Source organism: Lepisma saccharinum, chromosome 8, assembly GCF_977018435.1.
Source record: "Lepisma saccharinum chromosome 8, izLepSacc3.1, whole genome shotgun sequence".
Classification (NCBI taxonomy): Eukaryota; Metazoa; Arthropoda; class Insecta; order Zygentoma; family Lepismatidae; genus Lepisma; species Lepisma saccharinum.
The window spans coordinates 41926190-41998278 of NC_139236.1; the positions used below are offsets into that span (position 1 = coordinate 41926190).

Genomic DNA, 72089 nt, shown 5'->3' on the forward strand with positions numbered 1-72089 from the left:
GGTAATGGCAAATATGTAGAACCTTGTAATGGGCTGAATTCAGAAATATTAATATATAACTTGTGTGGAGATCCGCATAGGCTCCATCCAGACTCTTTTGCTGCAAATTCAGAGTGTTTAATATTCAATTGATCTATCAAACTATTAATTATTTTGTCTAAATTTGCATTTGAATATACCGGTACAGTTTCTGTTATGTGGGGCTGTGTAAATTTTGTGCCATTTGGCTTCTTATATTGTGCAAACAATTTGAGGGACAGCTTATAAGAGCCATTTCGTGCATTTAGAATTGCCTGCACATCAGGATTTACACTGTTCAAAAAATTCTTAATGCCACATCTTGGCTCTGATACAAACCGGTAATCCCTTAATTGGCCATTAAAACTGCTATGGATGGGTTCATAGCGTGGCTGCTTTGCCGGTCCAGCATTAAGAGGTGCTTCATGCCTCCTTTTCAGACCAGATGTAGATGGTTGTGGGGGCAATGTTGATGACTGTACATAAGAATTACACTTATGCCATTTGTAATATGCCTTGCTTAATATTTTATGACATCTTGGACACATTTTTGTGGTTTTTCTGCATTTCTTACGGTCACAAATATGGCAATGCCTAGCCCAATTAGAACTAGATATATATTTTTTTGCATTGATTGCAATATTTTTGATTTGGCATTTTTGTTGTTTATTTATATAAAATTTCCTGGTCCAAAAAAAACAGAACTATGGACAATATGCCAAAACAAGTATAACAGCAGTTAATGGCTGAGCTGATACTTTTATACCCAGACAACAGCTATTAACTAGGCTTGGGTGATCCCCAATATAAAATAATTTTGCTTTTTTATGCTGTTGTACAACACTTTTTACCAGGATTCAGATCTGGGAGCTATCAGTTGTATATCAACTAGCAATAATTATTCTCAAAATCTCATGTGTGGAGATATTATTTTGCCACATGTATTTCAATCTTACACATTTTATCAGGACTCAAACCCGAGCCTCTTGTTTACAAGGCAACAATATTAACATTTTGCCATCAGGGGAGGCCTCACATTTTATCAGAACTCAAACCCAGAGGCCTCCTGATTACAAGACAATAAAAACCATGGGACTATGCACCATACTCCACTGGGTCTCAGAACCCAGGAACTATGAGTTTTATATTAATATATACATGGCAGAATCAATCTGAGGGGGGCTACACTTGAATTCAAGATTCCTGGGATTTTGACAGAAAAACATACTATAAACAATAAGATGATATGGGAACTTGGCATAGTTTTAAGTATAGGCAAATCAGATTATTAAGGCTCATCTTTTCTACACTAGAATTCAAAATTCTTAAAAATTCAGAGCATATCACACTAGAAGAATTGGGGTATAAGCCCCTCTTGGCTTTGTTTTAAGTATAGGCAAATCGGGCTGTTCAATCAAATAGCCTCTTCTTTTCTACACTTGTAAGTGGTCCTGGTTCTATCACCAATACTACTACTACACTGAAAAAGGACGTTTAGCATGTCCACCTTTTTTTCTGGTTACATTTGACATTAATTCATTCTCAAACTATTTTCATCTTCTCTCTTAGGGCCGGTTTTTCAATGTTCAGTTAAGGTTCATGTTAGCACGTAACTGGAAGTTAGTGAATAATTCGGTTTTTCAATGTACAGTTAGCTCGTAACTGGAAATCTGGTGGCGATTATCTTTACTGGTACTTCTTCTTGCAGTTACCAGCTTAACTGGAAGTTGCGAAGCAACATGTATGCCTCGTGCAGCTATCGAAGTTCCACACTCGCAACTTCACTGTCAGATTAAACAAGATATAATTCATAAAACTTTTAAATTGGTACAGAAAAATACTTGTTTTGTTTGGCAGAGCTTTCCAACGTCCATGTAAATATGGAAATTAAGCAGCGTAGTTGCTAGAATTCGCTTGGCAAGGAAGTGTTAGAGAATTTGTGGCTAGGATATCCGGTTTACCAAGCGGTACAATCTCCAAACAGTAATTTGCTGCAGTGGTTAGCGGCACCACCTTACGGAGCGTCTTGTGTTTTGTAATACGAGTTCGAGTCCTGGTCACGGATATTTTTTTCTTGTCAATTATTTATTACGTATGTTGCCTTCAATTCACGCTTTATTGTTGAATGATCTTCTCGGAGAAATATTACAGTAAATTTTAAAATTATTTTTACTCGTACCTTCATATTTTTAGAAGTTTAGAGAGCATGCTTACTATTAACATGTTGTTTTTTCGCTCAACAACATGCATAGAGAGGTACAAAGCATGCAGTCAAATGTACAATATTTACATATTAATAATAATAATAGTGTTTATATCAACAAACAGGTATTATTAATGTCTCGACTTTCGAGTTCTTCACGCTTCTTCTACAAGAAAGTATCTGCGCTTGCGCCTCATAACATCATTTCTCCCACATGGAATTGACCTTTATTAGATGAAAACCAAATTTATAGTGCTGTCTTTCGTTAATTTATTTCGTAAGCATACAAGATGGATACGCAGCCATTGTTCCTATAGTTTCCCAATGCCAGAGGGGGCCACTCCGCGACTTGCACGTTATTGGCTAGAGCTTGTGACGTCACCAAGCGGACACGAGCAGAAGAAAGCTATGCGTAGAATGTAGCAGATGGCTCAGGAAACGATGTGTTTTCATGCATCTTTTGATATTATACACCAAAGCTGTTAATTTAATTTGACAACAAGAGATCAAATACGCGATAGAAGAATACACTTATTCCGAAACAATGCATAGTTTATTTTTCATACACTATATGTGTGATATCTTGTCCCTGTAGGCTATATTCCACTGCCAGCTTTTCTTTAAATGATAACCTATTGCATTTATTTTAAATGTCTAATTATAAGTAAAGTTCTTGATCGGGCATATTCTGATATGAATTTTTACTGAATGTCCTGGAATTTCCCTTTAATATTTTTACGCTACTTTTCAGATTCTCCAGTTGATCGCCACGGTGAGGATAAATTTGTTTTTGTTATTTAGCGTCTTCTTCCACTTTTGGCTAATCGCGACGAACAGAATGAGTGATGATTAGTTTAAATTGATGAAGGGACACTCGCAGCAGGCACGTATCCAAGGGGGAGCTTAGGCGGCTCGAGCCACCCCGAAAGTTTGCGGTTTACAATAGTTAAAATGAGGTTTTTGGTTTCTTGTGGTGTGAAATAAAATAATGTGACGATAATTTAAGGAGAGAAATAATTATCGAGTCAAGCACATATGCAAGGTGGGAATCAGGGGACTCCAGCACCCCATTCAGGAAATTACGCTACATAAAATTAGGTTCATGGCTTCTTAAATAATGTGATGATAATTTGAGATAAATAATTTTCTAGCCAAGACACAGAATGTTCTATAACCCTGTTATTGTTAATAGCGCGCACCCAAGGTGGGATCAGGGGGCTGGAGCCCCCCCTTAATTTTTTCAGTTTACACTACATAAAATTATTTTTTTTATTTGATTTATTTCATTTTACTTCGCGTTTTGTTCCTCTTAGCTAATTTACGAAGATGGGAATGAGTGATGAAATTATGAAAATGATAAATGGACATTCACACACAACCATGGCCGAGCGGGATTCGAACCCGGGACCCTTGGCGTCGCAGCGCGATGTACTAACCACTCAACCACAGGGTCCGGCAAAATTAGGTTTTTGTTTTCTTGAATAGTGTGCCGATAGTATATAAGGAGAGAAATACTTACCAAGGCAACACGGAGAATGTTCTATAACCCTGTTGATAATATTGCATTAAAACTTTTCTTGCGCTTTCGGTGTTGTCGCAACACTATGCAAAGACTTGTCAGCATTTGGAAGCTGCAAACGTAGCGCCACACGCAGGACGATTCATTGTAATTTTTTAATCTCTGGAAAGAGCGAGAGGGAACGTTCTTGAATAAGAGAAGGAGTCGAACTACTGGCAACATTAACGAATCGTTTTATCTGTGGGACGTTCTAGAATATAATGAGGTTAAAATACACGGCTTCAATTTCCAGGTTGATCTGTACAACAGAATCGCTTAATGAGAATTCAAAGATAAGTGTGATAGTTCATACAGTCGATTAGTGATCAAGTGTCTATTGGTGGCTTTATAAGATCTAGTGATTCGAAAATGAAAAGGACTAAATACCATAAAGTAACGAAGTCTACTACTAGTTCCAGTTCGGGTCCAAAGCAGAAGACATTAACGACAGCGGAATTTCCGGAGCCTCAGTGTAGTGCTAGTTCGGGTCGAGGGCCGTAGAGATCGAAGGTCTCTCTCTAAAGTGAATATTTAAGCAGTAACGGGTATTGAAGCGGTTAATTAAAAAAGAAATAAGCTGCACAGATCAACTGAAAATCAAAGTTTTGAGTGATGAGTTAGTTGTGCCCGGACCAAATTTTCCCAGAATTTTAGAAGAGGAGGGTTATGCATACTACTTTTGGTGGTCATTCCTCATTTTGCCATCTTTTCCTCTCTTTGACGTTCATTTTTTTAAGGAATACTTGGTCAAATTTGGTTATGATCTCACCAACCTTCCCTTGGGCACGTCACTGGAGATAAATGAGTAAGCATTTAATCATATTGGGAGAAGAAACACTAGATGTGTTGGGATCGGAAGGGTTTTCATTGTGAATTAATTGTTTCGAACTGTATTCGAGAAGACTTACTTTGTTTTGTGCCAATATATGAGAAGACTGCGGAAGTTGTGACAGACAATTGTGAACACTTGCGAGTGCTTAGGCCTCAATATGAATAATTTGGTGGGTTTCGGCTTTTATAAGAACTGTAAACATGGGAGGACAAGACACAGTAGTGGTGTTCAGGCTCGAATCAGAGAGAAATATTCGAGAAATTTCTGCGTCCAGTTCGCAGCCCACAGTTTGAGTCTCGCGTTGTCGAGTGGATTGTTCATCCCGTGCCTGTGTAACAGCTTCGTAAAAGCAATCGAAGACGCCATAGATGTTTTGATGTCTGATGATAAGAACTGGACCAACACACATACTGAGATGGTTCCGGCACACAATGTTAATGCATGGAAACAGAGGAGTTGAGTGGTAAAAAATATTCCGATTTCACGTTCTGAATAATTTGGCAGCCTTGAACAGTGGCGACGATTTTGGGGATAGTTGCTCCCCATTTTTTTGCCTTCACACTATGACCTCTTTATCCTAACCCTTGTATACCAAGGGAAGAGAAAGTAAACTTTTCTTGCACCCCCCACTCCCGTTTTGAACCTAATTACCACCAATGGCCTTAAACATACAATTGTGAGGTTCTATCTATACCCCTTAAAATATGGTGTTTAACCCCCCACGAAAGGAATTCCTGGATACGTGCCTGACTCGCAGAGAACACCTATGCCCATACTGGGACTTGAACCGGGCATTTCGGAGGTGAAATCGAAAGTCGACCACTTAACGCCCTCGGCTACCGAGCCGGAGAATGAATTAGATGATGGCTATTGTATAAAGGGTGTCTTTTCGGGAAACATTCAAATAGCAATATTTCTTCCAGGTAATATATCCTAGGAACTTCATTCTTGCGGGCTTATTAGGTTCTGGCATATGGGCCAACAATCTGTGTAGTACTCTGTACTGTTTGTGATCCACATGGATTTGTGATCATCCATTTCATCTACGCACCATTCATTTTCATCTTTGCGATTAGCCAAGGGGTAAATTATACTTGAAATAAAACAAAAGCAATACAAATACAAAACAAAAATAATGGAACGATTATGCTGTTACGTTTTCCTGTATTTTAGGCACGTCGCATTTATCAGCCAACAGTCGGAGATTGCTTTTCGGTCGAATGATACTTCTAATAATCGGAGGTAAATGCAAGCTGAGAATTATAATTTGATCTCTTATCCACCTGAGTTGAGGATCTAATTTTTTGGATTTTATTTGTAACAATATTTACTACTGCGAGGAATTAAAAAAAACTTACGGCTAATTTCGTCACTGGCTTCCTATTCTGTAATAGTTACATTTGTTGTAAGAACATAATACATTAATTTACTTTGTATAAATATTACATTATCCATCGCTTTTCCTAATTAAATCTCATACCATATCCAAAACACACATAAAATGTGTTTTACTAATAATACAGGTAGATTTGGTTTGAGTTGGTTTTTTAAGTCTACTTTATGCACAGTAAGGCTAATTGGGACTGGACCCACAGTTTAAAGTGGGATCCGAACCACTTTGTGCCTCCACCGGGTATCGAACCCGGGACCTCTAGATTTCAAGGCGATGACGCTACCACTGCGCCCTTCGATTTAAAATTTTATACAAATAAAAATACATTTCGTAAAATTATCTTGCTCCCTTCGCTCACAATTTCTCCTATTCTTATAGTCCAAGTTCAGAGCCATAGCTATATGGGGCGGCGGGAGTCGGCCCTGGGAGCCCCCGTAAAATTATTTGCGCCCTATTAAAACAATTTCTTTCTATGAAACTTACTATCAAATGTTAATGACACTGTAATCCAAGAAGTCATTGCTCACTCAAGGGATTCCTATTTTTTGTCAGGTGTCGAAACATGTATTTCAACTATAATATAATACAATTCACACAATATTTTGCAAAATGGTTAACGTAACCAGTAGGCAAACATTGTCTGTAGTGATACAAGAGTCTCCCCTTTGAAGGAAATAGAGTCCGTGGTGGACTAAGGGACCCATGCTTTAATGTTTTAGCAAGGTTAAAAAAAGTATTACAATTTTTTCCAGAATTCATCAAAGTGCAGATGCTAACCATTATTATGTAATTAATCCGATTTGGCTTGTACAACACAACACAATGGTGTTGTTGGATTCTCGATAGATTCCTTTGTTCATAAAAAATCTTGCGTACTGGAAACTAGAGGGAATCATTATGAAACATGATTTATAAAGGGCTCCCTTAATCAGTTCTGCAGAGAGGCCCAAAGCTGTTGTTAGTCATCAATTAACATTATCGACCTGTAAATATCAAGTAGGGTGAAGGCACATAATGGTTCGGATCCCACTTTAAACTGTAGGTCCAGTCCCAATTTATTTATTTTATTTATTTATTTATTTATTTATTTAGTGTGCATAAAGTGGACCTTAAACACCAAATCAATCAATTACAATATCAAGTAGGTACAGTCCCTATTAGCCTATTTATGTTAAACTTTATATTCTTTGGCAACCTGGAAAGGTCATTATCGAAATATTGCTATTTGATGTTGCTCGAAGTTTTTTTTTGTTCGTTGGAGTTTCAAGATACCATCCCTTTTCTGTTACTTATAGCTTTTGTGGGAGGGGGGCAAGTGCCTCTGTGTACTCTACCATAACATGTGCCAATGCGACACAATATATTAAAAATTTGCCCCCTCTAGGATTGACTTCGCCCCCCCCCCCCCACAAAAAAATCCTGGCTACGGGCCTGATTGAATAGCTTCTATGGTCATTATTTACATGACAGCTCTTCTCATTGATTGACGAGAAGATTGAAAGGATGTGCAGGGGAGAAACGCCTGTCCTGTAAGTCGTACATTATGTTTTCAGCACAATTTCTCAAGAAACGCACATAAAGTAAAGTAACAGTGACATTGTTTATTAGTGTTCGCTACCTACGAGATGTTCAAAGTATTATTGTCGCGGACGATGTTTCAACTTCAAAGCTAATAAATCTTATCTTGCACTCAATATTCAATGAAGCAATACTTAGAAACGGAGTTCCGATTGTGTAAAGGTTTTTGAAAGTTGCATACGTGATGATACGGAAGGCGAGTGTGGAAGATAAGGCCAGAGGCGCAACCACGAATTTTTATCTGGAGGGAGAAAATACCAGGATAAACGTACCAATAATAATAAAAAAAGGTAAAGTGCTCCCCTGTGCTTAGCACCACGCCATGAAGGCGTATAGGGGGTGTGGGGGTAACGCCCCACACTTTCTTGATCCGGTCGTAAGTGGGGGTGATGTGATCAGCATCACGCCCCTGACCGCCTTTACCCCCCAGGGTTTCCCCCAGGTACCCATGTTATTCGACGCTGGGTGGGCGCCGGGGCCGCTTCCATCGTTAGAAAAGTTCCCGGATTTGAACCGGCCGGGGATCGAACCCGGGACCTTTAGCATGGTAGTCAGACGCGTTACCGACTGAGCCACCGCGGCCAACCACCAATAATAATAATAATAGTAATAATAATAACATTAATAATGACATTATTATTACTAGTGGTAGTAGTGGTAGTATCAAAGACGTTATTATCCTCAGGAGCGGCCGCTCATAAGGACGATACGGACGCCGCACTGCCGTGTGTAATCACAAGTGAACAAACATTACTTTAACATTTATATATTAACTTTTACATTGTCTGAATTACAAATATTCCGTTGCTTATAGATCGTTGGTTAGTCGGTTCTGTATTAATTCTTCCGCGACAATTGCGAAGTTTGCAGGCCACCGTGCGGGGGAATACGGAACTTCGAGAGAAATCTGGCGGGGCGGCGTCCTCCCACCTTACGAGACGTAGAGCATTTTCAGGCGCTGCCGCGAGGGGTAAGAGGCGAGGGAACTGGCGGAATAACACGCGCGGGATCTGTGGCTGGGAATGGGCTGGGAGGACGGAGGGTTTGTCGTCCGAAACCAACCCCCTAGGCGAAACTGGCCCTCTCTCCGGAGAACGGTAAACAATGAAGAGTTGCCAGAAGCAATGAAGTTAACGTAAGAAAGAAAATTACCAACCGTCGAAAGAAATCATTCTGTATTCCATAGAGCAATAAATAATGCAATTTCCAATGAGGAAAGAAAATATCGGTAACTGAAAAAGTACAGACAGGTGCTTGATATTTGTTATTTACCGTCGCTTTCTGCTACTTTTCGGTAATCACGACGATGAGGATAAGTGATAATTAAATGATGGAAGGGCACTCACAAAGAACACCCATGTCCAGGCCGGGATTCGAACCCAGGATCCATGGCTTTTTATAGCCACGGAAGTCGGCTACAGCTGCGTGTTACTCACAAAATTAGATTTAATTACATGTTTTGTTTAGCACGTTTTGAAAAAACCCTGATAGTGTGACAAAGTTTCACAATTTCTTTTCAAGCCGGCTGTTAAATAAATTAGAAACTAGTCATCTAAACTCACCAAGAGCCGCTACAGGAACCTGTGTACTACGAATTTCTGAAAATTTGGCAAAATTGTCTGGCAACCCCGAGGCAATAAAATGACTGCATGGGAAGACGATAGCATTGACACTTGTTGCAAAGAGAATACTCGATTCTCTTTGCTTGTTGTTTCTTCGTTTTCCATGGAAAAGTGAAGCTTTTTCGGTAGTGTGCTGTAGTTGTGCGTTTGTTGCGATGAGCTATGTGGACAACTTGTTGGTGCGAAGTTTTTCTTCCAGAAGTCTAGATGAATAAAATAAACATAAAAAACCTAGGCCGGCCTAGACCGAATTTGAATCTAGAACAAGCATGTCTGAAGAAGATTTCTGGTGAACAAGCATGTCTGAAGAAGATTTCTGGTAAGTTTGAAGTTTTTACTGTAGAGCTTGAGCTTCTGGTAACGCAGATATCACCTTTCCAGTGAGATATTTACTTTGCTGCCCTATTTCATATATCAATTAGTCATGTTGGACAGGAAACGTTTTTTGTGGAACATTTTTACTAGAAATTTTCACGCTCAATGCACGTAAATATTCGTCATTGTGCTTATCAATTTTCCCCTCTGTTAAGTTAAAAAACAAACAACTAAATCTGTCAGAACTCTATTTCTTCTTCCATCTTTCGTAATCTTCGCATTACTGTTAAATAATTATTAATTTATCATAATATGTGCAAACGTGCAAAGTATGATATTCGGTAAAGACGAATATATCAATTTCTTATCATGTTGGCTGTTATATACGAAATTAATCAATTAAACTCACAGTACAAGTAGAGCAAGTTTATGAGCTGTCGCCCCTCCACTTTGGTTCACCACGAGCCGCCACTGATTATCCTCATAAATTACGCAAAAGGTAGGTAGATGTCTGTGCTAAAGCATTTATTTGGAACAAACGATTTGAAATATTTTTTCAACACCAGAAATTTTACATTAGCTAATAATTGAAAACAAGCACACAAACTGTATTTTTGAATGGCAGAAAATGAATGATAAATGCATGCCGAAGATATTTTTTTTGTACATGTAACATGTATAACTTTCATATGTTTTACACATATGCAACATGGAGCGACATAAAATAAGAAAATACATATGCAAGATGCTAACACTAAATTATGTACGTATTCAAAGTGTTTTTCATTACACATATACAAGACATATTATTTAAATACATCACATTACAAAAAAAAATAATTATATTCCGAGCGAAGCGAGAAAGTAAATTTTTTGATCCAATTTTTGCAATTTAAAACAATATTGATTTAATAAGGAACAATAATATCACATGGCGCCAAGGCATTCTCTCTTTCACATTTTTTTAAAAATTAGATTATTTGGCGCCCATGGTCGACTCCCGACGCCCCCTAGCTACGTCTCTGAACTTGACGAGACTGAGAAAAGGTGGCACTGCAAGCAAAGCGAGCAAGAAAATTTTACGAAATATATTTTTATTTGTATAAAATTTGAAATAGAAGGGGGCAATTTCTCCTCTGTGCCCCCTGCAGGTGCCTTTGGCCATCAATGTTTGCCCCCCCCCCCAGAATTGACTTCCGTCGAAGGTTGGGGGACAATGCCCCTGCCCTCTCCTGTGGTTGCACCACTGAGTAAGTCCGAAATTTGGAGGAACAAATTGAATCAATCCTGCTGCAGCAACTTTTTGGGAAGCGATGATCGCTTTATTCCAGGCGATTTTATTCTATTATTATTGCACGTGGCAAGAGCAGAAACAGGTTGATTTGTTCTCATTCTACCGGCATTCAAGAAAAAGTGTGTATAAGTAAATAATCGACCCATTTATCTCAAGCTTCCGTATACGATAACGAAGTAAGTTCCATTCTGTCCTCTTAATGACGTCATAGCGCGCACAGAATCATGGGAGAAAATCTCGGAACCTCGGGAATGGCATACCTTATAAAGGTACCTTGTCCCAATGCGATAACGTGCTATCGAGCGCGGCGCGCTTGTAGTTTTATATTTAAACGCCAGACTGTATGCCAGTCGACGCGGTTTGAAACTATACTAACAGATGGCGCGCAAATCGATTTCCTGTAATTTCCGTGCTTCAGAATTACCAACACACTCATTCGGAGAACGAACCATGGTTTAGTTAACTGGCAGTTACTTTCACATTGAAAAACCCGGTGCTGGTTAAGACTGGCTGTTATCTCCAACTGGCAGTTAGTTAACAGAAAGATTAACAGGACATTGAAAATCTGGCCCTTAATCGACTAGCACCTGTTCCAAATTTCACACATACGTAATACCGGTAATATATGGACGCATTGGGTAAGACGCTTCATGATTTTTCGAAAGAAAAAAAAGCTTCATTTATAAAGTACACTTTAAAACTTTACTTTCGTGGTAATATATATTTATCTCTCGAAAAATAAAGTAAGCAGACTCGTGCATTCTTCGTAATTTCCTTGCCGAATTACAGTGTTATATCTCCCACACCAATCTTCTGTCAATTACGTTTTCCCTGATTTATTAACAAATTTCATTTTGTTGATTCCACGGGGTGGAAACACATGAAAACTTTTAATTTGTTCTAACCCATAAAACGATTTAGAGCAAAAAAAACTGAACAGTAGACCTTACTCTCTCGCATATTCCCCATGCTTTAAACGACTTCAACACAACGTATCCTACTTAGAGTACTTCCTGGAAATCCCACCAGATGGCATATCGGTTAATTTTAATCGCGAATAGAATAAGGTTGGAACTTACATGTTTAAAGGGTAATTTCATTACAATCAGTGGCGCAACCACAGGCGCATTGACCCCAACCTTGCCGGAAAGGAGTTCTAGGGGGCAAGGGAGGTCAAACATTGACTGCCAAGTGTACCTGCAGGGGCAATTACTACCCACAACTTCTAATTTGATGCAAATACAAACACTATTCGTAAAATTTTCTTGTTCGCGTCTCTCGCAATGTCTTAATTTCTTCGTCTTATCAAGTTCAGAACCGTAGTTATGGGACGGCGAGAGTCTGCCCTGGGCGCCGGACGATCTAAATGAAAATAAATTCTAAAATTGATTGATTGATTTGTGGGCTTAAGTCCACTTTATGAACACAAAGGCTAATCGGGACTGGACCTACACTTTTAAGTGGGGTCCGAACCACTGTGCTATTTACCTCCTCCGTGTATCGAAGGCGACGATGATACCACTACACCATAGGAGAGGCACAAAAGTTGTAAAAGAGAGAATGCATTGGCGTCCCGTGAAATTATTTGCGCCCTATTAAATCAATATTAATTTCACCCTGAAAAAAATTGGATCCAAAAATTTTGTCATAATTGTTTTTTGTCTTAAATGCATGAACAATTGTTTTGAGGAAAGGGAGCGTGCACATTTGAGAGAGAATTTATGTCATTTTTGCTGTTGGTTTATTGTGAGATGGATGAATTGGTTGTGTAATGTATTTAAATAATATTAATATATGTTGTATATAATATGTATTAAAGAAACTTTAAAACACGCACACAATTTAGTGTCTACGTTAGGGATGACTAAACGGATCCAGATCCGAAAGTTACAGATCTGGATCCGGATCCGAAAATACCGGACCCGGGTCCGAAAGTTTCGGGTCTGGATCCGGATCCGGATCCGAGAGTTTCGTATCTCAATCCCATTATAATATTACCATTCCTTAAAAGGTATTATGATCTTCAATTACAAAGAAATTTTTCATTAGTTAGTCCTTCAATTTTTTTTCAAGTGTTGTTCCTAAAATAATTTGCTACGCATCGACTAACACACTCGTGCACAAAAATAATCTTACTTGTTTAACATAAAATGTCAGAGGTGATTTTGTAAATCCCATTGAAACGAATATGTATTCATTCGAATGTATTGGAAATGGAAACACACATAAATGTGAGACATTCCATTTCAGGATGGAACCTTTAACACATTTAACAAGATAGAATGCTATACAAAAACTATACAATTGTTCTACAGTTACAGTTTTACAAATTAGAATAAAACATTGTAATATATGCAGTGTTATATAATTACAAAGTGTAAGACTAACAAGGGAGGTTATCTAAGCGTCCCCGTCCGATTTCCATGAAAGTTCGCAGGTGTTTAGAGGAGCCCAAAGCAAGAAATACGTGTTTTTTGTTTCGGCAAAAAACTGTTCTAGGGGGCAAACCCCCCTCAAATGTCAAGATGAGGACAAATTTAAGTAAGCATTTGACCCCTGATTCCCCTTCCGATTTCCATGAAACTTGCCAGGTGTATAGAGGGCCCCAAAGGAAGAAATACATGTTTTTTGTTTCAGCTATAAAACTGTTTTAGGGGGCAAAACCCCCTCAAATGTCAAGATGAGGACAGATTTAAGATGGCATTTGACCCCTGTGTCCCCCTGCGATTTCCATTAAACTTGGCAGGTGTATAGAAGGGCCAAAGGAAGAAATATGTGTTTCATTGTTTCGGCTAAAAAATGTTCTAGGGGGCAACCCCCCCCCCCCAAATGACAAGATGAGGACAAATTTAAGCGGGCATTTGACCCCTGTGAGCATGGATGTTTGCGAGTATCCATTCATCATTTTCATCATATCACCCGGTGGAGGCACATAGTGGTTCGGATTCCACTTTAAACTGTAGGTCTAGACCCGATTAGCCTTACTGTGCATAAAGTGGACTTAAAACACTAAATCAACCAACCAATCGTCATATCATCACTTATCCCCATCTTCGCATATGAGCCAACACTGGCACAAAGCGAAGTAAAATAAAGCAAATTAATAATACTTTTATTATTATTATTAACATTATTATTATTATTATTATTATTGGTACGTTTATCCTGGTACTTGCCGTCCCAAACAAAAATTCGTGGTTGCGCCTCTGATTATAGTTTATTCCAACGCCATCATCTGGAAATGGTTGAACTACAGATTATTTACGTTCCATAGAATATTTTTTTAAATATATGTTTAAAGGGTAATTTTAATATAGTTGATTCCTGCGCCATCATTGGGAAATTGCTGAACTACAGATTACTTACGTCCCATAGAATGAGATTGGAAACCTACTCGTTTAAAGGTTAATGTTAGTATAGTTGATTCCAGCGCCATCATCGGGAAATGGCTAAACTACAGATTATTAACGTTCCATAGAATAAATTTGGAGACCTAAATTATAAAAGCTTAATTTTAATATAATAGTTGATTCCAGCGCCATCATCGGGAAATGGCTGAACTACAGATTATTTACGATCCATAGAATAATTTTGTTTTTATACATGTTTTAAGGGTAATTTTAATATATTTGATTCCTGCGCCATCATCGCGAAATTGTAGAACTACACATTTATTTCGCTTTGGGAAAGGATTCATACCTCCAAAGGGAGATAAGTGGTTTGTGTTCTACTTCCCGATGACGGCGCTGAAATCAATTATATTAAAATTACCCTTTGAACATGACGATTTAAATCTTATTCTATGGGACGTAAATAATCTAATCTGTAGTTCAGCTATTTCCCGATGATGGCACTGGAATAAACTATATTTAAATTACCCTTTAAACATATAAGTTTACAATTTTATTCTATGGAACGTAAATAATCTGTAGTTCAGCCATTTCCGCCCCTTTAAAGGTAACAACAATTTTAAAATTATAATTATTGTCAATCAGATAGCTCTAGAGGTTTCGAGACATGAAACAGAAAAAAAAAATATTTTCTAGGGTGGCCGTCGCTGCGTCGTCCCTCCCAACCTTTCCAGACTTTCATGCAATTAAATGGATACACGGTAAAACAAACACCCGTAAGATAATGGAAGAGAGGACGCTAAATCTTTGACTACGAAGAATAGCATTCGTATTTTTCAAGCTCTCTCCGCCTCCCCGCCCCACTTTTACTTTGAGAAAATGGAAGAGCACGGAAACGGAACGTTGTCGTAAGTTTGATATGATGATCTTATATCTATCAAGTTCCTTCTACAGTTCCTTGCTATGCGAGTTCCGAAAACATGCCACAAAAAGGATTAAAGGTGAATTACTTGCCCATCCCTCCCTCATTGTTGAGCTTCTGCAGCATTACTGTAAACAGAGTTGCACGCATAGCTACGCGGAAAACCGCCACTATCAACAATCAACAACAAAAGACGGGACCTCGCGCTCTCTCTCTCTCGATGGTTCGTAGGAGTGAGTCATCGACCGGTAGCGTTGGCAACATACAATCAAAGCTCACGACTTCCAAGGAACTACCACGGGTCATGGCAGTTCCTTTTCGGGAAGCACTTCACCGGAGCTCGCTTACTCAAGCAGCCATTCAAAGGAACGAACGACCAACTCCTCCCGATGATGGTTTCGTGCAGCTGAAGTGAAGGTGGTGGGGAATGACTTGCTGTAGATAGCTTGAGTGAAAAGGATTAGGGGAGAGGGAACTGCGCTTACTACTCGACTTCCCACAAGAAAACCAGAGAACATACACAGCAGTAACAATACACGCAAATCTCACGACTCCTGGAACGAGGAACTACCGAGGAACTGCTCGTTCACTCCGAAGGAGCGAGCACTTCACAGTTCCCAAGAGGGAGTAGTTCAAAAGGAACGGTTCGTTCACGAACGACCCATCACTAGAGTCGTTTTCACGTTCAGAAGACACAATGGGCTCTTATGGGCAATGCTTTTCTTATGGGAAATACGAGCGCGCTGTTGTCAAATTTCTGGATTTACAAATTTAGCTTAAGTAAAATCGGTACCTGTAGTTTTGCAGGAAATTTTGTAGAGAATACGATGGTGAACACAAAAAACTGGTAACTTGCTTACATAATTTTAGATAAATTAAAAACGCAAATTTTCCGTGAAAACACAATTTTTACATTGTTTTCATTCCTAACGTTGAAACATGCCGTAAAATTGAAGCATTCATTATGAAAAAAATTGACACTGTTTTTTAATTGTCATAGGTGATGGTGGTACTCAGAATTTATCAATACTTTAAAGCATATTCGCATTAAAAAATATTCAAATAAAGTATGTGGAGATTTTTTATATTCGTGCAGTAGAAAATGTCGTCGCTGGCCATTTTTTGTTCTGTAATTCCAAGTAAAAACTTCCAGCGACAAAGTTGTGTAGAAAATAATGAAATTATTTTTTATAACCACTCAAAGGTTCCCAGAAATATTACTTCCATGCACTTGGAGTTTCTTTTTAACCCGAACCGCGCGCGAAGTAAGGACACGTTGTCTGGCCATCTTGAGCCGACTCACCGCAGCATTCCGGCTATCACCACCAAGTTTTCGAGTTGTTATATTATTTCCATTCAGTAAAAATATGAACTTCATGCAGTTTGTTATAATAGAATTGAAATGACGTAAATTTAATAATTGACAATTATTTCCAATGCTGCTGTTGTGAGCAACATTAGTGCTGTCGCAAATACACGTTGTTTTTGTTTACATTACTGTCGACATTAATACTGAAATGAAGATCACCTTTCAGTTTCCAACGTACACATAAATTCATAGACACCATATTAACCTTTGAAAGGCTTTCCAACACGTGACAAAATGTGGGGCTTCAAGATAGAAATATGACATGCCTTGCTTGAGTCATTCACGTCTTATCAGTTCACGTGGGCCATAACTCATTTGTTTGTTTGGGTTGCAACTTGAATTTAACCCATGTGCCAGGTTCCCCTTACTTGAGTGAGAGATCTCCTTTGGTCTGTTTAGACTTTTTCCCTCTCCCGAAAAGGAGTTTTCAGTTGTGTGAGCTCTCAGTGATTTTTACTTTTTTAAGTGATTTCTGAAGTGTCATATTCGTGCATTACACTCGCGTGTGTAGTGATCGCAATGGATCATAGTAAAAAGGGTAACTGTAACGTTCACAGTATAATATTAATAATTACATATAATTATCATTATATATACAAAATATGTAACACCTTCATTGTGCAGGAAGGTCATCATTTCCCGGCGACATGAACTAGCGCTGTATTGGCAACACTGTGCGGTTTCTCCATAAGCGCCGCGCCTTTGTGTCTTCTTCTGAACGTGAAAACGACTCTAGTAAGAAATAATCTGTGGCTTCACTTACCTTCCACTTGCTCCTCTGTGTGACAAAATAATGTGAATTAAAGAGAAAGAAAAAATAAGGAGTAGGTGTTTTGTGATGATGTTTAGTGATTAAAGTTTTAAGTGGAATATACATGTTCATACATAATGACTTCGTGGCTAAAAGTAGGAGTTTTTGTTGTCTTTGCAATATGCTTGGAAATCGGGAATGTTGAGGTAGGTAGGCTGTCATTTTTTACTTTTGACATATTTACAGAGTAATTACCATTGTTGTAAGTTCAGTGATTTTGCTTTAATCATGTTTTCTTACTATGGAACATCCTTCTCTGTGCAATGTCCGGGAACAACACCCATGTTATGATTACAGTATGTAACATTCTTATTCGTACACACGGATTTCCAAAGAAAAAGCTTTGGTACCAGTTTCATATATCGGAGACAGTTTAAAATCGCATATTTTGTGTTTCGCATGGTTCGTACTTGCCAATTGTGTATTGCAGAACATAGTTCAAGGTGCCATTATAAGAAAAAAAGGGTAACATTATCGTATGGGTAAAACGGATTCCTTCAAATTTCCTTCAAATTTACAGGAGAAAGTACTTACGGAAATCATTTTCTTGAGCGTTTTGGAAGTTCCTGAATGTAGATTTGATCCATTTTAATGTGAATGCGTTTTGTTTTCTGCGAAAATCTCTGTCCGACACGCCGTTTCTGCTCCCGCCATTTGCTTTTTGCATGAGAGTGCAATGTTCCATGTGTTAAGACGATGCAACCCCGTAGCCAGTGTTTCAGCCTCGCCGTGTTTTCACTAGAACCACTTGTCGAGTTCGGAACAAGCCATTTTTCCCGAATGGGTGTCACTTATCGCACAACATTGTAGCAACATTGTGTTCGGACGTCACAGGAGAGAGCTGTTTTTACAATTTTTCTTTGTATTTATGCTAATGGAACCTAACCCAACAGGCCTAACCTAACCACATAGGCATTCCTCGTCTGACGTCAATATTCAAGGTTGCAAGATGGTTGTGCGTAAAGGAAGAGCATTAACAAATTTCGAAAGAAAGATGGTTCCGACCCGAATGGGTGTCACTTATCGCACAACACTCTAGCAACATTGTGTTCTGACGTCACAGGAGAGACCTTTTTCATGTTAGGCAATACAAAGGTAACGCGTCTCTTAGCGAAAATATTATTTTTTCTTTGTATTTATGCTAATGGAACCTAACCTAACAGGCCTAACCTAACCACGTAGGCATTCCTCGCCGGACGTCAATATTCAAGGTTGCAAGAGTGTTGTGCGTAAAGGAAGAGCATTAACGAATTGCGAAAGAAAGATGGTTCCGAATTGCTGTGTATGGACAATGAACGTGGTAAATTGCAAGGTTATTTTACAAGTTCTACACGTAAATGCGACGTATTAGCATAATTTCAAATAGGGGCACGAAAGTAGATATTTTCCGGTGAACGAGGTTGCACCACTGCATAAATCGACAAAACACTCTCAGAACGCCCCCTAAACCAGTATGCTATCACGGCCATAATGTGTTACAGATTCGAAACTACAAGTAACAGTAAGTACTCGTAAATAGAGAAAATAAACATTATCTTAGTTAGAAATGCATTATTTCGCCTTAAGAAATGTTCCGCAACACATTAGCAATGTAAAGAAGTCCGAAATATATGATTCGTAGGTGTTTCACCCATACGATAATAGTACCAAAAAAAGTATTTTTACACAAAAACAAACTCAATTTTTCACATTCTGAGTGCTTTTTTTAAAATTCCATTCTTCGCTTCCGGAACACACAATATGCCATATCTTGACTCACGTTGTGGGTATGCAGTGTTTCAATCTTCTTCACCCGAAAATACCTACTATCGTGTTCGTCACCGGTGGAAATTATACATTATGCATGGGTAGCTGATGGATAGCCCCACGAATCATACACGGATAGCCCCACAAACCATTCACGGATAGCCCTATGATCCATTATGCACCGTAGCTGACCGATAGCCCCACGAACCATTTCCGATAAGGTTAGGTGAGGTTTGGTTTGGTTACGTTAGGCAAGCATAGTAGAAGAAAAGGGGGGTTGAAACACTGACAGGAGCTTACATCATCAAACGTACGCAGCATCCGGTTGTCGTAGGGAAAGCAAATGAAAGCAATGGCAATTGTGCGTCGGTGAGATATTTCTCTTGAAAAATACATGATTTCCCGGTCAAATATTCCACGATGAAAGAAATTACCTCCATGAACGTTGGAAACCTTGGAGAAACTCATTTCCGTAAGTAGTTTCTTGTGTAAAATTGAAGAAATGTGTCTCCGATGTATGAAACTGTTACCAAAGGTTTAATATCTGGGTAACACTTTACTATACCAGAGACTGATTTATTCAAATTTACAGGAGAAAGTTCTTAGGCAAATCATTTTCTGTAGTGTTGATGTTCGGGAATGTAGTTTTGATCCATTTTAATGCGAATGGTTTTCTACGAAAATCTATTTCCGACACGCTATTGCTGCTGTCGCCATTTGCTTTCTGCACGAGAGCACAATACGCGCGATTGCTGCTGCCGCCATTTGCTTTCTGCACGAGAGCACAATGCGTAAACCATGTAGTCAGTATTTCAAACCATGCCGTGTTATCGCTACAAGATGACGTGTCGAGTATGCGTCGTGAAGTTGTTGCCGGGTGTGGAAGAAGCCGTGTATTTTCTTTCATCGAGAAAAAACGAGGTTGTCCGTATATGCTAAATTGAATGAAAGGAGTGCTAATGGAACCTAACCTAACCTAGTAGGCATACCTCGTCCCCGTGATGGGGCTAACGTCAATGGTTTTTGGGGCTACCCGTGGATGTAGGGTTACCAGACGTCCGGATTTTCCCGGACATGTCCTACATTTTAGCCTTATGTCCGGCGTCCGGGAGGAATTTGAAAAATATCATAAATGTCCTACATTTTGAGCGTCACATAATATTAATTAGGAAAATACATAACAGAAAAAAGTCATGCAAATTACAAGTTTATGGCCTGCGCTTCCAAACTCAATAGTGACATTTATTTTGATTCAGTCATTGCACAAAAATAATAACGTTTGTCCTGCTATTAAACAAATGGGAAAACGGAAGCAATTAATGAACAAAGTCTTGGGACCACTTTCTTATAACGTCACTGTTCAATGCCTGAGCAGAATTTCTTGCGTTAGGGTTTATACAGAAGAAACAACGTGTTGCCCATTCTTATTCAATATAATTTGATTGTAAAGCAGGGGTATAGAGAACAAAGTTATTCAGGATGTCTGCCAATCAAGAAAGTCATGGAAGTCAAGAAAATATAAAAAATAAACAAGTAGGTCAAGAAGTTGCTAAAAAGGCAATAAATTATTCTTGTGGTCAAGAATTTTTGTATTGATTGGTTGATTTGGTTTATTTTACTTCACTTTATTCTGTCCCATTGGTTAATTGTGAAGATGACGTTGAATGATGGTAAGATAAGATGGATGAATGGATAGTCATAAACATATGGGGACGGACAACCGACACAAACCCCACATAAGATTATACTGGCTGAGTCCAGATGCCAAAGCCTCGCTTGTCTGCCAAACACAGTTCAGGATGCATTAATACAAAATAACAGATCTCATTCTCTTCTTAAATTCAACTTAAGTTTTCGTCTTAACTTGCCCTTTGGTAGGGATGTTCATGAAATAAATATTTATTTTCTTAATTACTAATTTCCAACTGTACCTAAGTAGGATCTAGAAAAGTCCAGAAAAAGTCAAGATTTCTGGATGTATTATTTTATTAGACACCCTGTTATTGAACTAAAAACTACCCAAGATGAAACCATTTTAAATTACAGTAATTGCTGACTATTTGTTTGCCATTACAGGTCATAATTCAAATGTTGAGAGAGTACTTTCATTACCATCAGCACAACAGGCTCATGAGAGAATTATTTTTTCATAAAGTCTGTAAAATTTTTGGTATTGGTCCCTATAATTTCAACGAGTTTGACTGTCCACTCTAACATCAATATATAGTTTGACAAAACCTGAAATTTTGATAAAAATTGTCTCCTCTGAGAAATACCACTTAAATCAAGTAGTAAGAGGTGCATTGATTAGTATGATTGCAAGTTCTGAAATTTTGCATTTAAACATTCGTTGGGAAATATTTTTTTTAAAAAAGTGTCATTTTTCATCTACTTCCTAGTGTGTTCTATAGAAATATGTCTTATTTATTGAGAATGTGTTGCATCCTACATTTTGACTTAATGTCCTACATTTTGGGACAGCATGTCCTACATTTCCCTTACAGCGATCTGGTAACCCTACATGGATGGTTTGTGGGGCTAACGTCAATAGTTTTTGGCTCTAACGTCAATGGTTTAATAAGTACTCTTTATGTCAAAAATTCAACTTTTTTTGATGAAAAAATTTCGTGAAATGTTTTTATTTTTTTAAAAAATTAGGTATTTTTTTATGAACAAGGTTGCAACACTGCATGCACACTCCACATTGACAAAACACTGGCACAACTTGCGGTTAACGGGTAAGCTATCGCCATATTGTGTGTGGAAATAAGGAACAACAGTGAGTACTCGTTAATGTAAGAAATATACATTATTTTCGTTAGAAATTCATTATTTCACCTAAAGAAATGTTCCGCAATGCAGAATAGTACGTTAGCAATGTAAAAAAATTGTGAAATAAATCATTGGTAGGTGTCTCCGGTATAGTAAAGTAGTACCCAAAAGGCCTACAACTTTTCTATTTGTACACTTAATAATATAAAAGAAATAGAATATTCAGAGCAAATTGACTGACAGTTCTAATACTTTGATGCGTATCCTTTGGCTTTGATTACTGCTTGACACATGTTCTTAATAGAATTAACCAGTTTCCGACTGGTTTCAAGCTCATTATTTTATTCCACTCGGCATGCACAACAGTTTTCAACTCTTGTTTGGACTTGACGCCTGCTTTATGGACTTCGCTCTTCAAAATTGCCCATAAATGCTCAATGGGATTTAAGTCTGGACTTTGAGCTGGTGTTTGTAGTAGTTTGTGCACATTCCATATTAGCCAATTCATGTTAACTCACGGCTTATACTTACTGTCATTGTCTTGTTGGAATATGTAGATAGGCAGCATGTCCATTTTTTGGGCACTCTGCTTTACATTGTTCTTCAATGTGTCCAAATAGATATATGCATCAGTGATACCTTCAATAAACTGGATGGTACCAACACCTTTTGACGACATACAGCCCTAAATCATAAATGACCCTCCACCGTGTTTAACTGTTGGAACTGTGTTAATGTGATTATTGTCTTTTATTTGATTTTCTCCAGACCCTATTTATCCCATCTGACCCGTATATATTAATCTTGGACTCGTCTGACCATATGATGCTATCGGGCCTGTGTATATATTACGGAGGGGACAATTCTACACTTTGTTAATTTTTAAAACCACAATATTATTTCTTTTTTTAATTACAATTTAAGATATGAATTGGTATGCACTTATATTATGTGTATGTAATAATAATTATTTATTATTTAAATGTAAATACCTGTTTTCATAATATTTAATACTTTTCCGGAAGGGACAAAATTTGACCATCCGCTAACTGCGTACTGACAAAAAGGAGAATTCATCCAAACCAGATAACATACTCAAATTTCCTTTAATGGAACTAAACTACATACAACAGCTTACATTTGGTCACCTTTGGTTTGGTGTAATTAGTTAAAATAAAAAAAAGTACTCAATTTTAAATTCTTCTGGAAGGGACTTGTCCAGAGGGGACAAAATTTCTACATTAAAGTTAAGGGCATAATGGTAACTCTCTGCTTGACATAGTTTCTAATTTTGGTAATTTAATAATAAATTATTCATAATTGTAATAGGTTGAAATATTTTAATGATTGTAATTGAATAATTATTAAAAATAATTAAAGGTTAAAAAAATAATAATTAATGTAGAATTTGAACTGCATGCCATGAAGCATATAAATTTAAGCTTCTAACAAGACATCAAGTGGGAAACTAATGATTCGAGATGTGATTATTGGGGTTGGAAGAATGTTTTCAACATCTTCATACTCTATGTATGATACTTCTGATGAGTAAATAAATGCTCTCTGAGAGTTTTCGGATCTCTTGAGGAAGTTGATCTTTAGCTGCTGGTCAGTCTCTTGTATTTGAGCAACATAACTAACAGACCGTTCCACAAGTACGAAGTTGCCTACAATGGGTTCAACTGGCGTAGTTGAAGCACCTTCCTTTTGAACAATCGGTTCTTCGCATTCCTCACATAAATTTTGTTGTTGACGCAAAACAACAATTTTCCCCTTTTCTGCACTCACATCTGCACACTGTAACCTATCTTTCCAACGGCTTCGCACTGAATGAATTCACTGCAGTCTTGGAATGTGTTGAACGTCCACTGTTGGTCTAGTTCTTCCTTGTGCCTCTCCGCCTCTTCTTTGCCCACATATATAACATTGGTTACTTTAGTACATGATGAGGCACAATCCATGAATGTTTTTGCGTCATTGGGTGATGGCATCCACCTCATAGCATTAATCCCTTGATGTACTAGTCTCTTGATTGTCCCTCCTACACCATCCACAGCCCCCTTTCCGTGTGAGGAGGCGAAAAAGTGCCAGCTTACACGAAAATTGTAGTGCGTTATGTTTTGCAGCATAAAACGATTCTTAAATTGGCTAGAGGCACCGTCGGAGAAAATATCGATACCGGAGCCCTGAATGTCATACCCATTTCTTTGGATTTCACCAAATATGACATTGTTGAATGTTTGCACTGCATATTTATCATGATCCATATAGTTGGACACTATTATGACACTGTGTGTTGTCTTCTAATGCATCTGCTGGCAACCAGTACACTGCTGTGTACAGAGTGCATTGGTTATTATTCCAGTGCGCACTCTGTATTTCATCTTGCTTCTGGAAAGTGAAGTTCTCGCTGAAATATATTTGCAATAATGCCTTCCGTGGGTCATGGTGCATCTTTTTAAACCATTCACTTTGCTTTGTTTATTCAAACGAATGAAGCAAAAACTTCCTAAGCGACAGTCGAATCAGGGAAATAACCTCATTAAGGTCCCCTTCACTACACAACTTTGCAGCTCGACTGGAAACATCCTTTCCCCACTGTAACCATTTTAAAAGTACAGTTTCATCATCTTGCAAATCAAGATGTTCTGCGACCCACTGATCAAACAACTTTGTGTCCTTGCAAGATGGGCATTCATTTTTCATGTACTCCTTTATTGCTCGGGTCACAGACAGCAAGCTCTACTAATATCTTGTGATTCTCTGGCAATGCACTATGGGCAGCTAGAAGCAAGTTTAGATTTTCGTGTTGATGGAATTTCACTAACAGGCAAAATTTCTTGAGGACGAAGAGCACAAAAAGATGCCATGCAAATTTTTTCTTCTAGGCTATATGCTGTTCGCAGACCATTGCGTACGCTTCGCGTAAGTTGTAGGGCATATATTTATTTTGCTTGGTTTCCTTTTTCGCTTCTGGAGACTTGATAGTTATGGAATCTTTCCTACCTGGTGTGTTATGGGATACATCTTCAGAGTGGAAAAACTGCAAAACAGCAGATCTTGTGGCATCCGTCAACCCTTTTCTTCCTTTAGGCGATTTTTTCACAGGAGACAGCTTAATCCCTGAAGTACAAATCAGTTCTTTCAAAACAACTACACCCTTCCTGGGGCTATGTGGGAGAGATTTTTACACATTAATCATTGCGTTTCGCAAGGCATGTGGCAACTTGTAAGAATTTGCATTACTCTGACTAGTCGCTAATTTCTTCGCTTTGAGTTTTGCTCTGTATGTTTGCTTCTTTAAACGTTTTTTTTCCCTTCTCTATTCATTCTGTTTCTGTTAAAGTAGCCTTGTTTTTTGCCTTCTTTCGTTCTCTATCTTTTAGATTAACTTCTTCTTTTTGTTGGGGTGTTAGTTGGGCTTTCCAAGCATCTTTATATCTTTTGCGATCCGCACTAGTGATTTCCTTCTTCTTTGCAGGATTAGGCATTGTTTCCATTTTAAATGTCCTTAAATGTGTAATAAAATCCTTAAAAACAAATCTTCGTTTTCTAAAAAAAATTAACAGTTATTCAGCTTTTAATCCATGAAGATGCACAATAAACTCAGTGCTCTCAGAAAAAAAACGTAAACAAACGGCGGCCATGTTGTTTTTTCTAGAAGGGACAACTTTTTACATAGTTGCCAGATCTCTGTGCAGATGGATAAAAAATTAAAAGATGTGTAATAACATTGGGAGAAACAACCTTGCTTTGGACTATAGTTTTCATCAAATTATGTTAATTAGTTTGGGCCACAGGTTAATAATTGTGTAAATCGTTTTTCGGAAGGGACATTTTATTTTAAAATAATCTTTAAATAAAAGTTAGTATTATATACTCATAACACTAAAAGTTTTCAGTGAAATTAAAGTTTACTCATATAACTCCATGGAAATAATATATAATATGGTATTCAAATTATAATATCCTTTCATAATTGGGAAAAGAGAGACGCGGTAGTATATAAATACGGAGAAACTAGTTCTCACTTTTATCCGCGAAGCTGTTTTTTCTTCTTTTTCGATTAAATTCAGTGGCCACTGCCACCATCCTCGTTGGAACTTGGTGCGCTGTTGCTTGGCGTGCGTCTTTTGTTCGTACTTCTCTGGCTGCCGTCAGGTGCGCTGTGCATCTTGGTGCGTCGTCTGCTATTTCCGGGCGATAACTGCTGCACTAGTGGAATCCAAGTGTTGTGCGCTTGCCCGCTATCTATGTTTAGTTCGTGCGGGAAGTGCATTATGGCATGCGTTTCCTTGATTTTGGTGTCTATGAGCGTGTGGGCAGTGTGTTTGACTCGAACCTTTTGAATTTTATGGCTATTGTATTTGATATGTCTAGCAAGACCAGTAGTGGGTTGGGCTTTTTTCGCATCTGCTAGGTGCTGTTGGATTCTTTTATTGACAGATCTGATGGACCTGCCGATGTAATGAGCCTTGCATTCACACTCTGCATCATATACACCTGGGTTGTCAAGGGGGGAAAGGAAGTACCGTTTGTGCTTGTTCAGTTTATCAGTTATTTTGGAGTTGGGTTTGTGCGCTACTTTGATGCCAAATGGGAGAAGGGCTTTGGCTATGCGGTTGGAAGTGGTGGGATGGTAGGGGAAGGCAAACCATTTATATTGGTCGCTGGGGGGTTGGTTGTGGCTGGGCTGCTTGTGGATGGGTTGATTGTGGTAGGTTAGGGTGTCTGACCTGTATTTCCGCCTTACTGCACCAAGTGGAGAGTTGTGATTCAGTGTAGCCATGTTTCAGGGCTATTTCTGTGATGGTGGCTATCTCCTCTCGTAGATCCTCTTCTTTGCCACAGTAGGAGAAGGCTCTTCGATAAAAGTTTAGCCACACATTGGCTTTTTGCTTAGGGGGATGGCTAGAGAGAGCATGTATGTACTGGTTGCCTGCATCCGGTTTTCTGTACACGGTGGTTGTGAATTTGTTAAGTGCACGGCTGATGGTGATGTCCAGGAAGTTGATTTTACCAAGTTTTTCATGCTCTACGGTGAAGTTGAGCCTGGGGTGGATGCTATTTAGCTTGTTCACTAGCCCCTTGACAACCCAGGTGTATACGATGCAGAGTGTGAATGCAAGGCTCATTACATCGGCAGGTCCATCAGATCTGTCAATAAAAGAATCCAACAGCACCTAGCAGATGCGAAAAAAGCCCAACCCACTACTGGTCTTGCTAGACATATCAAATACAATAGCCATAAAATTCAAAAGGTTCGAGTCAAACACACTGCCCACACGCTCATAGACACCAAAATCAAGGAAACGCACGCCATAATGCACTTCCCGCATGAACTAAACATCGATAGCGGGCAAGCGCACCACACTTGGATTCCACTACTGCAGCAGTTATCGCCCGGAAATAGCAGACGACGCACCAAGATGCACAGCGCACCTGACGGCAGCCAGAGAAGTACGAACAAAAGACGCACGCCAAGCAACAGTGCAGCAAGTTCCAACGAGGATGGTGGCAGTGGCCACTGAAATTAATCGAAAAAGAAGAAAAAACAGCTTCGCGGATAAAAGTGAGTACTAGTTTCTCCGTATTTATAATATCCTTAAAAAAAAATTATCCAATACATACTAAATTTCACGTAAATAGACATCAACATTCATTGTCTTGTTAAAACTCATACAACCAGACAATTATTAGGTATAGGGAAAAAATGATTACAGATTCTTAAAGTTCAAAGCTTCATCTTCAAAATGATGTACAACTTGTTGGCATTGTGACACTTTTAAGATTTGACCAAAAGTATCTTGAATTTATGGACAAGCCCTATCCCAAAATTCTTGGTCCTTGTGGATGTGCTCTTTTGTGAATGAAAGTCTATTCTGCCATGATATCCATGCTTCCACAAGGCACGTCGGACAGTTTGATCGGACATCATCTTGCCAGCAACATTTTCTACTAACGGTCGTAACTGAGGAGCACTTAGTCGGGGGTTTTCTCGCACTCTTTTTAAAATAAAGCGTTCATCACGTTTATTCAACCGTCTCTCTTTTGGTTTTCTCGGCACATTCTGTGTTGAACCTTCCTCTCTAAATTTGTTTAGTATGTATTGAACTGTGAAGTGTGATTTATTGACTGTTTGTCAAATTTTTCTTAACGAATAACCTCTAAGGGCCAAATTTATAATAACATCCTTCAGATCGAAACTAAGTTCATTCACCTTGCCCATTTTGAACATGCTGATAGATAGACGATAGGCCTACAACAATACCTACGCCAGCATTCCGCCTGACGGGGAGCACACCTGCATATTCAAACTTGTTAGGAAGTTGCAAACTGCACGAAATCGCCCGAATAGCGGTGGTGCTGTATGCGAGGAAGGTGAAACTCTTGCCTGTACGAATAACATTGTTGCATGAAACAGCGTGTTTTTCTCTTTTCACACAAATTATATGCTCTGTTGATACACTTTGAACACATATTTTTATTGACATTTGTTGGTGAAACCTTCACTAACATTAATTTCCAGGTACATGAAAATGATTATATTTACTAGTAGATATGACATTTTTTCCTCAGAAATTCTATGTGTATGAATAACAATGTTACATACTGTATCAATTTTAGGAGGAAAATGGACAAAAATTGTAGATTTGCAGATGAATCTGAATTTAGTGGGAAAGAGACATCTGGATTAATGGCACAACGGCAATAATATATCGTTATCATACGACCAATTTTGGGGCAATGAACCTTTTCAGTAACATCATAATTGTGTTGCAGAGAACGTAGAAGTTATGGATTAATACATTCTTTCTCTTTTCCAATTTTAGTGTCACATATCACTAGGGGCAGATTTATATGCACTAAAAATAGCCAAAATATGCACTAAAAATTTTCAAAACAACCTATTTTGAGGTTCTGTGCACCTTACATGCAAAGTAAATGTATCAGTTTTGATGTTGAAACTACAATGTGGGCTGAAGTTAAGTGTACGTGAAAACTTTTAGCACAACCGCGTGAACCACTTTGGCAGCAACCCTTCGCCCATGCAGTAGCAGGTGGTGACGACAGTCTCTGGCCTCTGCTCCACTTCCCATTCCCAATCCTATAGACCCAAAATTTTCTATTATCGCTGGTTCATTGTACTGTGTAGATAAACACAAAGCTATTTCCTTCACCTTTTCCCGTGAATTTTATTACACAATACAATCTTAATGATATCATTGAAGAAGTAATAGTTCAAGCCCGAAGAGGCGTGGTTAGAAATCTTTCAATTTGGCTAATTTTTTTTGTGTGATGTATTGGTACAATAATGCAACTTTTGCGCACTATATGTTTTTGAATTTCGAAAAAAAAAAAAAAAATTGATACACCCTAATGTATAAGGAGGAGATTATCGTCCAGCAATCAGATGTTGTTCATTCCTTTCTTAAGCATAGTAATTTTGACTGAAAATAGAGTGCTGTGTTGAGGGGATAGGTTAGGTGAGGATGTGAACAATGTACCCAGTGTTGTTAAATATATTAATAATTGAGTTTATATAATAGTGTATATTTTGCTGTTGAAAAAACTTCACTGGAATATTTATGCAAATGATATACTATATATATAAATATCATGATAATGTACTCAAAATATCGAAGTTATTTTTTTAAACTTCATTGACATCATATAGAAACCACTGGAATAAACTGTAATAGTGGTTTCATCTCAGCATTTGTATTAGTGGTGGTCTCATATTTGGGATGTTGCTGGTTGAAGCTGTGTGGCTTACTTATCCTCTCTCAAGTTATCTCTGACATATTTTTCTTATTTTGTTATATTGCTAGGCAATGGTTAATGTATTAGTAAGTTAAGAAATGTTAAATCAACAGCAATAATGTTATAAGACACTTATTCCTTCTTGATAATGTTATCTGTTTATCTTTAATATTTTTTTCTCCAGGCCCAGTATGATGATGTTAGATGCAAATGTGTGTGTCCAAACCCATTATCAGTGAATGGCCAGAATAACACACAAGGGAATGGGAAGTTGTACATTGGAAATGTTCCTCCTGGTCAATGGTGAGTGTTCCACACTTCATGTACGTATATAATACATATACTTCAGGTGTTATGAATTGAAAATCTGACAATTTATGTAACATTTTTCAATTGGAGAGGGGGTGGGAAGTTATACATTTTCACAAAATAAATTGGATCTTTCTGAGTTTCTCTTATAGGGGGGGGGGTGTTCCATGGAAGTTTTTGGAAACTGTGGCAGAGTTAGAATTAAATAATTACTAAATTTTAAGACATTTAGTAAAATAAAGTAACTACAGTGCTCAAAAAAAGTTTTTGCATATTCAGGGTTTGTGATCATTTTATTGTACTAGATACAATCCTTGTTCACAGGAGGATTTTCGCAGCTGACAGTTGCTCGCTTCAGGTGTCCCCATGCATGTTCCACACAGTTCATGTCTGGAGAATACACCGGCCACACCATGCGTCGAATGCCATGCATATGAAGGAACTCTTGAACCACTCTGGCTCGATGTGGTCGAGCGTTATCATCCACCAGCGTGAAGCCATCCCCCACAGTTGTAGAGAAACCTGCTACCAGGGGTTCGAGAATAGTGTTTCTGTACATCAGACCAGTCATGTGACCTTAGAGAGGAATTAGGGGTGTACGTCAACCAAACATGACGCTGGTGACTTTCCTGGATGAAAGGCTCCTTCAATCTCTCATCTGATCGTCTCCAAACCCTTGTGCTTTTGCTTAACAGGTGCAAACTGATAGTGACTTCGTCTGTAAAGAGCTCCCACTGTTTCTGACTCCATTTGTTGTGCATTGTTGCCCACCTTACAAGGTCTCTATTATGGTGTGGTTTCAGAGGAACCTTGGGTATGGGTCTTCTTGACATCAATCCTTCCTCATGAAGTCGATTCCGCACTGTCTGATTGGAAACATTCGCTCCTGAGGCCCTCTGCAGATCCTGGCACAAACTGGTAGCAGTTGCAGTGGGTCTACGACGTGCCGAAATCAACACGTACCGATCTTCCCTGCATGTTGTTTTGCGTGGCCGCCCTGTCCTTGGTCGATCAGCAACTGATTGTGTCTCCCTGAACTTTTTCCACACTCAAGAGACATCACTTTGGCTCACTCCAACATGGGCAGCGACGTCCACTTGGTGATATATCCCTCTTGCAGCAACGTTACATTTCGAATGCGGTCCGTAGCAGAAATGGTTGCTCGAGGTATGTTGCCCTTCGTTTTCCACCCGCTCTTTGTGCAGTTTCCAACTCACAAGTGTGGATAAGACACAGACAATGCTGCCCATCAGGCTGCTTTCAAATCTGCTCAGGGATCATGTGGCAACTACTGCCCTCTATCTGCTGAATATCGAACTCACTTGGGGCATTATGTTGGTTTCTGTCTCAGGCATTGCTCACATAATGAACATTGTATACTTTTTGGGGATATCGTGACTCAAACCGCATGCAATCATAATATGCAAAACTTTTTTTGAGCACTGTATTTAATAGCAGTGGATACTAACATATGAAATTGAGACTATTAAACCTTTTAACCTTTTTTTTTTCAACAAATGAAATATTCAAATAAAATTTACATACGTTTTATTTGTTTAGAAATTAAACATCCTTTCCAACCAATGAAGAGTTTTATCTTAAAGATTACCTTACGGGTTTTAGGCTACATTTCTAATCAATTTTAAATTAAATAATAAACTCTCTTAATAACAAAGAAAATGACCCAAGTTTCTCAATTCAATTTTACTAAAACTTAAATTACAACAAAGGTACCATTAAACTTTCCTTTATCTCGTCTGAGATCTAAATAAATGGAAGGGGACAATTACGGATTCAGTAATGCAAGTGAGATGAAGTAACCCATGTTCATGTAATGAAAACGTAATGAAGGAAACTAGAAACCCCAAATTAATTAGAATAAAAAGAATGGAAGGAAGTGCCACTTTACCCCACCATACATTACCAAATCCTTGTAAACCTAAGGGAAACCAAAGAGCAGTGACCAAGAGTCTGCATCGGAGGAGAGTGAGACCCAGAACAGGTAGGTCTCTCCTCCATACCTGCAAGTCCTGTGACATCAGTACCATCCTATACTATCAGGACTCCCTCTCTCTTTACTCCTGGAAAACTAAAGGTTTTGTTTTTCGAAGAATTAACCTCTAGGTCGTACAAGTGGCTACAAAGCATAGATAAATCACTAATATTTTCTTATTAAATATAACTCATTTTTCTTCAATCATTTAAACTCAACAAACATGTATTCAGTACAGTCACCGACACTTTTGGGTTGCTGATCACATTGAAAAGGCAGTGGGGTTGTTTCAACACAAAATTAGCCATGATTGTGTAATAAATTAACTAAATACAAATATAACACCTTATCTGATTGTATGAATTTTTGCCAACTTTCATCACTATCTGTCTTATTTTAATTAATCTTACCTGATTTGTCCACAGCATTGTATTTGTAGGGTGGTGAGGGGAGCCCTGTAATAAATTACATAATTTACCAATTCCCTGAAAGAAGTTACTGCAACCTCCCCCAACCACACACACACACACACTGAATTTTTTTTCAAATACCCACACTGCTTAAATGATTGTTATTTGTCCAATGAACTTCAAAATAAATTACATTTCTTACATGTTAAATTGTTTTAATATTTGGAGAGAAATAGTGAGTGGCATTTCAGATTTAATAATGCACCTACAAAACTTTTCTCCTTCGTTGCTCTACTTAGGAGTGACTAACTGAAATTTCTGTGAAGTGAAGGTGTTAAATAATTTCATATTTTATTAATTTTATCACTTATGGTGTAGTCCTATGAAAACCAAACAAATGTATTTTTTTCATGTACACTATTTTGTCATCTAATCTTTTTTGTGATTCACATTTGGTAAACATGCCATCAGCTTTCCCATCTAAATGTCTTAATATTGGTTGGCAAATGTTGCCTCAATATTGAAATCTAGTTTCAAACCCTGACAGGACTTAAACAGGAAAGATATAAAATATAATGCAAATGGAAAAAAAATTGAATTTTAATTTACTTTGAATAGAGGATTAAATTTTGCATGAAACATTGTCACCTTGCATTAAACATTGTCACCTTACTTCTTTGTTCTTTTTTAAAAAGAAAATCTTTTTGCTCTTTGTGTTAGAATTTTGCATAGCATTTTACCAAGTCTTATATAGATTTTTTTTTTTTAATTAGAGTTCAGAATGTGAATTTACTCCAATCTCCTGGCTGAATTATACACTCGAGTTGTAGATCACACATTCAGTTTTTGCAGAGATGTAAACATTTCTACATTTCCCACAAATTGCTCAAAATGGCATTAAATGTTGCATGTTCCATGATTATTTTATATTTGAGAATATACTTTTAAATGGATACCCAATGCACAGTCAACGAAAATCAACAATTCTGGTCCTTCAAGTGCTTGAAACTTGTTTGGGAACTTGATTCTTTGGTGTTACTTCATATTGGTTTTGTATTCACATAACATCATATGTCAGGAGAGAGAAAAAAAGAAAGAAAGGTATCTTAGTTTCCTACTTTTTTTGCAGCACTTGCGATAGTGTTATACTCCCACAGGCTGGTGATGACATAAAAGGCAAGGAACGTGATTTTTGCCTAAGATGTGACTGCAGATATGAGAGCAGAAACACTACCATTATAAAGGTGAGTATAGAATGTGACTATCTATCTAAATGACCTGCCCAGTCATAGCACCAGAAGTTGGAGGCTAGGGGGCATCGTCCTTGGATCATGCTTGGATGCATCATCGTTTATGAACATAACACAATTTTGAATAGTTGTTATGATGAACACATTAACAAACAACACGGTAACATATCAACTTGAATAGTGCCGGAACCTTTCTTCCCAGAAAAAAAAAAATCAATAACTGTAACTTTTTACAGACTTAATTTTATCAATCAGGTTTGCTACCTTCTTCCTACATAATGATAGTCAAATTTAGGCATGTTAAAGTATATGTTCAAGATTAAGCACATTTTTAGTTAATACGATTAGTGAATATTCCATTCTGTACTTCACCAGCTGCCGTGGCAGAGTGGTTACCACATCGCGCTACGATGCCAGGAGTTCAGGGTTCAAATCCCAGCCAGGGCATGGATGTTTGTGTGTGTCCATTCATCAATTTCATCATATCATCACTCATCCCCATCTTCACAAATTACCCAAAAGTGGCACAAAAGGCAAAGTAAAATAAAGCAAATCAATCAAAACCATTCTGAGCTTCAGTTTATGAAACAAATTATTTTGTGAATGCAGTGTTGTGCCTATGTTGGAATTAATTATGGTACAGCTACAAACATGTTTTTTATATCAGTTATTTCATATACAGGGACATCGTTAGGAGGGGGCACGTGGGGGCACTGGCCCCGGCAAATGCCTACGTGGCCCCGGGAAACTGTTCTGTATTTGCTGGAAATTTTACTTTGATAAAAAATATTGCAAAATAATTCTTCAGTAAATTTTGCTTGCAGTTTGAAACACTTCTTCAATTTTCAGTAGCACGAACCCAAGCAAGGCATTTCTTTCTTATTTCCCTTTTTCTTGCTTGTTGAACACAAACAGATGTATTGGGAGGGGATGCAGTTAATGGTTTTGTGATCCGCCTCGGTCAGGGAAGTCTGAGACCTATTGAAAATATTGAAAATGCACTTTTCCTCCCTGCTGCACACCAGATCCAGGATCCCCCCCCAAAAAAAACCGCACTTTCTCTTCATCTGGCCTTGCACTGGCACCCTGGGCGCCGAAAGGACGACACAAACAGGAAGATTAAGCTGCGGGTGGCTAGAACTTTCTGCGTTAATTATTTTATGGTTCAGAAAAGATATCCCCATGCGTTTTAAATTCCAAGAACAGAATTATATTGCTTGTTCCTTTTTTGGTGCAGGAATGAATGACATAGCAGTTCTTTTCACATGCACTCAACCCTCCTGCTAATGACCTGCCCTGCAAAGGAGGGAAAGGCCACTTTTTGAAAATTCGGAAAAACAGAAGCGGTCGGTTCATCTGTTGATTTGGTGGACAATTGAGTGATTGATTGATTGATTTGATGTTTTAAGTCCACTTTATGCACAGTAAGGCTAATCGGGACTGGACCTACAGTTTAAAGTGGGATCCGGACCACTATGTTCCTCCACCGGGTATCGAACCCGGGATCCCTTGATTACAAGGCGACGATGCTACCACTGCCCCAATGTGGAGGCCGGTGGACAATTTTTGATGTCTGTCAGATAGCGGTGGTTAACTTCTGTAAACCGGAAGATAGAATCACGAAGTGTTTGTGATCTCGTTTTCCTACATCGCGAGTGAAATGTCGAATGAGAAGCTGCCAGATTGTCTTCTCTGGAAACAATGGATCAGCATCGACTGATCGACCAAATATCCAACATATTGGCATTCTAAAATAGACTCTGAATACCAGACAAGATCCTGGGTTCGACTCCCAGGGTGGTTGATCTCATGTATAATGAGGAATAAACCACGTTTAAATTAAGGAAGGAAACTAGGTATGTAGCAATTGTTTTTACAGCCTATAAGTATTATGTTACAAAACTTTGTATATCTTTCTGACTTTCTGTGATTTTTTTTCATTTAGCCGCCACCTGCAAATGTGGAAGCTGCTGCTGCTTAGGTGGCTAGGTTGGCTAGACATACAAATATATAATTAATATCTAGTCATACAGCGAATAATACTTATAATATAATCATGAGTTACGGAGTAGCAAATAACTTATCAAGCATTTTCTGTTTCTATTTGTTGTGCAAAGGTGTATTACGATGCCAGTGGTCCTGGGTTCGAATCCCGGACTGAGCGTGTGTGTTCTTTATGATGGTCCTCTCATCAATTTCACATCACTCATTGCTGTCATTTTCATCTTCACGATTAGCCAAAAAGTGTCAGAAGAGCGTAGTAAAATAAACCAAATCAATCATTTATATATTTCGCCGCTTTTCTACCTCTTGGGTTAAATGAAATGATGAAGATGAATGATGAGCCGAAGGAATGGCGATGGGACAGACATGATACAACCATACCTTTCCAATGCCCGAACCTAGGACCTCTGGCTTCGTAGCGTGTTATACTCAGTGGAATTCTTAGGAAGAAAAACTGTAAAAATAGGGTGAAAAGAAGCAAAGTTGTACGATGCATAAAAATACATATTTAGTTCTTCTAAAACCTTCCAATTATCGAGTTCGTGTTTTAAGTCCACTTTATGCACAGTAAGGCTAATCGGGGATCCGAACCACTATGTGCCTCCACCAGGCATCGAACCCGGGACCCCTTGATTACAAGGCGGCGACGCTACCACTGCGTCATCGAGGAGGTCGAGTAAAACTTACAATTAGTCAGTAAAATTAATATTGAGTGACAAGGCCTGCGAAGAGTTCTTTCATTCGGTTGAGCGTGGTCATCACATCGACTCCCATAGTTTCGAGAGCAGAATTTTGTTCCATATCGGTTTCAAGTACTTCCCAAATTGTCCTCACGATGTTGGAACAGCACAGAAATTTTGGAACTAATACAAGCATGCACATACCCAGGGAATAGGCTCGGGTGCTTTCCCGAAATCCTACAAATATCTGATTTTAATAATATGTAGTAGTAATTAAATTTACTTCATTAACAGAATTAAACATCTTATATATGGTAGTTGCAATATACCAAGAAATTCATCTTCAGCGCATTTACCCCTCCCCCCAACATTTTCGCCTTTCGCCCGATAAGGTATAAGCCCCTTCCGAAATCAAATTCTGGCTACCTGCCTGACCACCAGCGATCGAACCTTGAACCTTTAGATTGATTGATTAATTGAACTGGTGATTTAAGTCCACTTTATGCACAGTAAGGCTAATCGGGATTAGACCTACAGTTTAAACTGAGATCCGAACAACTATGTGCCTCCATCGGGAATCGAACCCGTGCATGTTGTTGAACCTGCCAAACCAAAGACGAGAGCGTAATCATTTGAGCGTGTGGGAACTTCGTTTTATCCAGTGCCATCATATATTCAGTTTTCCACACACAAATAAGATTAATTTTAAGAAATTAGACGTGTGCATATAATTTCTTATCGTCATCATTTCCGAAGTGAACAATCAGATGCATAGAAGACTCGGGCCCGCCCTTGAACTAAGAGATACCGGATTCGATTCCGGTATGAATTGTATACTTGAGATGCCTAGCTTGAACTCATTACCCACACATTTCATATTTGCACTGTTGCCAATACTTGTAAACCTGGTTCCAGGACTTTATTTCTAAAACCACAGAAAAGGGGTTTATTTACTTCTCAATTTTCTTCTAGCAAATTTTCAAATCTAAAGGCTAATAACATTGTTCTTGGTGTATCAGCCATTAAGCTAATGAGTTCATTCTGCATTTAGTTTCCCGAATAATGGCTGTGGATTTCGCGAGAGTATATCCTTCGACTTTTGGGGGCTACAGAAGAAAATAATGTTCCTTTCCAATTTATTGATTGATTGAGTTGGTGTTTTAGGTCCCCTTTATACACAGTAAGGTTAATCGGGACTGGTTCTACAGTGTAAAGTAGGACCCAAACCACTATGAGCATCCACCAGGTATCGAACCCGGAACCCCTTGATTACAAGGCGACGATGCTACCATGCGCCACCGAAGAGGCCCTTGTTCCCTTTCTTTCCAAAAACTATATATATATATATATATATATATATATATATATATATATATAGACACACACATTCATATATAATGTATGTATACAGTATAGGCTATATGGTGTGTAAATAGTTTGTTAATTTATAATAGTTTGATAGAAAAAAAAATTACGTTTGGGCCCCCCCAAACTGATCAACCTAGCTATGTCCCTGTTCATATACCATAAACCATTAAATAATTCAAAAATACTATGTAACAATGTTTTAAATCTGCTTCACTTCAATACAGTTTGTTCACAGTTTATCACAGTTGTGTTTACTTTTTTCCAATGTATTTTTCTGGATGTTTCAAGCAAGAATAGCTCCTCCATGTATTAACCATGCCAAATAATAAGTTTGCCATATTTAATTGTCTGGCTGATTTCATCCAAATGGAATACCTTATACATCCAAAATATCTGACTGCTATGAGAATGGCAGTTCCCATGGTCAAATCATTGGTGACCTCCAATATGGTCCACAACGATCCCCAAACGTGCGCTATATTTCAAAACATTTATTGTCAAATTATAGGTTAAGCGAAGCCCTAAATTTCTAGCATCTCTTTTCTTAATCTCCAATGTAACGGGTGTCCCACTAGCTTTGGAACCCAAAAAAAGTTATAATTTCCAAACAAACATACATACATAGGAAAATGAAATTCACAATACACGTACCTTGTTTCATGCTGAACACGAGGCAGGGTTGAAAATAAACGCACTCGTCAAAACAAAGACGGTAGATGGCGCCAGGGGAAGTGATGCGTGTGGGTTAGTGTGATGCTCGACTCCCTGCATCGCGAGGATGGATTAGTACACCGTATCAGAACACGTGTTCACTGTAGAGAAATATTGGATATCAGGATCATATCAGACCATTCAACGTGAATTTGGACGTAAAGGACTATTGAAGGTGGGAGTATGGCGGTTATCAAAAATAGAACGTGTGTGATTTTACACTCCTCTCCTAAGCTATGAAATATTATTTTATAAGTTTTACTGCAAAATTGCGGACCAATTATATCTCTAAAATTACTCAGTTTAAATCCTTATACTCTGAAAATGTATTCTAGACCATTAAAAAAAATATATTGTAGAGCATAGCATAGAGCCTGCCTGCAACATGTGGAAGATAAGTTTTTCATCCACCATCATGAAACAAATTGTTCAATTTTGTTCACATGTTTTTTTTAGCTGCAGAATTAATTTTACCTAAATGATTCTAAATTTACATCAGTTATCATCATCATTAAATAGATGACTTATCTCTGTCTGCCCATCCACCCTTACTCATGCTCCTCCTAAATCATGTACTATATTTTGATAATTTTATTGTCAAATTATAGTGCAAGTACATAATGCTTTTGTGCACAAAGGTGACATTGTAGTAATTATGAAGATGCACGACTTGCATGGCTACAGTGCTCCTAACCAGACATAAAATAAAATTTTACTACATAGGCAAGCAACCCATTAGGATGAGAAATGACAAAAATCATTTAAAGAGTGTTCCAATTTAATCATGTCACAATTAACGACATTTCAATAAAATGTACTCAATTCTCCCTTGTAATGTTTAAACATGCAAAAATTTCTTCTAGCAATTGATCATCACAGTTGAAACTATGATGTGCCACTATGGATTCCCCCACATAAGGAACTGATTGATAACCAAAGTGCTCCCACATTTCAAAATTATAAGCTTTGTTCAAGTATGCTGCATCAATAAATGCAAACGATTTATCTAAAAATTTCTGATACTTTTTCTTTTTTGTTTCTTGGATATATGATCTTTTTATTTGTCTTAAATGTTCATTTCTAGCATGATTTGATGAAAACAACCTAAAAAAAACCACTATGACTTGTCTACATTTACTATTTTTAGTATTATAAGCTCTGATAAGCCTTTCTTTACAAGTTTTCCAAAAAAAATTGACAATCATAGAACCTCACAAGTATTTAAAGCAATAATTTACAACATTTTCTGAAAAACCCACATTTTGACTGGTTTTTTTTGTGGGTTTTTTCGAGGTGGGTTTTTCTGAAAAACCCACATGGGGAAAACTGGGCTGGTCCCACCCAAGCCAATCCTGCTTGGAACCAAGAAAAACAGATAAATAAATGTCTTTTAAGCCCAATTATGTGCCTGTTTCCCAGAAAATATTTCCATTCCCATATCCTTGCCTGCACCTTCCCAACCGCATAGCGGTAATGTCGACGACTTGTAATCAAGACTCCCATATTTGCCTGGTGGAGGCATATTTCAAAGTGGTTCAGATTCCACTTTAAACTGTAGGTTCAGTCCCTATTAGCCTATCTGTGCATGTAGTGGACTCAAAAAACAAATCCAACCATAGGCTTGCCATATTTTTTTCTGTTGCCATCACTGCTCCTCTGTGGACATGTGGAAGCATTTCCACCACAGGTGATGAAACTACCTCACTCTTTAGTAAACAAAAACTGTTCTGTTCTGTCTTGTCCCTCTTCACCTCTATCTTAAAGTGGCCAATGTAAGAGGTTGGTGTCCATCTAAACTCCATTCTCCTGCCCAGTCATTCCATGGAATGTTACAACTCATGGACTTTAGTGTATAGAGGAAGTATACACAACTGGACATAAAAACTTGATCTTTATCTTCCTCCCAGTCTTATCTAAGCATGAAGTGACACGTGTCCTTCTTCAGTGAGTAATTTCACATACACAATAAGATTAGTTTTTTTGGTATGATAAATTTCAAATATCTTCTTTCATCCGGGCGTTGATTGAATAACATGGTCAGATGCCAGGTAGGTACACCTGGTACTGCCTGCCCTCTGTTGCCAGTGCACCTTGTAATTTCGGGGGGGAGGGGAAGCCATAATTAACCCCATATATCGTGTGTAAGGCATAAAATAATAGAGATTTATCATTCTTTTATCAGTTCGATAAATACCCACAGAGACCATCGATATGCAATTTTCTCAAATTTCATCCATTTTTTGTTTGTACTTTGTACAAAAACTTTTTACACCGTAGTAACTTTTTCTCCATGCTGAATGTTCATGTAGCACATGATTTTCTTGTTTAATGTTTAAAAAATATCCACATAGACAAAGTTAATACCCATTGTAAGTTTCATGTCTCTATTGCTTTTTGTACAAGAGTTACGTACGTTCAAAGTCTCGGTTGCCTGACTTTTTGTTTGGACACACCCTGTATTATAATATACATACTTTTGCAAGTACTAAAGTGTGTGAACTACAGCTTTCCCCCCATGACCTAAACATTCACACTAGTGCCACTGCCACAGCTTCAAATATGGTGGTGAGTCAGTAAATTAAGCTGCAGTTCTGGAGGCCCTTGTAGGTTGTTATCCCTGACTCGAAGCTTCATCTTTAAATAGTAATTTGCAACATCAACGTGGACATTTTTTAATTATATTAGTGAATTACTTTTTCAATTGTATGAAGCATCATTCAAATCAGTGGTTCTTCTCTTCTGAATGTCTCATAGAACTGCAAATAATATTTATGGTACCTGTATTTTCAGCAAATATAATATGTTATCAAGGTGTTTATCAGTGTGAAACACCTGGAAAAGTCATGAAAATGTCAGGCAAAATTTACTGTTTCTGCAAAAATCAACATTCTTTGTAGTAGTGCGCTAAAAGTAGGTTTTTGAACAAAGAATTGATTGAGTTGGTGTTTTAAGTCCACTTTATGCACATTAAGGGTAATAGGGACTGGACCTACATGTTAAAGTGGAATCTGAACCACTACGTGTCTCCACCAGGTATCGAACCTTGGTCTCCTTGAATTTTATGGCAACGACACTACCACTGCGCCATCAGGGAGGCCCCATTGAACAAAGAAAATAGGACAAGCAATAATTTTTTTAATTTGTTATGGACAAACTATACTTTAGTTTGATATACTGAGTGTTACTTGTAGTTACAGCAAAAATTGGGTATTAAATACTCTAGGGAAAGGGGTCATGTTTTGAACTGTTTTCATGTAGAAATCTACTACAGTAAGTGACTGTTGACATTCACCACTTTCTTGTTGCAATTTTTGGGTTGTGTTTGATATTAGGATTAATACATATTATGTATAAATTTAATATGTTATTCAATTTTACTTTAATCATTATGCTATAATTATTGTGATTTTTTATTTAAAAAAATAATTATTTCTTTACCATAAGCCTATACATGGCAAGGATTATGTAAAAGCTCACCCCCCTAAGCCCCTATCCAACAGTCAATTTCTGTTCATTTTCCCTTCCCTTTATTACTTATAACTACTGTTGAGCAATATATTATCCAGACGCTATATCACGATATTGAAGAGATATTGTCCAGGCGATATGAACTGGATGATATATCGTGATGATATTTTGGTGATATATATCATAATATATATTATATATATAATATATATAATGTCACAATATTTTTTTGATAAATAACATGTTGGCAATATATCATCATGATATTTTAGCGATATATATCATGTCGGCAATATATTGTCATGATATTTTGGTGATATACAGGGTGACCTGTAATTAGATGTATTCCCTGAAAGGGGTTAAAGTAGAAGCAATTTGCAATAAATTTGACCATATGATACCCCGTCCAAAAATTAGCAGTTTTCGAGATAATCAAATTTATATTTTTTTTTAAAAAAATGTCAATTTTCCACATAAAAAGATGAATTGAGAAAAAACTAATCATTGAATGGCACATATTTCAGCGTTTTCTGATAGCTAACAAATAAGTGGTTCCTTGAAAAAAAAAAGTGTTTTCCCAAATAACAATCACATGTAAGTAACGGGTGAGTCTAAACTTACAAGTGGTGATAATAAAATACACTCTTAGTTTACTAGGCAACGTATTAATAACAAAAATGGTATGACACGAAGCGTACAAATTACTTAAATTACTTCCTTGAGTCATCAGCTATCCAACAAGGTACAAATGTTGCTAACATTCACATTTGTGTACAAGAAATAACACTTGATTCATTTTCATGTGAATGGAATCAATGAACATTACAATTAAAGAACATTACACGTCTTGCTCAAAGTGGGCACTCAATCCCCCGATCAATTTGATGCCTTGCGACTTTTACATTTGGAGCCACGTGAAAGACTTAGTTTACAAGACATTGGTAAATTTGCAAGAGGAGCTCAGGGAGAGGATCTTAACAGCTGGTCAACACATCAAGGACACCATCACATGACGACTTACGAGACCAAATGTCCGTAAAAACCTCCATGCCTGCATTCGTAACGGAGGTGCCCACTTTGAGCAAGACGTGTAATGTTCTTTAATTGTAATGTTCATTGATTCCCTTCACATGAAAATGAATCAAGTGTTATTTCTTGTAAACAAATGTGAATGTTAGCAACATTTGTACCTTGTTGGATAGCTGATGACTCAAGGAAGTAATTTAAGTAATTTGTACGCTTCGTGTCATACCATTTTTGTTATTAATACGTTGCCTAGTAAACTAAGAGTGTATTTTTTATCACCACTTGTAAGTTTAGACTCACCCATTACTTACATGTGATTGTTATTTGGGAAAAACTTTTTTTTTCAAGGAACCACTTATTTGTTAGCTATCAGAAAACTCTGAAATATGTGCCATACAATGAGCAGTTTTTTCTCAATTTCTTTTTATGTGGAAAATTGTCATTTTTTAAAAAACAATAGAAATTTGATTATATCGAAAACTACTAATTTTCGGACGGGGTATCATATAGTCAAATTTATTGCAAATTGCCTCTACTTTCAGGGAATACATCTAATTAGAAGTCACCCTGTATATCATGTCAGCGATACACCTTCACAATATTTTGGCAATATATCATGTTGGTGATATATCATCATGATATTTTGGTGATTTATATCATGTCGGCGATATATAGTCACAATATTTTGCTGGTATATATCATGTCAGCGATATATCATCACGATATTTGGCAATATATATATCATGGAGATGATATATTGGTGATATCATGTTACGAAAAAATATATCGTACCGTCTGTGATGATAAATCGCGATATCAAATTTCCGATATTGTCCATCCCTACTTATAACATGTGAAGTGAATAGTCTAAAAACTTGTTTAAGTGTGATGTTTAACTAAACTGTAGTGATTTTCTTACACACAGACCTGGAAAAGTCATAGAATTTTGTTTTGACAAAATTGTAGTCATCCTGGTTATATACAAGTTGAATGTGAAAATTAAGGCTTGTTTCTTTTTTGCAGGTAGTTGTCATAATTGTCATCTGGATAATTTCCCTCCTGGTCGTATACATGCTCTTCCTCATCTGCCTCGATCCGTTGCTTAACAAACGTGTTAAAGGCAGCTATCAGGAGCAAACGGATGAGGAGGTAACAGGAGATATGATTATTGTAATTATTTTGTTACATTATAGTAATTTTTTATTTCTATTTTGCATGCCACCTTTAAATCTGCAATTGGAGTAGCTATTTTTCCTTCTTTGTTTGTATTGTTCATCTGTATTAATATAATTATTAAATTTTTGTGGAGGAATGATTAAACATCGGGGTTATTCTTCATGACAAATTTCTGGATCATATTGCTTTAAGTTATACTTTCTCACTGCTCCCACCATAAAAAGAAAAATGCTACACCAATCACAGGTTAACAGGTGAATTTTCATTGGTAGAGAGGTGAAGTTTTCATTTTATTTTCCCCTAAAATTCGGTGTTTTTTTACATGTACACTTGCAAATTTTTGCATTCGATTAGTGCTGGAAAGTTAGACAAATCTTCATTTTAATGACAAAAATAAATAAATTTAAGGCTTATCTTTGTGAGAAATGACCAAATTTCTTGCATTTGGAAAACTATTTGGTCACTAAATATGAAATGTTTATTGAAGAATATCACAACTCTTTGAACGCAATCATTTTTTTTATTATTTTTATTTATTTAGTCACTCCTCAGTTTACAATAATATTGTTTTTTTTTCCACTTATGGTAAACATAATAAATGTTCACAGTATTCACTCACAATCACTTCTAAATAAAAAGTTTGCAGTTTGTTTCCCATTCACTTCTTAAATGACAAGATGGCTAGTGCCTCCACATTTTCTTCTGCAAGATTTTGACTTCCCCTCAAAATTATTTCTGGGTCTACATTTGAAGCTAGCAAGAGTATTATTTCAAGAGCTTGGTGTGGTTTGTTTATCAAATAAAGGCAGTTTTAAAAATCAGGAAATCCAAAAGCCAAGACTTGGTTGGTTAAGTGGAGAAGCACTGTTGCTAAAATTAATGCTAAAAACTTGAAAAAATAAGTTGAAGATGTCATATTTATTGTTTCTAGTTTTTCTCAGTGCAGAATATCAAAGATTTAATCCTAAGGTATAAAAAAAATTAAACTCTTTATTTTGCTTTCCTTAATATTTTGGCGTTATCGTTAAAATGAAAACTTCATGTTCCTAGTTATAGGGGATTTAAATAAAATAGAAGTTATTGGGAGTTTCCATTCTGTTTTATATGCATGTGCATAGGATTATTATTATTATATTTTTTTTCAAGTTCATTACATTGGCATTGTAAGAAATGGCTAATGAATATATGTTAATGGATTGGGTCTATCAGATAACAGCTTGGTAATACTAATTTTTTCCCTTAATAATAGTATTGAAGTTGAAATGCTTATTAAAAATAATATTTTTGTTATTGATGATTGACATTGAACCAATTACATACAATTAAGATTTAACATATTTTAAAATAATTCTAATTTCATATTAGCTCCTCTCCTTTTCTCATGAAATGAATGCTTTTGAAGGTTGTCACAATTGTTGAAAAATCACGTAAACACAGTTCATTTATTTGAAGCAGTATGAGATTAAGCCATGAAAGACCATTCTTCATTACAAAGTTAATGTCTTAACATGGATTTAAACTCATTGTCGTAAGTGAATTTCCAGTTTAAGAAACTTGGTTCATTCTTTATTGTCATATTAAGAACTGAAAATATGGCTTGGAGTAAACATTATTGTTACATTACAAAATTTTCCTTTTTTTCTAATAAAGAGCTACTTAGTAATTACACTAGTGTCCAAAATTAAAGCAAGAAACATAAATCCTTTCCTCGTGTGATTTTTTTGTTGATAAATTTGCCAAGTTTAACCTGTTGCTATCGTGATTTTTTTTGTTGATAAATCCTGGCTGGGGTGCCCACAGGGGGGGGGGGGGTGGCGCAGGTTGTGCAACAAGATTTTTTGGGGTGATTTTTCCCTTCAAATAATATAAAATTAAACATTTATATCTTTTCCAAAATATATGTAAAAATTTTACACCTTAAATGCACCATATTTAATCATTAGATGAAGAAATGAAAGTGTTTAGGGCATAATCGAAGGAGGGGGGGGGGGTATCGAACTCCTATATATTAGGCCTTAATTGACACTTGGGATATGAGGGGGATTCTAAATTAAACTTTGGGGGGGACAGTATCCAACTCTAGGTCTTAGATTATGGCGAGTACTTTAGTTAGAGGGGGATTGAGCATTAAATTGAAGGGGGTATCCAATTCTTGTGTATTCCTGTTGTCTTAGACTGTTGCGAGAATTCTGGTGTGGAGACTGAGAATTATTTTTTTGGAGGAGGCAATATCTACTCTTCAATATTAACAGTAAGTCTAAAATTGGCATGGAAAATTTGGTGGTAGGATTGAGTATGAAATTTAAAGGGGGAGATAGAAAGCTCTTGATAAAGTGTTAAATCTTAGATTGTCAAGGGATTTCTGTAGTCAAGAGAGAGTATTTTGGAGACTGTATTTAGCGATAAGGCATCCACACGTTTTTGACCCCGAATGTGCCAAAGGAAAAGCTGGAAAAGGGAAAGACTAAATATCTCGGGATCTTAAAAAAGTTTTGACGCCCCATTAAATTAATATTCTTCAAAGCCTGCAAAGAAATGGATGTAAAAATTTTCTTGTTCGCTTCGCTCCCAATGATTTGTTACTACGATGTGTGCTTGGCACTTTAATGAGATGAATATCAAGTTTTTATACTAAAGCTGCATTACAAGACAAGCGATATTCTCGATTGATTGATTTGTTTTTTAAGTCCACTTTATGCATTCTAAGGTTAATCGGGCCTGAACCTACAGTTTTAAGTGGGATCCACGTGATATTCTCGATTATGAGAAATGATATTAAGTGATGGCACCCCTGTTTAGGGAGGATGGGCAGATCAATTATAATGTTCAGCAAAGCTAAGGAAAAAGTTACTTTCGGTAGACACGCTGTCGTCATTAAATATTTTGTGGGATTACGATATGGTTTAAGGACACGAATGATATGATTTGGGGGAAACGCATGACATGATTTTGGGGGGGGATGTGCCATTGGCCTTGGGGGGGGGTAGGCAGTTAGGCACCCCTGAATCCTGGCACATTAAGGTTAGTTTATTTTCTATCTTAAACCAGTTGTCTATGACATCATAAATATTACAATCACCTGATCGTATTATGTGGTCAAATGGACATATGGGACAGAATTTCCGTTTGTTGCTTTAATTTTGGACATTAGTATATTTATTAATGTAGGACATTTATGATTTATTTTCAAATTCCTCCCAGATGCTGAACATATGGCTAAAATGTAGGACATGTCTGGAAAAAAAGAGAATGTCTGGTAACCATATATGCCATGTGAATCATTACCATGATTCACACTAATATCCCTATTGCTAAAGAATAGAAAGTAATGGAAAAGTGAGGGAATTTAATACATGAAAACCTAATAATAATTAAATATGAGTGTTAAATTTTCACTGAATATTGATTTTTCACTTTATAAAATAATTTCCTACAGCAGATACTTATGCGTAAGATAGAAATATCTGTTTCTTGCAACTGGAGCTGATTCTTTCATGTTTCTGCTCTGAAAGTTACAGTTTAAATTTTCTTAAATGTTACACTGAAAACTCGTTTAAAAATATTTCCTGGAAGTAACCAGGGAATTTCATTTGACAGGATGAGTGGGTGCCTTTCCATTCCTCTAAATAAAAGGGAGTTCTTTCCTTTGGGGGTGCTAAGATTCTCCTCCGTGCACACAGTCATTATTTAAAAAACTCTAGTACGATTTACAATTTTAAAACATTTTCGGACTTAACATTCCATAGTCATAGCTATTACATTTTTCCTCTTTGTGTTAAATACCAAAGGTTTTCAGTTCATCTGTTATTCTAACATTCTTGTCTACAATAGAGAACGAAAACTTGAGCTTTCACAGTGAAATCCATTTCATATTTTAAATATACTCCCATTATTTCATGTGATATTGAAAGCAGATTCAGTTCACTTTTCAACACGTAAAAGAAAGTTCGGTAATTCCTTGTTTTGGTAACAAAAAGTAAAACATATTTTGTATTAATAATTAAAAAGTTAAATAAGTAAAGTGCTCCCCTGTGCCCCTGACCACTTTTACCCCCAGAGTTTCCTCCAGGTACCCACTTTATACGAAGCTGGGTGGGCACTGAAGCTGCTTGAACAGGTGGAAATAATCCTGGTTCTCCCCCCACCAGGGATCGAAACCGGGTCTCTTGCATGGTAGTCAGACGCCCCAACAACTGAACTACCGTGGCTATTATAATTAACGTTGTGTAATCCTAATACATTTTATTTAGATAGGTGAGCCACTTGCCTAATAAAAATTGTTATTCACAATTGTAATCCATATTTTGATTGTAATACCTAAATATACATGTCTACTACATTTTTATACATATACCATCTTTCCATGTATATGACCTTTAAAAAGCTCATAACTTGGCATCAAGGGCAGATAGTGTGATGCTTGCAATGTAAATGTTAATCTTCAAGCATTCAGTCATTATATTAAACCTGTTTCATGTGCAGAGTTAACTTGTAAAAGTACAGCACAAACATATGACATGCTTCAAGAACCATTCATAGCCAATTTCACTTATTACATTGTTAGTATTATAATGTGAGTTTGTAAAGATATGCTTACTTTTTCTTCAAAGGATGAAGCTAGTGGGACTTCACATCCAATGAGAGTACGGGGTAATGTGCTCAATAGAGTAGGCCACCAGCAAGACAAATGGAAGCGCCAAGTCCAGGAGCAAAGGCGTAACATCTATGATCGCCACACTATGTTGAATTAAATTATTACGATCTGATCGAATCACATATAGACATGTACCTTGGTGAGCATATTGTGAATTGTATATTTTGTATATGAATTTGTATAATGAACTAGAATAACATGAATTATTAATGTTTCCACCATGAGAACTAGTGTTGTTAGTGTAGAAGATATTAAAAAAAAAAAATGGTGGCCTTTCAACTCTGAATTTGTTGTAAATTAATTTGTTAAAATATCAAGACAGTTGATGTGAAAATTAAGAACTATAGTAGTCATGAACTTAGATATGATAATTGGAATACTGTGTTTAATATATAATTATGCATTTTTTTTTTAAAAATGTAAAAATTTTTGCAAATACATTATATAATGTACATGTATCGGAGTGAAGTATTTCAGTTTATATTTTACGGTGAAATTAGGTGCCTCCTATGTTGATTGATTTTGTGACTTTTTCCAATGTAAATAAGATTTGTTAGAACATGAGGGAGACATGCAGTGACTAATATCACTACTAGTGATTCTACTTTCGAGATTTTCTCTCCAGTAAGGTGCAATCACTCTACTGTTGAAATATCATAAATGCACTAATTGTTTCACATTTGCAAGAAATTGTAATTGTAAGTAGCAAGTGATGATAAATTTTGCAAATTACTAGAAGTATTTATTTACAATAAATCAACATTTTTCACTGCAAAATTTAGGATTATCATATTAACTTCTTGTTGTTAACTTTTATGTGCATTATCAGTAATAAGTCCTTTCATGTACACTCACTTGGTATTCTAAAGCTCTAAATATTTTTGTAATTAAGGGGGGTGGGGATTTTGAAAGGAACTGATTAATTTGTGAAGTATTTGCAAATGAATTTTTAGTATTATACGAGGGCTGCTGGAAAAGTTTCTGCAATCAATATAAAAAAAAAATGTGAAATTCTGGAAATGGCTTTATTGTTTTTCAAAGTATTCACCCTTAAGATCGATACACTTTTGCATACACTCAAACCAATTTTGAAAGCATTTTTTACCAATCTAAAGCTGATACATCAGAAACCGCTGTTCGGAATGCGTCAACAGTTGCTTCAGGTGACACAAATCACTCACCACACAGCTTATTTTTCATGCGTGGAAACAAAAAGATAAATAGTACGGACAAGGAGTCATTAATTCAACATTTTTACTGGACAAAAAATCAACAGTTTGGTGTGCTGAGTGGGAACTGGTGTTGTCGTGGTGAAGAATAATGCGACGATTTGGGTTTGTTTTACGCAATTCATGGATGACCTCTGGCAAACAAATAGTAGTATACCACTCAGCATTTACAGTTCTTCGATCTTCTAAAGCTATTGTTGGCGCATGTCAGGTATAAATGCAGAAACAAGCAATCATTTCCTTGGCAGCACTCCTCGAACAAACAACTTTTGTTGGTTTCGGCTCACTTTGAAACACCCAAACACTGGATTGCTTTTTAGTTTCGGGTTCATATTAATAGATCCATGTTTCTTCCCCTGTAACGATGTAGTACACCAAATTTGACTTGCCTCAATTGAATTATTGAGCATTTCTTTACACAAATTTACACGAGCTTGTTTGTGAGCTTCGGTCAAGTTGTGTGGGATCCAACGGCTTGAAACCTTCCGTATGTTCAGATGACCATTCAAAATTGTATGTATTGCTTTCATGTCAATGTTCAAGGATGCCTGAATCTCACGGTATGTCACATGCCGATCTCTCTCAATCATTTCACGCACAGCATCAACATTACTGACAACAACAGATGTGGATGGACGACCTTCACGAAATTCATCACTGAGAAATGTGCGACCACGCTGGAATTAGGAAAACCAATTTTGCACAGTCGTATTGGATGGTGCTTCATCCCCAAAAGCCAAATGAAGTCGCTCGATACATTGTTTTCGTGTTAAACTACATTTGAAATCATAAAAAAATAATTTCCCAAAAGTGTTCACGAGAAATTTCCATTTCTCACATGAAACTACTACTTCAAACTGCTGTGAAAAATAAATGAATAGGCTTAAACAAACAATCAAAGATAATTTAAACATAAAAAAGGTCTATTCTTCCGGTTTTTATAATAGCAGAACACTAGTGCCACTGTTGGTGGTAGTTTGCATAAACTTTTCCAGCAACCCTCGTATTTGTCATGTATGAAAAGCATTTGTTACACTCGCCTGGCATATTAAACTTCAATGAGAAAGAAAGAAAATCTAAAAAATAAAAAATAAAAGTATGTTTGGATAGTTTTTGAAGTTAATAACTGCTAGAAGTAAGCATGAAGTAACACAGAACATGCATTGTTCTCCATAAAGCATGAAAGAAGAGCAGGAGAATTGGTACACAGTATTACATTTTCTTTATTCACAAATGATGTTGCTACCTCAGCTACCATTCAAAGATTTTGATAATTCATTTTTCATTGTTACATTCATTCATTTGAAGTCTATTTTGTGAATATTAGGTGTACAAACATCAGCTTCTTTTTATTTTGTCCTCTTCCATACTTACCTAGTCAGTTCTTTGGATTACGTTAGCCAGGTGGCAGATCTTTGCAAAAAGCTGATGGAAGAACACTAATATTCATATGAACACATGTATTAGTGAGTAATCATTGATATGCCATATGACTTGTTCACAGTGTTTTTGAATTGTATAACATGAAAAATGTAATATTGTATAAAATTGATAATTGTCAGTGCAGCTTATGCACATTTCATGTTAAATTACATAAGATGGTGTAATGCACAGTCATTAAATGTATTAAATATATTGTTGGAATTTACTAACATTTTCACCCATTCTTGGTCTTAAGTTTACAAAAAAAAAAAAAAAAAAAAACACTGTCACAACAGCTCTCATTTGGCTATGTGCTCATAATACACTATGGTGCCATTCGTCACAGGACACCCCATACCAGTACGTTAATCCGGTCGCAGCACCACATCAGTATCGTGTAGGGCTACCTTTCGCCGCAATGACGTCCACAACCCTTCGAGGAAGACTTTCCACCAATTTGCGATACGTGTCGACGGGAATCTTGCCCCATTCCTCCTGCAAAGCGGCAAACAGCTCACTGGTGTTTTTTGGGCAGCATGGCCTGGCTCTCAAGTGGTGCTCCAACTCGCCCCAAAGGTGTACAATGGGGTTGATATCTGGACTTTGGGCTGGCCAATCAAGTTTTTGCACACCCATGTCCTTGAACCACGTGTTGATAATGCCTGCCGTATGACATGGAGTATTGTCGTGCTGAAACAGGTATGGGCTAATACCGAATTGTTCCCACAATGTCGGTAGCACAGAATTGTCCAGAGCTTTTTGGTACGCATCGGCATTCATGTTTCCCCGAACTACCACGAAAAGCAGGATCTCACCATGATGCCACCTCCGCCGAATTTCACTGCGGGTACGATACAGTCCTGTAAACAGCGTTCACCAGGCATACGCCACACCCACATACGTCTATCGGACCGCCACATCTAATAGCGCGATTCATCACTCAGTAGGACAGATTTCCATTGTTCGAGAGTCCAATGACGCCGTTCCTTGCATCACTGTAACCGACGGGAAGCATTGCAGGCTGTGTTATGCGGCTTGTGAACTGTTGCGCGACCATGAAAACCAAGTGCAATGATCTCCCGGCAAACAGTACGATCGCTTGCAGCACTACTGGAAGCCGATCAAAACTCCTGTGCCAACATCTGTAACAATGCCTTCCGGTTTGGCTTCGTAACGTGCCTGGTGTGAAGCTAGGTTACTATTTGATTGTTAGGGTTATATGCTCATTAGGTAATAATGCAAACTGAACCTTGTGTTGTTTCTTTGTAAAGTATTTAATTGGTAGGTTAAGTGAATGTGCTTAAAGATTTTTGTCTTTATCTTAAAGTTCCATTGTAATATGTTTTTCTGGATATAATGAACCTTAATGACTTGATATCCATATTGAGTTTGTATGTAAGGTCGATCCTTGGTGTACATGATATGGGAATCTGACCCTTGTTGACAAGTATCATATGGTTGACGCTTTGTCGGACCCTTCCCTGAGGTCTGATCCCAGCTCCCCAGCCGAGAACTGTCGGACCTTTCTTCCAAGATCTGATGCCGGCCCTGGCCGAGTGGCTTTGTCAGATCTGTCACCTAAGGTCTGATCCTGGCTCCCCAGCCGAGAACTGTCGGACCCCTCCTTTACTTCCGAGATCTGATGCTGGCCCTGGCCGAGTCGCTTTGTCAGGTCTATCCCCTGAGGTCTGATCCTGGTTCCCCAGCCGTGCTGTTCCATCGGATCCATCCTATTTTTCCTTACATGGAGGGAAAAGATATATATATAAAAGAAATAAATGATCCCTTGTCCTTCCAGGCCTGATGCTGGCTCCCCAGCCATGTCGCTTTGTTGGGTCTCTCTTTCTTTCTGGGTTCAATGCCTATCTTGTCGAACCACTCCTTTATCACCCGTTTTTAATTATTATATATTAATGTAGTAGGGGCGTGTTCTTAATTCTTCCACCTGTGCAAGTTTTCTTATCTTAACGTTAGAAGTTTTAAGGAAGTATACGTTCAGTTGTAATTAAAAGTCAACTAAGGTGTAATTAAATTCAAGCTCCTAGGGTGAAGGTAGATGCTAATAATACTGTTCAGAGTAATGTGTTAAACAAATCAATTGTAAACTAGTGGCATCTGTAGGCCCCTTATGTAATTGAACTTCAGAGTGTTGAAATTTGTGTGTAAACTGCTCACAAAAAGTTTTACATCACCCAAGAAATGATAGAAAGAACAATCGCAACATGTCCCATTGGGTCAGCTGTGAGAAAGCACACTGTGCTGTGCAAGATACCCATTCAACCCCGCATAACTCGCTCTTCAGATGACAGCCACGACCAGCTGAGCATATTTGTGTGTTCCAACATAGCAGTATTGTGGTGGTAATGGTCAAGGCTATATCTCCCACGTACGTAGAGAGACTCAAGTAGTGAAGGTGCGTTGTAGACATGCCCAGGTGTACAATATTGCAGTTCGATCGGGCAAGGGTTATCGCCTTCGTGCAGAGTGGGATGTCACAACGGGCGGTAGCCACGACGATGGGAATCGCACAGAGCGATGTCAGCAGAACATGGAGAAGGTACACAGACAGTGGGACAGTAGCAGATCACCACTGTTCAGGTCGACCACGGGTAACAACACCAGCCCAGGACCGTTTGCTAGGAATCACAGCCCTGCGGCACAATACCAGGACCGCAAATGAGTTGCGAAATGACCTCCAACAAGCCTCAGGTGTACGTGTTTCGACCCAGACTGTTCGCAATAGACTGCGAGCAAGAGGCTTACGTTGCCGAAGACCCATGCGTCAGCAACCTCTAAGTGCAAACCAACAGCATGATCGTTTGGTGTGGGCACGCGAACATGTGCATTGGGGACCTGCAGATTGGTCGTGTGTACTCTTTACAGATGAATGTAGGCTTTGTCTGAAGCCTGATTCGAGACGTGTGAGAGTGTGGAGAGGCGTAGGGCCGCGGGAGAGACTTCGTCATGTGCAACCTGTTCATCCATTCAAAGGAGGTGGCATTATGGTTTGGGCAGGGATTATGCACGGCCGCCGAACGCCCCTAATTGCAATTCAAGGGACACTGACAGAACCGCGTTACATCAGAGACATCCTACAAACAACTGTGGAATCATACCGTCGGAATATTGGTCCAACTCTTGTGTTCATGGATGATAATGCCCAGCCACATTATCTGCAGCAGGCCCAAATTAACAGAATGCCCTGGCTGCCAGGAAGCCCTGACATGAATTGTATCGAGCATGCTTGGGCCATGTTGAGGAATGTAATGGCACACCGTCCTGTGCTCCCAGACTCTCCACGTGAGCTTCTTTTGGCAGCACAGGAGAAATGAGATCGTTTACCATAGAATGACCTTGATCATCTCATTGCGAGCATGCCCTGGCGTGTTGAAGACCTCATTGCAGCTCGAGGGGGACATACCAGGTGGTAAACAACCTGTCTGACATAACAAATAGGCAGATAGCATTGTTGTGCCATTTGTTTCCCTTTGCTACTTCAGCAGTGTGTCATTTTTTCTTTTATTTGGATTAGTGTGAATGTTCTTTTTCATGCCATTTCCATGTTTTCCACGTTTTCTTCTTTCTTGTACTGATTGAGCAATTGTATGTTTATTTTCTTCCCAGGAATACAGTTTTTGTTGGCGATGCAAAACTTTTTGTGAGCAGTTTAGTTCTGAAGAAAAATGTACAGAACGTGAACTTCGCGCCATCTTTTGAGCAGCTAGTAAATTAAGAACAGTATTGTTATATAGATGTCCTCCTCCGTAGTCGAGCGGGTTAAGGCGTTCACTCGTCTTGAGATCGTTCGCTGCGGGACGGCGTAGGTTCAAATCCGGCTCTGGTCGGAATTTATTCGGCCTACGTATAGGGCCGGTGGCAACCCACCATCGTGAGGAAATTGGGGAGCTCCGAATGAGTGAGCGTAATCCGGTCGAGACGACCTACTACAACGGCTGGGGATATGTCGGGCTGACCCCCCGACTATTCCAATACTGGTTGAAGATCTCCACGCTTAGAGGTGATGAAGGAAAGTGTGGGAGGGAGACCGGCAGTCGGTAGGTATGCCAAGGCCCTTCATGGGCTGTCGCGCAAAGGATTATTATTATTATTATTGGTATATAGATAATTTGTAAGGTAATTTATTGTTTTGTCACATTATGCCTGGTAATAGTTTCTGTCTTTTTAACCACGTGCCATACCTTGATTATTAAATCATTCTATTCAATTTATACAGTTCTGGTTATGATTTCTGAGCCTTACCTTTTGTATTTAGTGTTCTAAACTCAGCAAGCCTTGAGAGTATGTGAGTTTTATGTTTTCCGACAAAGAAGTTAGTTACGTGGTCTGTTAGGAAAGTAATGAGACTGATTTTCTGTAAACGATGAATTTTATTATTTTTACAAATCAAGGTTATCCCCTTCAAAATAGTTCCCTTGGGCAGCTACACAGCGAAGAGGCGTGTTCATAGCAGTGCTGGAAGGCTTCTGCTGAAATACCTTTTAGCTTGTCTGTTACGCTCTTTTGGATATTATCCAAAGTATCAAAATGGCATCCTTTCAAGTGGTTTTTGAGCAAGGGGAATAGTCTCAGGGACTGAGATCCGGCGAATAAGGGAGCTGAGGAACCACAGGAATGCTTTTTGTTGGCCAAAAATTCATTGATGGAGACTGCCGTGTGACATGCTGCATTGTCGTGGTGTAGCATCCAAGTGCGTGCAATGTCTGGTCGCACACGTGAAATCCTTTTCCTAGGTCTTGCAAGGACTTCCATTCGGTACACACGTTCAAATTTAACTCACTACTGATCATTCTCACCGTCAATCGACGATCTGACCTCACAAGAGACCTCATTCTTTCCACATTGTCATCCGTTTTTGAGATTGAAGGTCTTCCTGCACGAGGTTCGTCTTCCACTTGTTCTCGTCCTTCTAAAAAGGACTTCTGCAATCTGAACACTTGTGCCCTAGATAGTGCATGTTCTCCACAAGCCCTTTGTAACTTTTCATAAGTCACAGTGGCGGATTCGCCAAGCTTAACACAAAATTTGATGGCACAACGTTGTTCAAACTTTTGCCAGTCCATTTTCGTAACGTACCTCACAAACACAACTTCACGTCAGACGCTCTCAACAATTGTCTAGCAACTGTAGCAAGTTGAAACTTGTACTAAGTCAATGGCAAGCATTCACCTACCTGCCGTGTGAAGGTGGGGGCAGCAGCGTTGCTGGTTCGTGCACAGTGTTTCCAGTCTCATTACTTTCCTAACAAACCACGTAGCAGCAATGAGTAAACTTGCACCCCCACACGCCTTCCCTAGGTCCAATATATACTAAATTGCATTGGTGCACGACGTGTGAGTGACATAAAGTTGTCCGTTGCAGTTTCACCACACGTTTCAAGCATAGACGGTCACGATCTGTTAATTTTTTTGGTTTATTGGGTCTGGGTTGGTATGTCATGACCCCCTCTCGCTTCCACTTCACGACAACATCACTCACTCTCGACCAGGGTATCTGAAATCTGTTGGAAATCTCATGGGTCGAATGCCCAAACTTGTGGTCTCCAATGATCGTCCCACTTTCCGCCTAACTCAGTTCGCGTCGTCTGTCCATATTGCCTGCTGTAGCTGGTATGAGTGTATTCTCAACCGGCAACACCTTTTATAGGTTGTATGATGTGTACAGATGATCCTGAGCACTTTTTGAGGGGTGTCCGGTGACGAATGGCAACATAGTGTAGATACATTAGTTGTTTTCATACTCTTATGATATGCATGCATGTACATGCTTGTACTCAAGTTTCTGGGAGATTTCTATTTTTAACCCTAGGAAGCTAATGTGTCTTGTGCCAAACGTTAAAGCTAACCATTTGTCTGCTGGACTACTAATTTCTTAAGAATTAGACATAGTATAAATTTTGCAAAACATACTGTATTTAATTTACTACAAAAGTTAGTTTTTACTTACAAAATACACGAATAGCATGCAAGAATGCAAAATTACACTTTGACTGGTGTTCACCACACAGCTTTGGAGCAATGGCAGCAGAAGAATTTGGTCATTCTCTGCTTACTTGAGGGACAGAATGCACATATCTTTCTTCCTTGTTGTTGTTGAGCAACTGCATTAGTTTTTGGCATTTGCACATTCAGGCAAAATCTGGCGAAGTTGTGAAAGGTGTGGTGTACGTAGATACTAACTTTTTGTCCGCCAGATGATGCAAAATTAAAAATACACTGAAGGAACACTTGTAAAAGGACACCTATACTTCCCCGTCAGTCTCTCTGACCCAATTGAAGGTAGATGGGACAGGGAGGGGAAGAGTTAAGTAGAAGGGGGTGAGACGAAAAGGCCACCACATTCTTAGTCTGACAGACGACGCATTAGCTGTCTAGGATTAATCATGATAAAACTAGACCACGTGATCTCTACTGTGTGAGCAGATTCTGTTTTTATTCAAACAAAATGGAATTAGTACTCAAACAAAAATTGCAAAACAAGTAGGTACTTATTTTCATTCATATAACCCTTTGACTTATATAGTTTTAAAATATCCTCAATAGAAAGTGCCTTGGAAACAGAGCCTTTTTCTGTGAAGAACTTAGGCTCTCTTAACAGTTTTATGATATGCGTATCACCGTATACTATTATTGAGTTATAAACAGACAACATGTACGTTCTGATAATTAGTGTCTTAGGTAATTTTTCATTGTTGGAGCTTCTTGTTGCTTCTACATTGATCATTTGCTCCAATTTTTTTATAATGTTTTCAATAAGTGTCTTGTAAAACGTCCCATCCTATAAGATGAGCTGAGATTTCTGTATGTTTACACGAAAACTGAGATTTCTCTTTATAAATTTTTAGGTTTGGCACATGATGAAAAATATACTGGGGCACGATTGACATAGAGCATTTGGTGTTTAGAGTCCAATCACAACGCATTCATTTCACATCAAGTCCTTCCACGTATAGGTTTCAATGTTGACAGGAATGAAAACACATATGGAAATATTTAATTGATGAAGTACTCACCACGCAGATTCCGGTGCTGAGGAGTTGTACGATCGATTCATCTAAAAATTCACAAACATAAACATTTTTAATAACAAATTTAATTAGGTTTTCAAATGACTGTGCATCAAATGACTGAACTGGCGCTCGCGTGTCCGTATCCGATTGTATTATCGACAAGTTATCATCTGTGAGAGGTCGGTGTGGCTGTCGGGTGGGCCAACGTTGGAACGGTCGGTGTGGTTGGTGGGAGGGCCATATATGGGATGGTAGGTGTGGTTGGCGGGAGGGCCATCGGCGGGACGGTCGGTGTGGCTGGCGGGTGGGCCATCGGAGGATTGGTCGGTGTGGATGGTGGGTTGGTCCTCGTGGGGACGAGTGGTGGCTGGCTATTCGGCCAATCTCTTGTCCAAGGAGGATCAAATTTATTGATTGATGATATTAGTAAATTGATATATTTTAATATAGTTTTTTACATTTTAATTTTAAAACTGATATTTATTCTATGTTAGATTTATGAGTGATGAATTTGTTCGCATCTTGCCTTTGGAGCATTCTGGCATCAGTGACAGTTCTAGTTGACGTAAGCTGCAAAGTTAACGTTTTAGGATTATAATTCCTTAATTATGTCTGGAAATTTATGTCTATTTGTACATGTTATTCTATGTATCGTTGTCACTCAACTTGTAAGAGCAGGTCGGCTAGTTGATTGTAGTGACAACACAGTAATCGGATGGTGTTCGTGACATTTATACTATCCTGGGTAGATAAATTCTCTTTGGAAACGGGACAAAATTACACTCGGTGATGTGAAATGTCAACCTGATTCTTACAAGGCAGACACCTGTTGGTTTTCTTTTCCCCAAATCTATTTAGACAAGATTTGTAAAGTAAGTGTGCAGTGAGAAAGCACTGTAGGCTCTTAGATGGTTGGAAATTATTTTGTGTTAAGTATTCTTGCTTATTTGGATAAACTGGTATAGTCTCCTCCCCTATCTGACTTTACCCACTCTGTCTGCCTCTCCTCGTCAACCTGAAACTTTAGTTTTTGAAAGTGGAATAAATGTTTCCCATTATTCCCATTATCTGCCTCTGGTGCACCTTATAGAATTAAAATGATAATGCTTATATTTTGACCAAGTAGTCTAGTGGTAAGATTATCGCAAATAATGATTAAGTTGGTGTGCTTATGTGAGTCTGAGCAATGCTTCCTCTGCGATCAACTTATACTCTCTTAAGAGTTTTAGGATATGCGTATCACTGTATACTATTATTGAGTTATAAACAGACAACATGTATGTTTTGATAATTAGAGTGTTAGGAAATTTTTCATTGTTGCTCCTACATTGATCATTTGCTCCAATTTTTTTATAATGTTTTCAATAAGTGTCTTGTAAAATGTCCCATCCTCTAGTGTGAGCTGTCCAAAAAATAAACCAATTTGACTAATATTTACTTCTGCTTGGTTAAGTCTTCCTGGAGCGGCATCTATCTTAATCCCTATAGATGGTAAGGCTCATGAGTGTAAAACATCTGCAGGTTAAGTTAGGATTCGAATATCTATATTAGTTGGTAATACTGTAGGGTTATCTACATCTAACAATCGGAATGAGTTTGTTATTATTTCTTTTGTTGGGGTTATGTATCAATCAAAATCTGCTTTTATAAAATCAGAATACTCGTAGCTTCAGTATCTTTGATGTCCAATAGTTTTTAGAGTCAATGAGGGTTGGTTGACTTCATCTAATAAATATACTAACCGTAATGATTGTAGTGCAATAAAAATTAGAGTGATTGCTGGTATAATTGTTCATATAGTTTCTAGCACTTGTCCTTCTAGGAGTATCCAGTTGGCTAATTTGTTATTAAATAATGATATTTTTAAATATCCTACTAATATTGTAATTATAATTAAGATTAGTATTGTGTGGTCTTGAAAGAATATTATTTGTTCTATTAGTGGGGAGGATCTATCTTGTAATCCTATTTGGTTTCAGGCTGCCATTTTTTAAAGAAAGGTTACCCTTATATTTGAAGCTTAAATTCAATGCACTTTTCTGCCACCTTAAAAATTAGTTATTAATATTGGAAGTTCTGAATATGTATGTGTGTTCGGATGGTGGTGATATTTGGTATCATTCAATTAATGATGCTTGTTGTAAATTAAATAGTGTTGGTCGAGTACTTGTTATACCTTCCCAAGTAATAAAAATTAACATAATTACAGCTGTAAATTATAAAATTGAACCTAATCTTGATACTATATTTCATGTTGTATATGCTTCCGGGTAGTCTGAATATCGTCGTGGTATTCCTCTTAATCCTAAAAAATGCTGAGGAAAGAATGTTAAGTTAACTCCAATAAATATGGAAATAAATTGGATTTTTAATCAATCTGGATTTATTATTACTCATGTAAATAGCGGGAATCAGTTTACGAGTTATAATAGCAAATACTGCTCCTATGGATAATACATAATGAAAATGTGGTACAACATAGTATGTATCATGTAAAACAATAACTAATGATGAATTTGCTAGTACTACTCCTGTTAATCCTCCTATTGTAAATAAAAAATAAATCCTAATGCTCATAACATTGATGGAGAGTAGTTGATTTGTGTTCCATGTAGCGTGGCAATTCATCTAAATGCTTTAATTCCTGTTGGTACAGCAATAATTATGGTGGCTGCAGTGAAATATGCTCGTGTGTCTACGTCTATCCCTACGGTGAATATGTGATGTGCTCATACAATAAATCCTAGAAATCCAATTGCTATTATTGCATAAATTATTCCTAATACTCCAAATATTTCTTTTTTAACCTCTTTCTTGGGTTACAATATGTGAGATTATATGTAAACTTCTGGGTATCCAAAGAATCAAAATAAGTGCTGATATAAGATTGGGTCCCCCCCACCCGATGGGTCAAAGAATGATGTATTTAGATTTCGGTCTGTTAATAGTATGGTGATTGCTCCTGCGAGAACTGGTAACGATAGTAATAATAGTGATAAACAGCAGTGATAATTACTGATCATACGAATAATGGTAGCCATTCGATAGATATTCCTATAGTTCGTATATTAATCACTGTTGTAATAAAGTTTACTGCTCCTAAAATGGAGGAAACTCCAGCTAAATGTAATGAAAAAATTGATAAATCAACCGATGCCCCAGGATGTGCAATTCCTGCAGATAGGGGAGGATATACTGTTCAGCCCGTTCCTGCACCACTTTCTACAACTCTTCCTGATAATAGAAGAGTCAATGATGGAGGTAGTAGTCAGAATTTTATATTATTTAATCTTGGGAAGGCTATATCAGGGGCTCCGATTATTAGGGGTACTAATCAATTTCCGAAACCACCAATTATAATAGGTATAACTATAAAGAAAATTATGATGAATGTGTGTGCGGTTACAATTACATTATAGATTTGGTCATCTCCAATTAAACTTCCTGGCTGACCTAATTCTATACGAATTAGAATACTTAGAGATGTTCCAACATCCCTGATCATACTCTGAAAATTAAATATATTGTACCAATGTCTTTGTGGTTAGTAGAAAATAATCATCATTGCAAGAATGGGGTGACTGAAATATAGGTGATAAACTGTAAATTTATTTATGAGTCTTAAACTCTCTCATTAATTTTGGCTTTATAGTTAAATATATAATTTTGAACTGCAATTTCAAGGTAACACACTGTGTATTAAGGCCTAAAGAATGCCCCTTATTTATGACTTTGAAGGTCATTAGTTTAAAATTAACTTAAGACCTTAGAAAGATATATAAATTGGCTGAACTAGAGGTATTCCACAAATTGATATAAAAATTGTAATAACTGATAATACTTGTTCTTTTATATTTATTTGTTAATTATTAATAATAGTTCATATGTTAATTTTGTAATTTATTAAAATTGAGGTGAGGGAGGTTCGTAAGTAATAATACAAGGTTGGTAATGATATACTGATTAGAATGGTGATTATTAATAGTCGCTTAAAGTTGGTTATTTGGATAATTAATATTCATTTTGGTAAAAATCCTAATAGCAGTGGTAGACGCCCAAGTGACAATATCAAAATAAAGAGGGATATCTTTTTTATGGATGGGAGTTTTAGTATAAATAGTTGATTGATATAGTATGATTTGTTTATTGAAAATAGTATAATAGTGGATGAGGTTATAAGGATGTATAGGAGTAAATATACTAATCAGGTGTTATCTTCTGATGTTATTCTCAGGATTATTCATGATATGTGGTTAATTGATGAGAAGGCTATAATTTTTCGTAATGAAGTTTGATTTAATCCCTCGACTACTCCAATAATTGCTGATATTCCGATTGTGACAGTTAAAATTATGTTTAAATTGTCTGCTACATATCTAAGTAATGTTGATGGAGCAACTTTTTGAATGGTTATTATTATTAAACAGTTAATTCATGTTATTCCTTCTATAACTTTGGGTATTCAGATGTGGAATGGAGCAGCTCCTATTTTTATTAATAATGCTAATGTTAGAAGTTGAATTTGTAAATTGAAATTTATTGAATTAACTATAAATAGTGCTGCTGTCATGATTATTGATGATGCTAGCGCTTGAATTAAGAAGTATTTAAGGGACGCTTATGTATTTCGTTGATTGTTTGGTGTAGAAATTAGTGGAATAAAAGATATTAGATTAATTTCTAAGCCTATTCAGGCTCCATTCATGAGGTGGAAGAAATAGAAAGGAGGGTTCCTATTGTGAGGGTCAATAGGAATATTATTTTTTTAGGAGTTGTGAGCATTAAAAAGGGAAGGATTGATTATGAACCTTCATATATGGGGTATGAGCCCTCTAGCTTAAATTAGCTTACCTTTTTATTATATTTTGGTGTATGATGCACTATGGGGTTTGATACCATCAGTGAAATTTTAATTCTTTCAATTATAAAATGTTACAATAAGAACATGTTATATTTCATGTATACTTTACCCTATCATGGTAATTCTTTTTCAGACATCTTATTTATATATTAGTTATAATAGTGGGTTCAAAAATTATTTAATGGGTTTTTATTTTTATGATTAATAATTAATAAGTAGAATCCATTTATTAAATAATATAAAATACTTCAGTATTGCTTTTAATCTTATTTAATTTTGGAAGTATTACGTATCTAATTTAAAGTAATTCACTTATTTAATATGTAGTTTTAATACTTATCTAATCTAGATAAAAAAATAAGTTAATATATCTATATAGAACACAATTTTGAGGGGAAAAAATTGTGTTCTTTTTAATATGGGAGAGAGAGAATAATTAATTTGGGGGGAAATTTTCGTGAGATGATTTCTAATTATAATTTAATTTAATATAATACATTTTATGTAATAACAAGAACCTCTCTTTATTGCTTAAATTAAAGTTTTATTCTGGCTTAAATCTCATTAATTAAATTTCACATATGTATTTATTAAAGAGAGGTAAGTATATTCCGTCAATTTTTGATGGGTGGAGACGGTCGTGTAACATTTCTTTGATGGTTCCCAGTGCATGGGTTTGTTCAGTTTAATATAAGTTAGACTACAGGATTTTGATTTTCAATAGTATTTGCCCGGCTAAATTCGTGCCAGCTGCCGCGGTTAGACGTGGGGGCATAAATGGAGAGTTGTTGGCTTAATTGTAGTAATAATTTTATATTTTGTTGTTTATATTTTATTTGTTATGTGAAATTTTTAATAAAATTTGTTCTATTAATTTTATTAATTCTATAAAGATGGTGTATTAGACTAGGATTAGATACCCTATTATTATCATTGTAAATTTAGTTTGAGTAGTATTAGTTATGATCTTGAAACTCAAAGAATTTGGCGGTGCTTTATCCTACTTAGAGGAACCTGTTCCGTAATCGATATTACACGTTTTATTTGACCTATTATTGTAAATAATCAGTTTGTATACTGGCATAATTTGAGGATTTAAATATACATATTCTTTTTTTTCTTTTGTAATATATATCTCAGGTCAAGGTGCAGCTTATTAATAGGTGGAGATGGGTTACATTGTGTGGATAATATGTTGAAAATATATTTGAAATAAGATTTAACTGTAATTTTATTTTAGAAAAATACTTTAGTTTATTAGCTCTATGGCATGTGCACATCGCCCGTCCCTCTCATTTATATAGGTGAGATAAGTCGTAACATAGTAGGTGTACCGGAAGGTGTGCCTGGTTTGGTTAATATCAAAATATTTCTATTAGATAGAATATTCATTTACATTGAATAATTAGTCGTGCGATTCGATATATTTTGATAGGGGTTCTATTACTATATTATTTTGTTTATGAGTGGATTGTGTATGAAAAGGAATTTTATAATTTTTGGTTGTATATTTATTATATATAAATTAGTTTCTTATAGATTATTAGTACAGTGTTGGAATTAGTTAAATATATGAAATATTGATTTTTATTATAGGAGATATCAATAATCGTACCTTTTGTATCAGGGAGGATTAAATTTTAATTGAATATTCTTTTTTCTCGAAGGGTGAGGAGCTAGTAGAGTCAATTTTAAGGTAAAAGTATTATATTTTTCTGTTAAAATTACTATTTGTAATAAAATGTTATTTGACTTACCTTATATCTAGTTATTAGGGAATTATATTTAATATAGTTTTATGCTTTAATATTTTTTTATATTAATTTATATCGTGATATTAGTGTTTAGTTATGACTTAAGGGATGTGCTTCTGGTTAAATGTATTGGTTATAACTTTATAGTGAATTATTATATTCATTGGTTTGGAGATTGCTAATATTTGTAATTTTGTTATAATTTATTTGGTATATATTAAAAATTTAGTTAAGTTTTACTCATTTACTTAATTGTGTGTTTTAGTTAGTTTAATTTAGAAATTATGATTCTATTAGAATTTAATTAATTAGAGGAATTAGGCAAAATTTTATTCTCGCCTGTTTATCAAAAACATCTTTTCATGGTTTTATATGAAGTATAACCTGCCCAATGACATCTGTTTAATGGCCACGGTATTTTGACCGTGGGAAGGTAGCATAATCATTAGTCTTTTAATTGGGGGCTAGAATGAATGGTTGGACGAGGAATAAGCTGTCCTTGATTAATTAATATATAATTTTACTTTAAAGTGAAAAGGATTTATTTTTTTAAGGGGACGATAAGACCCTATAGATCTTTATTTTGTTTTAGTAATATTTTCGTTAGATATTATGATTATATATATTATTAAATAATATTTTGTTGGGGTGACGGGAAGATAATATTTAACTCTTTTTGTTTAGTGTTCAATAATGTTTGTTATTTGGATCCATTATTAGTGACTGAAAGAATAAGTTACCTTAGGGATAACAGCATAATCTTTCTTGAGAGATCATATCGACAGGAAGGGTTGCGACCTCGATGTTGGATTAAGATATCATTTGGGGGTATATTTTTTATAAATGTATATTTGGTTGTAGCTTTGTTGCTATGCACCAGTTACATTTGTTTTACATTTTATAATTTTACAATTTTATAATATAATATTTTCTCTCACAATATAGTTTTTAAGTAGATATATTATTTTCTTAGTTGGGTTCCTCAAAAGTGTTGACAAGGCATATGCGCCATTATATCCTGCTTCTTTTAGGTCTCTAAAGAAATAATCACGCATAGTTGCATTAAGATGACATTCAAATATAATATGATCAGGTGTTCCTTCTGTTGCACCACACTGACAGATTGGGGATTGAACAATCTTCCTAGTGTACAGGTCTTTAGGGGCTAGGGTGTAATTTAGCCGACATCTAAGAAGACTTGTTAAAGAGTTTCTTGAGAGGTTAATGTCTTGATACCAAGGTTTTTTAGGTATAAGTGGTTGAATTGAAAAATATTTTTTCCCATTAGTCTTCCCTGTAATTGTCCATTGTTTCTGCCAACTTTTCAACAATTCTGTTTTAGCATGTGACTCTAGTGATTTTGCAGAAAATTTGATCCGAAGCGATCGGTGACTTGATTCTTCAGCTGCGTACTTGGCTAATGCGCCTGCTATGTGGTTCCCTTCTATGGATGTATGCCCAGGAGTCCAGACAAAAGAAATACTGTATCCTGAGTTTGTTAGTTTGTGATACAAAATTTTTATGTTAACAATGTACCAGTCTACATAGTAATCAGCTGTTATCGATCCCAGCGAGTGTAAGACTGAAGCTGAATCAGTGGCGATCACTACCCTCTTGAGGTTTTTCTCCTGTATATACAACAATGCTTGACGAATAGCAAACGCTTCCGCCGTGAATATTGAAAATTCTGCTGGTAATGGGTAGATTTTGTATTCCATTAGATTATTGCAATATATTGCAGCTCCGGTGTTACCAGTTGCGAACTTTGATGTGTCTGTATATACTATGTAAAAATCTTCATGCACTACAGTGTACATATTCCAAGAATATGTTATTCACCATACTTGGCATTGACATTCGTGTATCTTTATCTGGATATGGAGGAAAGTGAACGGGAAGTATTGTTGCTAATTTAAAATAGTCTGTCGTAAAGCACGGAGACGTTGAAAATCTAATAACTTTCGGTATGAAATCCTTAATTGACTTGTATGCTGTGAATAAGATTGGAAGATTTAATTTATATTTAGCTGTACGGTTTGATGACATTAAGGCTTGTAAAAGTTATAATTTTGGTATTATTGGACTGGATATGGAAGACATCTTTTTCATTAAGAATTTTCTCGCAAGATATTGTGCCCGTAGATGAAATGGAGGTTCTCCTACTTCAACAAATGTAGCCTGTTTCGGTGTTCCTTTCCATAGACCAAAGATTCTACATAAACTATGATATTGTATTGAAGATATTTTCCCAAATGCCCAATTTAGATTATTGTTAATCAAGAAAGAACCATATTCTAATCTTGAGTTTAGCATTTGCTTGTGAACAATGTGCTCCCCACTTTTTCTTGACTGTGAGACATTTTATAATGTTAAACACCTTAAGCGCCTTTCCTTCCATGTGTTCTACTTGGGCTTTCCATTTCAATTTATCATCCAACATAATACCAAGAAATGTGTGTGTCCTAGTTTGTTTTATGTGTGATCCATTAATGTCTAACACAACTGGAGTTTGTAATCTTTTTCTATGGAACACAATTCTATGTTAATGTTTATGCCATTGTTACCACACCATGTGCATAATTTGTTTAAAGCCAGTTGTTGTTTTCTCTATACCATCAGATAGATTCTTGCTGCTTTTGTATATAACAATATCATCTGCATATTGCAATAATCTAGCATACTTCAATACTTGTTTACCAAGATCATAAGTATACAAATTAAATAATGTTGGACTTAACACAGCACCTTGCGGAAGTCCTTGACTAGTTGTGCGAGCATTCGAAAGTTGATGACCGTAACAAACATAAATTTTTCTTTGTAGTAATAATCCAACTATACTTTTAATAAATTGCTTAGCAAGATTGAGATTTTTTTTAGTTTTTTAACAAGCAAATCTATAAGGACTGCATCATATGCACTAGAAAGATCCAGAAAAACAACTATACAAAATTCACGATGAACAATTGACAACCATATGTCTAAAATAAGTGTAGTCAAAACATCTATTGCCCCCATTCCTCTTCTGAATCCCATTTGATATTTTGGTAATATATTATTATATACAATCCACCAAGTAATTCTATTAAGTATAAGATGTTCATAAATTTTTGATAAGCATGATGCTAGTGCTATTGGCCAATAATTTTTAGAACATCCTGGTGTTTTTCCTGGTTTAAGGATTGGAATTATAACAATTTCCTTCCATTGAAGGGGAACTTGTCCACTATTCCATATCACGTTATAAAGTTCTAATAATTTATCTATCCCCAGTTGCTCTAATTTTTGTATACATTCATATGATATGCCATCCATTCCTGGTGACGACGAAGGTTTCCTTTCACTTATAGCTTTATTTAATTCTGCACTGGTATATGGACATTCCAATGTTGATGGTGTGAATTCATTCATTGAATTAAATATGGCATTAAAATCACAGTCGCTGGAGTCTGGTGTTAGGGTTTGATGAAATTCTGTTATCCATTTACTGCATATGTCGCCTCCATGATATCTACTAATATTATTGGCATTAGACATTCTGTTAATAACTTTCCACGTTGTGGTTAAGGATGATTAATTTGTTAATGAGGAACAAAACTTTTTCCAAAACTCTGCCTTAATTTGCCTTAAGTACCTTTGAGTTTTGGCTGCTGTTTCTTTGTACTTCAAGAAATGGTTCATTGTTGGGTTTTCTTTATATTTGATGAATGCATTTTGTCTAGCATTTATCAATTTCTGGCAATTTGTCGTCCACCACGGAGCAATCTTTCTTTTCGAGTCACATTGACGGGGAATTGTAGATCTGTTCAAATTCTCTTTAATTAGTGATGTATAGTTTTCGTAATCATTCCCTAAATTTTGTTGTTGGTAATTTTCAGTAGAGAGATTGATTTGTCTTGAAAATTCGTTCCAGTTAATATTTTTAGAATAGTATGGACGTGTTGGTCTCTCCAGAAGATTACTAGATATAAGTGTTGTATCTATATTTGAATCAAATGATATCAAAATTGGAAGATGATTACTATTATATGGATTTTGCAGAACTCTCCAGTTAATATCGGCAACTATATTCTCTGTCACGAGTGTTATGTCAGGGGCACTAGGATTTTCATTTGGTCTCGAGATATATGTGGGAGTGCCATTGTTTAGTATTGTTACATTTGACTCTTGAATGTATCTGCACAGAGATTTCCCTGACATATCTGAACCATAACAACCCTACAATGGATGATGTGCGTTAATATCCCCTCCGATTATAATAGAAGTATTTGCCGGAAGTTGTTGGAAGAGATTACACCAGAACGAATACAGTAATTTAGACGAAGGTGGATTATATAGTGTAACAAATGTAGTACTATCTATTGTTACTCCAACTATTTGAATATTATCAGGCATATTCCTTAAATGTATTACTTCATACCTATAATTATTTTTAATCCCTATGGCCACTCCACCATATCCGTCATCTCTGTCGTGTCTTATCCAGTGGTATCCATAGGCTTTAATTTTTGATTCGGGTTTCAACCACGTTTCTTGAATTAATATAATGTCTGCTGGGTAAAAGTGAATAATGTTTTCTAGACTGTGTATATTTGGAATTATGCTTCTAATATTCCATTGTATAATTCTCTTTATCCTGCCTGGCATTCTGAGTGATGAATTAGATAATTTATTATACTTGATGCTACAACAGACCAATCCTGTTTCATGTTATGTGATGACGAGGTATTAGCGAAGTTGCATATTCCTGCTAGATACTTAGAAAAATTTGTTAAAAAAAGGGTCATTCATTGAAGATCCACAATCTGAACTCGCTTGCATTTTCTGCGATAGTGGAAGTAATTTGTCTTTTTGACCTAAAGCCGAATTCATTGAACCACTCTGCTGCTTTTCTTTCCAATGTGGTTTTGTTTTGTCAATTGTCGCTGGTTTCTGTCTTTCTTTTTGTTCTCGATTTTGAGATGTTTCTGATGATTTTGGATGTTTTCCCTGAGATAACTTTGTTGTTTCCTGGTTACGATCCACTTGTTCAGCGTAATTAAAAGCTCTTTTGTTAGGCAGTTGGTGATGAAGCGTTTGGTATTGGATTTCTTGTTTATAAGTATTTGCATGAATATTATATTGGGTCTGTGTTGTTTCCTTGCATGTTGATGCGTAGGACATGTTGTATATTCTGTTCTCACTCGGTACTACTGATGCAGTAGTTAAAGTAGCTTTTGGGTATTTTTTCACAGCTTCATGATAAGATAGGCCCTCAAGAGCCATAGTCTTGACTATATCCTTTTGTCGCTGTTTTTCTGGACAGTCCTTGTCTGTTGCCCAGTGTTCGTGTGAACAGTGAATGCATATGACATTAGTATTACAGCTTGAGAATTCATGATTTTGCCCACAACGTTTACACTTTAATTTACTCTTACAGTTAGATTTGAAATGCCCATAATAGTAGCAGTTTGTGCATTGCTTTACCATGGGAATGTAATGCTCTATATAAATCTTTGAATAATATAAAGTTACATATGCTGGTAAGGTTTGGGCATCAAATGTCAATATTATTGATCTCGTTGGCTCAGCAATTTGACTTCCATTTTCGTCAATTTTGTATATCATTATTCGTCTCACTTTGAGTACGTTGAAAACATTAGGTTTTATGTTTTCTAATAACTCATCATCTGTAAATGAGGTATCTATTCCTTTAATTACACCCATTCTCCTCACTTTATGTGCTGGTACATAAGCAAACCAGTTATTGTTCATTAGAACTGGATGAGAGAGAAAGTTGTTAGCATTTTTCGCAGATTTGAATTCCAATTTCGCCAGATTTTTCCCCATGGTCTCGATTGTCTTTAGACCTTCTATTTTGGTTTCATGAAGTTTTTTTCCCTAGTTTTAGTATATGTAGCTGTCCAATATTTCTTCTATTTGTTCCATTGATTTCATTTGCACTTCTTACAAAAACATCATAAGGCCCCAATTGGGTATTTTTGTATGTAATTGTTTCATGATCTTTAGATATTGTAACTTGATATGTATTTACTGTATCCTGTGACAGGTTTTTCTGAGAGACATCACTTATGTCTTGACTAGCTATGCTAGCAGGAACCCAAACTTCCATACATTCCGAAGTGTCTGTGTCACTTACTTGGGTATTCATTTTGTTTAATGGCATCGAGCCATATTAAACACTTATATCATATTAATCACTTTATCTTCACTTAATCTATCAATTCACTTCGTTCACACAATTATTATATTATATAATACTTTTTAAACTCTCAGCTTATACAAATATATTCCTAACTTAAATCACAAAGCACAAGAAACACTAGCAGATTCTCTATCCACTCTCATTCCAGCCATTGTTTTCCCATTTGGGGGTAGTATTTCAAATTTGATGGTCTGTTCGACCTTTAATTTCTTACATGATCTGAGTTCAAACCGGCGTGAGCCAGGTTGGTTTCTATCTCTTAATATTTAAAATATTTTAGTACGAAAGTACCAAATATTTATATTACATATAAATAATATTGATTAATAATAGTTACTATAATGGCAGAGAAGTGCATTGTCTTTATTTGTTTGAGTTGTTTTTCCATATCATACTTTGTTAAGCGTTTGCTATTCGTCAAGCATTGTTGTATATACAGGAGAAAAACCTCAAGAGGGTAGTGATCGCCACTGATTCAGCTTCAGTCTTACACTCCCTGGGATCGATAACAGCTGATTACTATGTAGACTGGTACATTGTTAACATAAAAATTTTGTATCACAAACTAACAAACTCAGGATACAGTATTTTTTTGTCTGGACTCCTGGGCATACATCCATAGAAGGGAACCACATAGCAGGCGCATTAGCCAAGTACGCAGCTGAAGAATCAAGTCACCGAAGCGTCGGATCAAATTTTCTGCAAAAGCGCTAGAGTCACATGCTAAAACAGAATTGTTGAAAAGTGACAGAAACAATGGACAATTACAGGGAAGACTAATGGGAAAAAATATTTTTCAATTCAACCACTTATACCTAAAGAACCTTGGTATCAAGACATTAACCTCTCAAGAAACTCTTTAACAAGTCTTCTTAGATGTCGGCTAAATTAAACTCTAGCCCCTAAAGACCTGTACACTAGGAAGATTGTTCAATCCCCAATCTGTCAGTGTGGTGCAACAGAAGGAACACCTGATCATATTATATTTGAATGTCATC

At 36.9% G+C, this 72089-nt stretch overlaps 1 protein-coding gene across 2 annotated transcripts; it reads left to right on the forward strand.

Moving 5' to 3' along the window:
- The first annotated feature begins 17178 nt into the window (after positions 1-17178).
- On the forward strand, positions 17179-50921 carry LOC145990959 (uncharacterized protein CG1161-like). Of its 2 annotated transcripts, none has more exons than XM_083126540.1 (5): positions 17179-17411; positions 29732-29850; positions 33389-33503; positions 43790-43936; positions 48553-50921. In XM_083126540.1, exons 1-5 carry the CDS (start codon positions 17343-17345, stop codon positions 48691-48693), a joined length of 591 nt encoding a protein of 196 aa, XP_082982666.1. In that variant the 5' UTR covers positions 17179-17342; the 3' UTR covers positions 48694-50921. The 2 variants fall into 2 exon arrangements, with proteins under 2 accessions (XP_082982666.1, XP_082982667.1); XM_083126541.1 differs by having other exon boundaries at positions 43790-43915.
- Positions 50922-72089: the final 21168 nt, after the last annotated feature.

What these genes read in the sequence shown, in the direction of transcription:
- LOC145990959 (XM_083126540.1), top strand. Translation starts at nt 17,343, where the DNA reads ATGACTTCGTGGCTAAAAGTAGGAGTTTTTGTTGTCTTTGCAATATGC. An exon ending in GAAACACTACCATTATAAAG is followed by an intron (nt 33,504 to 43,789) that starts GTGAGTATAGAA and finishes TCTTTTTTGCAG; the next exon opens with GTAGTTGTCATAATTGTCAT. An exon ending in TAACAGGAGATATGATTATT is followed by an intron (nt 43,937 to 48,552) that starts GTAATTATTTTG and finishes TTTTCTTCAAAG; the next exon opens with GATGAAGCTAGTGGGACTTC.